The sequence below is a fragment of the Tenrec ecaudatus genome, chromosome 5 (assembly GCF_050624435.1).
Source record: "Tenrec ecaudatus isolate mTenEca1 chromosome 5, mTenEca1.hap1, whole genome shotgun sequence".
Classification (NCBI taxonomy): Eukaryota; Metazoa; Chordata; class Mammalia; order Afrosoricida; family Tenrecidae; genus Tenrec; species Tenrec ecaudatus.
The window spans coordinates 177,160,540-177,232,628 of NC_134534.1; the positions used below are offsets into that span (position 1 = coordinate 177,160,540).

Here is a 72,089-nt window from a genome sequence, read left to right on the forward strand (position 1 = left end):
ATCCACTGGACCAGTTACAGTCAAGAGGTCAGCTAGAAAGCTTATAGCCCCCCCCAATAAAATTTTAAGGAAGCTTATGGCAACTGTGTTGGGGTCCCTAGGGGATCCCTAGGGGGGGCGGAGTCATCTTGAAAGATTTTCTCAAACAACACATGACCATCACAGCAGCTTACTAGGAAGAAGTTTTAAGAAAATTGAAAACTGTATTGGTGAAAAATAAGGCCAGGAAAGTTGCAACAAGGGATTTTTCTCCTACTACAATCATGTAGCTGCTCATTTTTCAAGGGCAGTAAGGTCAGTCCCCCAAGAATTTCCTTGGGAAATCTTAGCACATCTGCCCTACATCTCTGATCTTGCTCCTTTAGACTTTAGTTGTTCCCCAAGCACAAACAAAATGAAAATAGTTTAAAAGAGCACAATTTGAGTCCCTTGGGGATGTCAAAACTGTTTTCTTGATGTAGTGTAAATCAAATAACAAATAATTCTTCTAGAAATTGTGTAAGAGATGGAAGCACTGCTTTCGGAAATGTATAGCCCTAGATAGAGGATAGGGGGTCCATTTGTTGTAGTGGTTAGTATTGGGCTACAATATGCTTGGTTGGCAGTTCAAAACCACCAGCAGGTCCACAGGAGGAAGACTGGGCTTTCTAGGTCTCTATGAGTCAGTATTGACTCCAGGGCAGTGAGTTGCATTTAGATAGAGGATGAGTTCAGAAATAATAGCTTCACATTTTGATACTTTTGTTTAATAAGTTTCTTTAATATTTTGCTTTTTTCCCTCTATGTATATCTATGTCTATCTCTGTTTGAGTTCTATGATTCTGTAGCAATCTTTTTTCATTTTAGTCTCTTATCAGAGGGATTAAACAAGCAAAGTTGGGGTGTGAGAGGTGCCAAATCATATGAAGATTGCCCAGGAGCGGAAACTCAGAAGAGAGGACCTTCTTTCAGAACCTCTTCTAGAGCTGGCTTTCTGAGCTCAGACTTCTAGCCTCTTAGACTGCGAGAAAATGACCTTGTTTGTATGGGATTTTTGTTGTAGCAGCATTAGATAACTAAGCCAGTTACATCGATGACTTTCAAATTGCACCCTCAAGGAAATCTGTTTCAGTGCTAATGAATAATGAAATACTTTCTATATTTTGGAAGAAAAACTGGGACTAACCAATTTTTCCCCTCAACAAAATATTTCTTATAAGCATTACCTTATTCCTTGCTATTATGACAGGACAATTTGGGAAATACTTGGGGAGTCTCATAGCATGTTTCTCCAATCTAGTTCTGCACTGCAGGAGGGCAGTCTTTGTGCTCCCTGGCTCAGAAGTGTGTTATTTTAGGTCTGAAAGCAGAAGGCTCCTACAGATACTCCTCTGTTTGCTTTTGTTTTGCAAGAGCTTCAAGAGTCTTTTATTCACCAGGGGTAAGAAAGAGGCAAAAACTGAAAAGCAGCAGGAGTTGGCAAGTACCATATCAGCAAATGTTCCCACCGCTTCACACTTTAGCCCTTCCACTCAGCTCCTTTACCCCTCCACACTATGTAGTATTTTAGGTCATCTCCTTGGCATTTCCAGCATTCCATGGAGTTTCCACACTGGGTCAACCATTCCTGAGATCTTCTGAGTGGTCGAACAAAGAGGAACCATGGGGGTGGAAGTTGGGAAACTTCATAGATTACCATGCTTGTCTTCTTCATGCATAGGGGTTAAAGGAAATGAGCGGAGTTACCAAATCAAATCCAAACTCACCACCATGAAGTTCATTCTGGCTTATGGTGGCCCTTTCTGAGACTAAATCTTTTTTTTAAACATTTTATTAGGGGCTCATACAAATCTTATCACAATCCATACATATACATACATCAATTGTATAAAGCACAACTGTATATTTTTTGCCCTAATCATTTTCTTTTCTTTTTTTACATTTTATTAGGGGCTCATACAACTCTTATCACAATCCACACATATACATATATCAATTGTATAAAGCACATCCATACATTCTTTGCCCTAATCACTCTCAAAGCACTTGCTCTCCACTTAAGCCCTCCACATCAGGTCCTCTTTTTTTCCCCCTCCCTCCCCGCTAACCCCTCCCTCATGAGCCCTTGATAATCCACAGATTGTTATCTTGTCATATCTTGCCCTATCCGGAGTCTCCCTTCCTCCCCTTCTCTGCCGTCCATCTAAATCTTGATGGGAGTAGAAATTCTCATCTTTCTCCCTCGGAGCTGATGATAGTTTCGAACTGGTCACATTGGGATTAGCAGCCCAACTCCTAACCTACTACATCTCTGGAGCTCCCAGTGGCGTTACAGGCGAGTGTAACTTTTCCAGGCTGAGATTATGAATACCCATCAAAACCGGAGAGCTGAGCAGCTGAATTACTGTAAGTATTTACAGGGAGTAGAAGAGAACACATTTTCATTTCTGGAATGCCAAGTCTGACATAATGGTCTCACTGCCATCGACTCAATGCTGACTCATAGCAATCCCTGTGGGTTTACGGAAGTAGAAAGCCCAGTTTTTCTCGAGCTGCTAGTGGTTTCAAACTGCTGACCATGTGACGGCAGCCCAACACGTAACCACTACACAAGTTGGCCCCATATAGTAGGAACACGAGTTGAAATGGACTTAATGGCAGTGAGTTTGCTTTGGTTTAAGGGCAGCTGAAAAGATGAGCATGTAGCACAAGTGAAAAGTCAGGGTTGGAGAGAAGAGGCACCAGCAGATGTGGAAGTGAACTCAGAGGGAAAAAAAGCAGGGGGCTGTCTTCACTAGACCCTGCTACACTGGTTGAAAGCCCACAGGCATATTGTACTTAGCTCACAATTTTTTAATACGAGTTTTAAAAAATGAATTGCCAACTTAATTTTAAAATTGAGAGTTTTCACACATTCCAGGTTATGGAACTTATTGACCTCAGTAGCCTTTTTTTTTTTTTTGAGAGCAAAGCAAGTAATCAGGGAAAAGGAGAAAAACAATTTAATAATGTAACTAATAACAGTGTAAGTCAGTGTAAAAAGATTTTACAAAACAATGTTATTAGTAGTACTCTTATAATTTAAGAACCATTATCTTTTAGGACTCTACAACTCTATTGATCACATAGTATTCTAACACTAAAATTGACAATACGCATTCCGAAGGATCCTGTATAACCAGAAGGAAGGATGATGCCACGAGTCGCCGAACGGGGTGACATCAGACCTCGTGACGCCACTGCCTCCGATGCTGGGGTTGATAAATTCAATGAATTTGTGATCTGCTAAGTTGGGGCCTCCCACTGGGCGCAGGCATTCTCACTGGATACTGCACCGGTCCACATTTCTTTAGCCAGCTTCTGCATTCCCTGAACAATTTCCCTTTTCTTCCTTCCTTCCTTTGGTCATCCCAGCCCACTCCCAGGAAGGAGCAGAAATCTCCTTCCGTGTCCTGGCGACTCACTCTAAAAAGGTCGTTTAGAAATCAAGTGTTTCTCCGGAGGAAAATGAAAGCAAGCGCATCTTCTCTGAGTCTAATACTCTTTTAAAACAAACTAAAGCAGTTGAGTAGTCATGACGAAAAAAGAAAGCTAAATGGCTCTCCCTGCGAGGGAATTCCGCGGCCGCACGGTGATGGGGAACAGCCTGCCGGTCTCGAAAAGCACTTTTTCCAGAGCGTCCAGGGAAACTTGAATTTGCGACCGGCGGGTGCCGAGTGGTCGCGGGAGGCGGCCGCAGCGAGGGGGCGGCAGGCCGCGGCCGCCGATTGGTCGCCCGCGCGCCCGGCCCCGCCGCGCATGCGCCGTCCTCCGCTCGACCCGCCCCTCCCCTCCCCTCCCCTCCCCGGCCGCCCGCCGCCCCGCCGCGGTGGCTGAGCCTGAAGACCGAGTGCTCGGGCGGTAGCCGGCGAGCCGGCCAGCGACCAGCCGGGCGGCCAGACTGCCTGCCCGCTCTGGTCTTTCCCAAGAAGGGAGGAGGGGGCGACCTTCGCGGCCTCGAGAATCTCTTCAGCCGCGCCGCTGGCCCTGGCGGGCGAGAAAAAAGTTCGGGAGCGCGGGACTCCACCGGCAACGCCGCCGCCATGGCTGCCATGATGGATCGGAAGTGAGCCTCAGGGCGACGGCTGCCGGCGCCGGCGCTTCGAGTCTCCGCTCCCCGGCCGCCCTCCACCGGGAAGCCCACCCCCGACCCCCAGAGCGGAGGACTCCGGAACCCCACCGCCCCGCGAGCCCTGCCCGCGGCCCCGACCCCCCAGCCCCGTGCTCGCTTCCTTCGAGTCTGAGCGGCGGGGAGTGGCGCCCGGCCCGGGGCCCCGGCAGCGAGGAAGATGGCGGACCCGGCTGAGTGCAACATCAAAGTGATGTGTCGCTTCAGACCTCTCAACGAGTCTGAGGTGAACCGCGGCGACAAGTACGTCGCCAAGTTTCAGGGAGAAGACACGGTCATGATGGCGGTGAGTGAGCCCGAGCCTGGCCGCCCGCGGCCTCGGGCCCGACGGAGCCCGGAGTTGAGGGAGGTGGCGGAGTGGAGAGCGGGCTCCGGGGTGGCCCCAGCCGCCCCGGGCGGCGTTTGCCGGTTCCGAGCCTCCCGGGGAGGGAGGCTGCCGCCCCGCGGGTTTTTCCGCACCGGCTGCATCCGGGTCGGGGGCGCGCCCGGGCTGGGAGGCGCCGGGTCAGCACCTGGGACGCTCCGCACCTCGGGCGTCCGGGGAGCCGCCCCGGGAGCGCGTTCGGTGCCCTTTGGAGGCAGGGTGTCGCTGTACGTGCGCAGTTAGCGTCAGGTAGACGCTCGCCGGGAGCCCGAGCTGTGAGATGGACCCTCCACTCCGCGTGGAACCATATTGTTTCGCCAGCGAGGGGGGAGAGCCTCCCGAACGAGCTGCGCGTGCCCTAAACGGCCTCCCACCCACCGTGTGAGTGATGAATGACTCCGTAGCCCGTAGCCACGGAGGGCGGAATTGAGGACTGCAACTGAGACAGTGCATTCCCCCGAAATCCGAGTGATGCTTGTTGGTTGGTTGGTTTGAGCTGATCTGCCCGATTCACATCGGGTCCACAGAGTGAGTGCGTGCCTGGAAAGTTCCAGAATCTGTTCCCCTAGTGCATTTCAGGGAATTCATTGTCTCGGACAGTGTGGGCGTTTGCCTCTCAAAAAGGAGATGGCAGACTTTCTGGAAAAGTAGTCCATCGAGGTGGGTTTCTCATGATAATATTACGTTTGTAATTATACATTGAAGCTACCTTGGTGGACGTTGGCTTTGCTGAAACCGAGGAAGGTGAGGCATTGTCCCTTTTTAAGAGAAAGCATAACTCTAGTTGGCTGATGATCCATTATCAAGATCAGACTGTGAGGTATGTTTGCTTATGCCTTTTCCTTCATCCCTCTGGTGTTGAAAGGTCTGAAAAAGGCATGCTCGTGAAAGCCGGAATTAAAAATCCCATTAGGAACATTGCATAGAGTGAGCCAGCGCTAAAAATGAAATTCGCCTTTCTTGGTAATGCCATGTTGGCAGAACTTTTTCTAGGCTACTTTCCACATTGCTTTTCAGTCCAAATGTTTACTATGTTGATTCGCCATATTGTTCAGGCAGCTTAATTTAGTAGAGCAAAGAAGTCAGAAAAGATGAGACACTGGTGATAGAAATCACTGACAGGTAATACAGGACTAAACTTCCTGAGGGCTTCTGTCAGGGTTTCCAAGAGAATGCCACCACTTAAGAAAAATGAATGCCCAAGGTCCACATGCCTCCCTCTGCGGGGACAAGTCTTTGGGTCAGTCAGTAACTGCCACCTATTACTGTGTGAAGACATTAGCCATGCTGGTTTAAGGTAACAAGAACAACTCTTGCTATAAATGATAGCACGAGGCCAGTTAGACATTCTTTTCCTTCAGGATGGTGTGGTTTATGTAGAATCCAAAGAAACGAGTTGTTCGTTGGCAAATGTAAGGCTGCTCGTTTCTCAGTTTTTGTGATTACTCAGCTCTGGCTGTGGCTGATACATTGAAGATTTTTTTTCCCCCTCTCACACTAGTATTAGAATGCAACAATCTCCAGATTTCATTTTTTTATGTGAGATCTTTCAGGATCATTAAGATTCCTTTAAAATTCTAATAGCGTTTAACCTTCATAAACTGTATCAGGATTAAAGTAGAAGTCAGTCTTTGCCGTGGCCCAAATAGAACCTGTGAGGAAAGGACTACAAGAAAACAAGCAACTGCCACAGGAGCATGCTTTTATTCTAGATCACTTTCTTTGGAAAAGCTTGCATATTCAGTTCCCTATTTGTCTTAATGTGGGAGATAGACTTACGTGACAATATTACGATTGAGGGCTAGATGATTGAGTGTGAATTGTTGGCTTATAGATAGACTGGTAAGCATGCAGTGTGGTTTACTTAAAAATATTAGCTGCTATTTATATCATCAATGCTTTTAATATAACGTGGCTTAGGGGTTACTCATTGGGCTGGGACCCACAAGGTCAGCAGTTTGAAATTACCAGCTGCCCTGCTGGAGAAAAACGAGACATTCTACGCCCAATAAAGAGTTACAGTCTTGGAAACCCATAAGGGCAGCCCTACCCTGTCCTGTAGGGGCTCTGTGAGATGGGATCAACCTGATAACAGTGACTTTTAACCCAAGGCAGGCAAGACTTGTAATTTTATATTGTTCACTGTGCATTTAGCAGCCTTTTACCCAGATTTATTTGTAAATATGTGGTGAAGTGCTGCATATCACATGATAATGAAGTACACTTTCATAAAAGCCTTTAAACGATACAAATAGAATCTACTTGTTTTCTTTAGAAGGAAATTTGGAATTTGATTGGTTTTGGTAATAGGGCATAGATTAAAAAATGACAGTTCCCGTCTTTTAGGAAAGGCTTTTAAAATTAATAGAATGTGTTATCCAGAAGAGAAAAGAGGAAAATGTCTTATGTAGTTGTAATGAGCCTGTGAAAGCTGTGTGTGTATAAAATAAAAGATATTTTTAGTATCCATTCATACACTATAAAGGTGGAATTTTCTCATTTGCATCAGTAAATGTCTGCGCTAATCATTTTCCATTGTACATTATTACTATAAAGGTTGCCAGAACAAAAAACAATTTTATTGGAATTAGAGGAGAATTAAACCAATTAGAGCACTTTGCCTTGTTTTTTGCCTAAAGCAGAACACTTTACTCCTTTCCAAGAGAATGCTGATTGGTGTTTAAACCCTAAAGTTACCTGGAAAGTAGAGATTGGACATGGAGAAGGGTACCTCTATCTCTACTTTCAAGATTTTGGAATGTTAACCGATAACCAATCTTTAGGAAAATAATAGTAGGGCATAATCCTTCATAATCCAAAAAGGTCACTACAGAATTCCAGAGGAAGGCCTATCCCTGCCAAAGGGTATCCTTCTTACCATATTTGGTGTTGAGCTTGGTCTGTGCAGATGCAAACAGGAATCATTTCGTGTAACACATCTAAGGTATGGTTGCAGGTCAGTTAATGAAATTGTGCCTATTCGATTTCTCCCTGGTGCCTAAAATGGAGGAGTCCATTTTGTTGCCTGGCATTTATAAAATGGAAAACAGAAACTTTTAAGTATCTTCAAAGGTACATCAAATAAACTTGGTGGTATCATGTATATTTCAAAGCTAATCACCAGGTCTTAGTCATTTGTTTTTCATTTTAAAGTATATTTTATTGTGTTTTCTGTGAATGGCCTGCAAAGTTGTTTCCATCTAACAAGTACTATACAAATTATTCACAGACATTGGTAATGCTTTCTGGCTGTTTCACTTCCAATAAACTAATTTCCCTTGTGCTTTCATCTTGATAGAGTAATTGTTGACCTTTTGGACTCGTAGTTTTATTTTTTGTTTTGTTTTTTAAGTATAAATGTTGTTGAAGATATATACACCAAAACATACACCAGTTCAAGTGTCTGAATACCATTTAGTAACATTGGTTACATTCTTCAGATTGTACCACGATTGTCACCTTCATTTTCTAGAGTTGTGCCTCCTTTATTGGCATAAATTCACTGCCCCAGAAGGTTCCTTTTTCATATTTAAAGTTGCTATTGTCATGCTCACATATAAACCCCCAAACCAAGCCTACTGTAAGTCAATTATGATTCAGCATTAGCATAGTACAGAGTAGGACTGCTCCTTGGGCTTCCTAGGCCAGGAGTCTTTACTGAAGCTGACTGACTCAGCTCCTCCTTGCTGCAGCTGGTGGGGGAGCAGACATCATCTACTACTAGCTAAACTATCATTTGGTTTTAAGAAGGCTTCAGGGGATATTTTTGTTGAAGGTTTAAGATTGTTTGCGGGCAACAGGTGCAGGATTTATCCACCTTCATGACTCTAGAACGTCTGAAATCCTGTTCTATATTTTCCTTCTTTTTATTAATATTTTTCTATGGAATTCTTGATCAACGTGTTCAATAATGTAGCTGGGCAGTATCTAGGTCTTATATCATAGGAGCAGTTTGTTCATGGAGATAATGAACTAGTTTTTAAATGTAGATGTCCAGATATTTAGTCTTTTGCTTAATTTATTTGAAAAGTGACTAAGGCAGTATGCCTTAATAAAAGCAAAGTTAACAAAAGCAAAAAAAGTTTACATTATACAAATCTTGTCTTAATCCCAGTACACCAAATCAGTCAAAAGTTATGACTAGATTGCCAATCAAGACATTTGCTTTACTTAATAAAACTATAATTTAGTTCTGGGATTAAATTCAAGAGTCTTTATAATTTAATGCTAAGCATTTAAAATTTTTATTCAACCATGTTAATAGCTGGTTTTTAGGAAATAAATGGAGTGCAGGTGGTGTAGTCATTACACATGAGGCTGCTAACCCCACGGTCAGCAGTATGAAACCACCAGCTACTCTTTTGGAGAACAATGGGGCTTTCTATTTTGTGGAAAGAATTTTAGCCTCAGAAACCCACAGTGGCAGTTCTACCTAGTCCTGTAGGGTCACTGTGAGTAAGAATCAACTCAGTGGCAGTGTGTTTTCAGTTTGGATGCTGCATAAAATATTAAGAGACACAGGTTTTACTATTATCAATTTTATCTTTCTAAATGATTTAGGGGTTCTATTTTTTCGTTGTGTAACAAGTATTGAAGTTCAATAGTGAAGCCTTGATTTTATAATTTTTATTTATTTTGAAAGGATATAGTTGCCTTCATACTTAGCTTGTTTTTTTAGTGCTCATCTTTTATAAGTAAAATTAGAATTGATTTTCGTCTTCACTTTTTATAAATTTTTTTATTTTTAAATCATTTATTAGGGGCTCATACAACTCTTATCACAATACATACATACATCAGTTGTGTAAAGCACATCTGTACATTCGTTACCCTCATCATTCTCAAAACGTTTGCTCTCCACTTAAGCCCCTGGCATCATGTCTTCATCCCCCCACCCACACACACACACCCCTCCCTCATGAACCCTTGATAATTTATAAATTATTTTGTCATATCTTGCCCTGTTCCACGTCTCCCTTCACCTACTTTTCTGTTATCTATCCCCCAGGGAGGAAGTCACATATAGATCCTTGAAATCGGTTCCCACTTTCCAACCTATCCTCCTTATACCCTCCCAGTATCGCCACACTCACCACTGGTCCTGAGGGGATCATCCGCCCTGGATTCCCTGTGTTTCCACTTCCCATCTGTACCAGTGTACATCCTCTGGTCTAGTCAGATTTGCAAGGTAGGATTCAGATCATGACAGTGGAGGGGGAGAGGAAGCATTTAGGAACTAGAGGAAAGTTGTATTTTTCATGCTACATCACGCCCTGACTGGCTCACTATTTTTTCCTTCTGTTCTATCAGGGCTCTTACAAATCTTGTTGCAAACCATACATCGATTGTATCCGACATATTAGTACATATATTCCATTGTTCTTTTCTAGACATTTACTTTCCATTGAGCCCTTGGGATCAGCTCATCTTTTTTTCCTCCCTCTACCCCCACCCCCCACCCCTCGTGGTCCCCTGATAGATTGTAGATTGTTAATTATTTTCAAATCTTACTCCCTTGCCCCCTGGTTTCTGTTGTTCTTCCCCCTGACTGGGGAGTGTGTGATTATGTGCTATTCATTGTGATTGGTGACCCCCTCCCTCCCCACTTCTCCCCTTCCTTCCACTACTACCCTTTTTGGTATTTCTGTTCCCATTCCTGTTCCTCGGTTCCATGTGTTGTGAGTTTTATCTCTTGCCTATACCTACATACATACTCTTGTCTAGTCTAGATTGGGAGGCGGCACTGAGGTCGTGGTAGAGGGGGTGAGGAGGCCTCCCTGAAACAGAGGTTCTCCACTTCTTTTATGCACTGTTAATAGTTATTTTGGCCAGCTTCAATCTCATGGCTTTTGTGCTTTAAGACCACAGATTCTGTTTCAATTCAGTTAACATTACTTGATCACGTATTAAATCCCAAAACTCACTGCCATTGAGTCAGTGCTGACTCATAATGACTCTTACTCAGCTTCTAAGGAGCTCTGGTGGTGCAATACGTTAAATATTGGCTTATGAGCCCCAAAGTTGATGGTTCAAACCTACTAGCTGCTCCGCAGAAAGATAAGCTCTCTGTTCCTGTAATATTTATAGCCTTAAAAGTCCCCTGGCTATAGTAATTATTTATAAACTATCAAGGGACCAGGGGTGGGATCGGGGAGGGAGGGGGACGGTGGAAAAAAAGGGAAACCGAACTGATTCCAGGAACCCAAGTGGAAGGTGAATTATGTGAATGACAAGTGCAACGAATGTATAAGGGTGCTTTGCTCAATTGATGTATGTACAGACTGTGGTAAGAGCCTTATGAGCCCCAATAAAAAGATTTAAAAAAATAATAATAAAATTTTTTTTAAAAGTCCCCTGGAACATTTCTTCTCTGTCATCTACGGTCACTGTGAGTCAGAGTAGACTCAATGGTGGATTTGGATTTGGATTTGGTTTTGGTACATAAGTTCTTTGCATAAGATTATCCAGCCTCAGTCTGTTTTCTTTGAACCTACAATCTCACTAAATATCATTCTAAAATTGCCTTACTCATTTTTTTCTACTTAGCACTATATTTGATACCTTTTAAGTGACTAAAGAAATGTTTGCTAAGCAAATAGAGGGAAATCCTTTCCCATTTACATAGAAAGATATAAGGGACTACCATGAGTTACTCGAATTGTGATTGTATTTTTAATTTGTTTTCAGAATTAGTTGTCATGCATACATCTCATGCAGTCAGTATGGCAAAAGTCTTTTGAGCCATATTAGAAGAATTGGATGTTAACAGGCTCAATGCGGAGGGGCACTTTCTTTTTGGTATATCATAGTTAAAGAATAATCAGACATTGATGCCTATTTTTTAATTAAGTGACGCCCAGGTGAAGTCATCTTATTGTATCTGCCAGGAGAGTTTTCAACTGCAGGTGGAAGAAAAACAACTAATAGTGACTTAAATAAATAGTTATTTTTTTCCTCATATACCAAAAACTCTGAAATAATAGGTCCTTGTTGCTACTATTTCAAGGACCTGACTTTGTCATCCTTGACTTGCCTTGTCATCATCGTCATACATACCGTGTGTACAAGCTGGATGGATGCTTTCAATACAAACCTTCCTTCCAGGAAGGAGATGGGGCAGCTTCAACTGAGATGGTCCCATTATCAAGAAAACAAAACACTTTCCAGAGACTTCTCAGAAGACTGAGAACTGGGTTCTGTTGACAAATAGTTGCAAAGAAATTTGTGAGTGGGTGTTTTGCTCTCTAAGGAGAGCTGAGAATGGCTTTTGATAGCCCACTCTGGGAGTGTGTACTTTGTTGATAGTTGTTCCAAGATTTGGGGAGTGAGGTAAGGTCTTTTTCAGGTAAAATTTTAAAGAGTACCTTATTCTGTGATATTAAAGGTTTTCTTCAGGGGTCATGATAGGTTTTGTGTGTTTTTTTAAGGGCCCAGCTTCCTTCTTTTCCTGTAGATTCAAGAATAGACACTGGTTAGCTAATATCCAGAAACCCCTGCTCTGCTGTAATTTGTTGTACCTACATAGTTGAGCTTCCACCCTCCCCCAAGAAAATCATACCATCAAGGAAATAAATACGGGGCTCTCAACATTGCTTCTCAGGCTTGGCTCAATTCCCATTTCCAAATCCCAGGGAGTCCTTGGGTGGCACAAAAAGTGCTTAACTACTGGCCCTTTTAAAGGATAGTGCTTTTAATAAACAACATGCCCAAAGATGTTTGAGAAAACAGGCTAGACTATCTGCTTTTCAAAAATCACAGCCTTAGAAAACGTTTCACTCTGCACACGGGGGATTGCCAGGAGTTGGAATTGACTTAGACAGCAAGTAACAATTTCAAATCAGGAATCTTACCTGCTTTTGTACCATTCTCTCCCCACTTGAGTGAGGGCCGGCCTATTCCTTCTGGTAACACCAAGACAGATTTGAACTTCCAACCTTCCGATTAACAGCCAAATCAGCCACTCTCACCAGTGACTATAGGTACTACTTTATAGGTGGCTTCAAAAGTTTTTGGAAAAATGGAATTAAAAGATAATGGAATTTTTCCATGAACTTTTGAAAGCTCCCTCATATTGTTCAGTCCTTCAATTCTCAATTTAAACATGCCTTCCTACCCCAAAGATTACTTCCGACTGTTCTGCTCTGGTCCAGCTCTGGATCTCAGATTGGAAGCCCTTATAACAACTTGTGGCTTGGGTCAGCATTCTAGCCCTTGACTAAACTGCCCACTATTCTTTAAAGCAGTGGTTCTCAACCTTCCTAATGCCGCGACCCTTTCACACACTTCCTCGTGTTGTGCCCCCCCCCCCCAGCCATCAAATGATTTTCGTTGCTACTTCATTACTGTAATTTTGCTACTGTTATGAATCATAATTAAATATTTGCTATGCAGGATATATTTTCATTGTTACAAATTGAACATAATTAAAGCATAGTGGTTAATCACAAAAACAATATGTAATTCTGTATCGTGAAGTATTTATTTCTAATTACAAATAGATGAAATCTTGTCTCGAAGCATGGTGTAGCATGGGAACAGTCTTAATATAACAACAGTAATCTACATTGCTACATTTGCCACTCTGTGCTAAGGTTGAGATAGCTTCTTTCTCACCAGATCAGCATATCTGCATGTGGGCAGACCCCCCTAGAGATGGATAGAGGGAGGGGTGTCTCCATTCCTAAGACCATCGGAAATAAGTGTTTTTCTATGGGCTTAGGCAACGCTTATGAAAGGGTCTTTCAACTCATAGGTTGAGAACCGCTGCTTTAAAGGAACCCTTGTGGCCCCTTTAGGTTGGGCTTTGGCTGCTAACCCCAGGTCATCGGGCGAAACCTATCAGCCTCCCTACAGTAGAAAGCTGAAGCTCTCTATACCCATGAAGATTCAGAGCAGTGGTTCTCAACCATCCTAATGCCGGGACCCTTTAATAACAGTTCATGTTGTGGTGACCCCCCCACCATAAAAATTATTTTCGTTGCTACTTCATAACTCTAATTTTGCTACTGTTAGAAATCAGGTGACCCCTGTGGAAGGGTCATTCGACCTCCAAAGGGGTCACAACCCACAGGTCATTATGAGTCAAAACCAACTCGGTGGCTTTGGATAAGCAGACAGTAAATCTGTCTTGTTCGCCATTGTAGTGAGTACATTACAGACATTCAGTAACTCTGTTGGAAATCTCTTGCAGTACATTAACAAGTGGAATAGAGTGGTAGAAAAAGCCCTACATTGGGAGATGGGAACTCTGGTTTTGAATATTGCCATTAATGACTTTTATTCCTTGCAAATTTGTTGTTTCATTACTGATAAAAAGATTCAGATATTGAAACTAACAGTCTCAATGCCTGTAGAGTAAATGAACCATACCAAACTAAACTGTCTGTCATCTACTTGATGCCGACTCATAGGGACCCAAAGGGCGCAGACTTGTCTTTGTCAGTTTCCAAGACTATTTACTGGAGTAGAAAGAAAGCCCATCTTTCTCCTGCAGAACAGCTGGTGATGTCGAACTGCTGACCTTGTGGATTGCAGACAATGCATACCTACTACACATCACCAGGACTCTTCAGATCAAGCAAACATTTACTCAGTAATGAGTGTTTAACATAGTGCTAATGATAATGCTAATCCTTGGAAATACATCAAAGACCTAAACAGACATGCTTATCTTCATGAAGTTTCCAGATATAAAAGTGGATTTGTGTTTGTTGGCCTCTGAAGTTTCTTCAGGAGCCTTGGCAGCACAGTGGCTAAAGCAATCTGTTGCTAATCTAAAAGTCAGTGGTTTGAACACAAGAGCCACTACACAGAAAGATGTGGCCCTCTAGTCCATAAAAGATTCACAGCCAACAGTTCTATCCTATGAGTCAGCATCCACTTGACCTCGATGAGTTCAGGTCTCAAAGATGCAGTGGCATGAAGTAGTTTGCTATAGACATCCTGATGAGATTAAATGAATGATAACATCATTAAAGGAAATTAGAAATGGCCATTCCCCTTTCATTTATGGAATTGAAGTACTTTCGTTTCTGTTTTTCAGTCCAAGCCGTATGCCTTTGATCGGGTATTCCAGTCAAGTACATCCCAAGAGCAAGTGTATAACGACTGTGCAAAGAAGATTGTGAAAGGTAAGTATATTTAACCTACTGAGTCGTTTCAGCGCTAAGTAAAGTTTTGCTTATGATCTTCCACTGAAGATGGCTGATTAGAATTACAACGTTGCATACGTAGAAAATGCGTTTCAATTAGATATTCCCTGGATATTTTCTGAGGTGGCAATTTGTAGAAATAAAACAACATGAGAATGAAAACAAAATGGTCAAACTTAGCTGACTTTATAAGAGGAAACAGAAATTGACAGTCTTTACTGTTTTTCCATTCCATTGTGATTCCTTCCCCAAAGATTTTCTCTTGTAGCGAGCAGAGAAGCTCCTAAGGAACGTAACGTGTAACACAAGTTAGTTACCAAGGATAACAAAGCATACATGTTCCAGTCAGTACTAGTGGCCTCTACATTTTTCAGTTTTAGGTTTTCTAAGACCAGAGAACCTTAGAAATGAGGGTGGATTCTGTGACTTACTCTGTTTTTTTACGGTTCCATTTGTAAGAAAGTGCATCTGAGATTGAGACAAACTGTATCTTCTGGCATGCAGCAGGAGAGAGGAGTTGGGATTCAGTAAAAAGTGGAATGGTTGATCATGCCCATAGGCAGTTTACTGTAGTAGGAGAAAAAATAAGTTTAGAGATATAATAGAAGGAAAATATAGGTATTTTCTTTGCTAATTTCATTTTGTCTATGATATAGGAAGCAAAGTCATCACAGAGAATGGGGATAGGGAAGGAGGTTCGAGGAAAAGGTGGTAGAATTAGTCCGTTATAGATCTCATTGGGTCAGAGGTTTTTGGAAAAGGAAACTAGAAGTAATAGAAGATGGACACTTGAAAATGAAATAAAGAGGTGTGTTAGTCTGGGTACTTTAGAGAAACAAATCCACAGAAACTCATGTATAAGAGAGAGTTTTATATAAAGGTTAAATGACTATCAAGAAAACATCCCCAACCCAGTGCTGCCCAAGACCACAAGTCCAACATTAACCCATATGTCCACCACCAACCACAAAGTCATCCTCCATCTCACAAAACAGACACAATTATGCCGACTGCAGGAGGAAAATCGAGTCAGTGAAAGTGTAAACATCTCAGTGCTGGCAGGGGTCTCCACACGGTTGCTCCAGCACCCAGGGCTGCATCGGGGTAGGTCCATGTGGCTTTTCCTTGGGGTTTTCTTGCAGGAAGTCAGCCTTCCAAGCTGAAGCAGGGAACTGCCAAGGCAGCTGCACCCTGGTGCCACCACCACAAAGCAAGAGACCTGAGAACTAGAAAGGTGAGGCTCACAGAGCCATTTATCTCCCCGCCCTTCAATTGTTTATCGGCCAGGTTGGCACAATAAACTAAATACATCAAGGGGCAATAGAGTGTGTAATGCAAAAGTCTATAGAGTATGGGGTTTGATTTCTAAGGGAGGGAAGGTTAAGACCCTGGAGAAAGGGTCAGCGTCTGAAAGTCCATGGTATTTCAGTGGAGTCATCTGCTTCATGGACATTTATATCCCCAAGAAAGATAAAAGTAATGGTGTTTGCAAGAGACAATGAACTAGGTGCTAAATCTTTATAAATTTAAATTGCAAGGACATTAACTTGTGATTCTGTAAATGACTTTATGTTGTAGCTTCAAATTATGTATGCATTGATAATGACATACTTTTGCCACTATCACAACCTAATAGTACACTAGCTTTTAACATATATATAATTTTTGGAGCCCTGGCTGCATAGAGGGTACAATTGGGCTGTTAACTGTAAGGTCGGCTGTTCGAAACTGCCGGGACCCTGGAGAAAGACAGGGCTTTCTATTCCCATAAACATTGACAGTCTTGGAAACTCACAGGGCCAGTTGTACCCTGCCCTGTTGGGTCTTTATGAGGTGGCATTGGCTTGATGGCAGTGAGTTTGAGTTTATATATAACTTTACTGTATGTGTTAGTGTGGGTACTTTAGAGAAACAAATCCACAGAAACTCATGTATGAGAGAGAGTTTTATATAAAGGTTAAGTGCACATCAAGAAAATATCCCAACCCAGTGCTGCCCAAACCCACAAGTCCAACATTAACCCTTATGTCCAACACTAATCCGCAAAGTCCTCTTCCATCTCACAAAACAGATGCAATGATGCCGACTGCGTGATGAGTCAGTGAATGTGTAAGCATCTCAGCGCTGGCAAGGGTCTCCACACGCTGCTTCCGTACCCAGGGCTGTATCAGAGTAGGTCCATGTAGCTTTGCCTCAGGGATGTCTTACAGGAAGTGAGCCTTACCAGCTGAAGCAGGGAACTGGCTAAGGCAGCTGCTGCACCCTGGTCCGACCTTCAGAAAGCAAAAGACCTGAGAACTAGAAATGTGAGGGTCACTGAGCCATTTATCTCTCCGCTTTTCAGTTAACCCCATATGCGTTTATCAGCCAGGTTGACACAATAAATTACCTCACTGTAATAGAATTTATACAACAAAAACTTCTCCATTTGAACCAGTTTTAATTATTTTAATATAGTGCTAGTCACTATGTTGCGCAACTGTCACTATTATCTGTTTGTAAAGCTTTTCGTTACTCAAACAAACTCAGTATACCTCAAGCAGTAACCTTCCATTGTCCCTTCCCAGGAGCCTCTGGGAATCCTGTGGATAATCGCTCATTAACTTTTGTCACTATGCATTTATTCTTTTAGATATTTTCTTGGTGGCAACCATGAGTATTATAAAGATTCAGAAACTCACACGAGCGGCTCTATAAGGGTCACTATGAGTCAACATCGACTCGAATGATATCAGCTTAACTCCAGTACCATAAAAACTCTGCCACTCCTTCCCCCTTTATGTCACTATTATTTCAAATCTATCTTTATATATTGTTCCTAATAACAAATTTGTAAAGATTCTTTTATGCTTTTTGCCTTTTATATATTCTAAGATAAACCAAGTAGTATTGCAAACCAAAAGTATAATAAAAGCGGCCTTTGTGTTTAACCCTTAGGTTAGCGCTCTTGGAGATCTGTTTCCTCATGCATATTTTAGTAACTGTCTACTGTCCTTTCATTTTAATGCAAAGGACTTCTTTAGCATTTCTTAAAGGGCAGGTCTCAGAACAACCTCCCCAGCTTTTATCTGTCTTGAGAATGTGTTATTTTCATCCTCATTTCTTGAAGGGCAGCTTTACCAGTTATAGATTTTTTTTGTTTGTTTGGTGCTTCTTTTTTTCCACCACTTTACATATCACACCTCCCAGTTTTTTGGCTGCCCATGGTTTCTGAGGGGAAAAATCAGCACTTCATCATTTTATATATATGTAATGCTTGCTTCATCATATTATATATATATAATGCTTGCTTTCTTCATCTTTGCTTTTGAGCAGTTGGATTATAACATGCTTCACTGTGAGTCTCTGGATTTATCCTAATTGAAATTCTTTCATTGAGCTTCTTTGATGTGTAGGTTTATGTCTTTTGTTAACTTGGGGTGCGATGTTATTTGGCCATTGTTTGAAATGGTGTTTCTGAAGCACCCACTCTTTCTCCTTTTGGGACTCCCATAATGCAAATGTTGGTCTACGAGATACTGTTCCACAAGTCCCTCAGGACTTCACAGCGTAGTGTAGAAGGCAGATACACAGTGAGTGATAGGCGCTATGGTTAAATGCCAATACCACATAAACACACAGGGTGGGAATCTTACTCAGATGAATTTGGGAGTTAGGTTATGGAGGAAGAAGTAAAGTCTGAGCTAGTGTAAAGGTTACACAGGTAAAGTAGGAAGGCACAGGAGGGGTGCCTTCCAGGCAGAAATGACACATTTGGGCAGAGGCATGCCCATATGAGGACTGTAGTTTGCATGTGTGGAGAACATACATTCTGCTGTGACTCTTAGATTGAACCCTATGAAGTGGTCAAATCTGACAATTGCACCAAAAAAAGCAGCAATCTCATTTGGTCCAACTAATAAAAGATTAATAAGAGAATGTGAGGGGAAGGATGGTAGGGGATGGAGCTAAAAAAAGCCAACAAGAGCCTGTTCAAAAGTACCTGGTTTTTAAAATTTTTTTGAGTACCAGTCTTAGGTGGTTATAGATGTGTACTCACTAAGGCTTTCTCATAGATTAATATCATTTGTATTTTTAAAACACTCCACATAAATGTTAGTTTTTCCTCAGAATGAAAGCGCTAAATAAGTGTTAAATAATGATATATATGCTAAAGTACTTAAAAGGGCAGGGCAATTATATATACTCTGAAATTATTTAAAAACAAGGTGTATGGATAGAGGGATAGATGGATATGTTGTCAAAGCAAGAGTAAAATGATGACATGTTAATGGTTGAATCTATGTGAAATTTTTATTTAACTTTTCTGTATAAAGTATTTTATAATAAAATGTTGGGGATAAATCACTATTGAAAGCAGATCAGGTAAGAATTTGGAAATGGGGGTAAAGCGATTTTGTTGCCAGCTGGGGAAAAAACCTTATTTTAGCAATCCCTGACTTCGGTAAGTTCGTCCATAATCATGTCTTTGTAGTCTCTGCCTCAGATCATAGTGCGCGCACAGTAAATATTTGAATGTGGAATGTTTTACTCTCCTTGCTATTTAGAATTATAAAATTATGCTTAAAGTCCTAAATAGGTACAAATATGCTGTGTACATTTGGTTTCTTAGGAGCCTTTATATGTACTATTATAGTTTTATATAACGTAGACGTACTGTTTCACAGATACATATGCTACTGATAAAACCCTAGGAAAGTCATTTGCTGTATTAATTGGTGTACAGATCCGCAAATATTTATTGAAGACCTATTAGTTAGGTGCTCTAGTGGTATAGTGGTGAAGTGTTAGGCTGTTAACCAAAGGGTCTGGAGTTCAAAACTAACAAACAGCCACTTTGTGAGAAAAAAGTGAGGCTTTCTATCCTCGTAAAGAACTGTGTAGGAAACCCACAGGAGCCAGTTTACCCTGCCCTACAATGTCATGAGTTGGAATTGATTTGATGGCAGTGAGTTTATTCTGTGGATTATGTTAGTTACAGAATAATTGGAACATATCATGAATATTTTATAGGGTTTATAGATCTAATAAAACTTGTATTTTTATTATGATGGAAATAGATTCTATAAAAATGTGTAAAAGCCATTTTAGGCTTTTTTTTTACAAGTAACATTTAATGACAGCTGTTATGTTCATTATGTTGTATAATTACCAACAATAAGAAATTAGGATTTTGTGCTTGTTTCATAGGGGTGATTCAAAGATCTTATGCAGAGAGGGTAATATAAATACTGGGAAAGAATGGCGATTAGAGCATAGAATGCCTGATGGAGTTTAATCAAGACCCATGTAGCCGAGAGGAATTACTAAAAGCCAAATGAAGGTCGAACATGAAAGTGGGACAAGAGGAAAGTGAAAGGAAATAGAGGAAAGAACTAGAAGGCAAAGGACATTTATAGAGGTATAGATATAGGCATGTACATATGTAAATATATTTACATAATAACTAGGAACATAGATCTATGAACATACTCTATATGAAAAGTATTAAGGTAGCATTGGGTCTTTATTCAAATCCTCTCTCAATGCAAGAACATAAAACATAAATCCTCTCTCAATGCAAGAACATAAAACATAAATCCTCTCTCAATGCAAGAACATAACCTGGTGTTCTGTGATGCTTCCTTCCCAACACGATCGCTGACGACAAAATGTGTGCATAACTAATGTGAAGAAAGCTGATGGTGCCCAATTTTTATAAGATATAGCATCTGGGGCCTTAAAGGCTTGAAGATAAACAAGTGGCCATCTAGCAGGGAAGCAACAAAGCCCACATGGAAGAAGCACACCAACCTATGTGATCAAGAGGTATCCACAGGATCGGGTATCAGGCATCATGCGAATGAGGTGGGGTGGAGTGGAGACCCAAAGCTCATCTGTAGACAGTTGGACATCCCCTCACAGAAGGATCACAAGGAAGAGATGAGCCAACCAGCATGCGAAACATACAACATTCCTCTAGTTCTTAAATGTGTCATAACACCCCTCCACCTCACACCACCCCCTGCGTGTCATGACCCCAGTTCTACCTCACAAATTAGATTAGACCAGAGTACGTACACTAGTACAGATAAGAGCTCTGGAGACACAGAATCCAGGACAGGTGACCCCCTCTGGAACAATAATAGGAGTGGGGATACCATGAGGGTAGAGGAAAAGTGGAGGGAGAGAGATGGAACCGATCATAATGATCAGTGTATAACCCTCCCCACCCACGTTAACAAACAACAAACATGGGTGAAGGGAGACAGTGGACAGTGTAAGATAAAAATAATATTTTATAATTTATTAAGGGTTCATGAGGGTAGGGGAGGGAGGGAAAAATAAGCTGATACCTTAGGATCAAGTAGAAAAAAAATGTTTTGAAAAGGATAATGGGAACATAGTGCAAATGTACTTGGCACAATGGATGGATCGATTGTTGTAAGAGCCCCAATAAAATGATTTTTTTTAAATACTGAGGTAATTGGAAAGAATTTTATGTGTTCTTTAAAAAGCCTGATGATTTATTCAGAATCGCTGTTAGTGTTATCACCTCATTTATGTTCAAGTGTGATTCATGACATTATTTTGCATTTCTTCTGTAAAACTAAATGATATTTTGAATCAAAGTTTCAAATGTTTGGGTCCTCAGAAAAATCACCCCAGGAAAGGAAGTACTGATACCCAGCTTCCTTCCTTGTTAGTAGGACTTTAGGAAATCTCTTAGCTCAGTTAGTTGTGCTCAGTGTTGGGATCAAAATTTATTTTCCTTCTTTTTAAAAACAAAAACAAATATTGGCTTGTTTACTGCTTTACTTTGTTACCATCTGCTGTTTGCAGGAGAGGCTCTGGCGCCCTCAAAATGTGATGGCCTGGGGCCTTTCTCATAGTGTCATACTTTCTCTTGGTTTTTACTGGTTGGTTGTGAGGTACACAGGGACTAGATAATTTTTAAATTTTATATTAGCTTTCTGAAAACAAGGAGAAAGGCATATATTTCCAAAGTTTAATCGCTAATTAGTTAAAAACAGTAGTTCCGGTTCTAAAAATTAATTTATACCTGTATGCCAGTTGATGAAAAAGCATTTATTCTTTGAGGTCACATACACCTTTAGAATATAGTATATATTGACATATGAGATAATTTTAAGCAAGATAGTTTAAAATTTCTTGTTGACTACAAGGACTACCTGAGAAAGAACTACCAGGCCTGAGAGAAAGTAATTACTTTGATGAGTTACAACTGAGAAAATTAATATTAAGGGAATTCCTATTTATGTCCTTTAATGTCTGGTAAGTCTTATATGTTATAAACTTAGCCTTTGATAAAATCTTTCTTAAGAATTTTAAGAAATTGGAATCTTTCTCACCATTCTTCCAACAAATGATTACCGTATATACTCCTGTATACGCCATGTTTTTCCGCACATTTTTAATGTGGTTTTTGTGGTAAAATTAGGTACCTCGACTGATAATTGCTTATTCACTTATACTCAAGTATATATGGTACTGTATAAGCATGTGTAAGGAAGATGGCTACTTGTTTATGGATTGCTTGAGAAGTTTTCTGTATCACTAAGTATAAATATGTTGTATCTTTCAGTAATAAAGTAATTTCTTACGAGTCTTGCTTAAGAAAAACTCCTAAAGTATTACCTCTTATTTTTTCATAGATGTGCTTGAGGGATACAATGGAACAATTTTTGCCTATGGACAAACATCTTCTGGGAAGACACACACAATGGAGGTAAATTTAATATCTGTGCCTCCATTTAGTTTGTAGAGGGTAAAATGAATTTATTCATTGTGGGTTCTTTAAAACTTACCTTTATCTCTTGTTGATTGCTTTCTGTGCTGTGAACATTTTTTTGGAGATTTCACCATTTCCTGAGTGTGCATAATGAGGGATGCCTATCCTTGAACTTTTACAAAGCTTTGTTTCATGAAAGGGGAGCCCTGCCGGCACAGTAGTGAAGCCACAACTGTTTACTGAAAGGTCCTTTGTCTTGTGAGGGTTGTACCCAGCAGCCAGTCAGGGAGGGAGATGTGGCAGTCTCTTTCTATAAAGATTACAGCCTTGCAAATCTGATAGTGTTGTACTCTGTCCTACGGCATAAATTCGTTAGGATCAACTATGACAATGGGTTTGGTTTTTTTGTGTGTGTCAGACAATATCAGGACATAACATTTTGGAATCTTATTAGCTATATGTAAAATTATTCATTCTTGTAAAATTTTGGATTTTATTAAACAGATTTTCTGTCACACTGTAATATGGGAAATTTTGAGTTATTATTAGTTGATGATTCTATTCAGAGTGATTTTTTTTCCCCCTCTTCTGTCAGTCCCATGTTGCTCTCTGATAATAAGAACATTACCACCATAGAAGACAGAAAAGGGCATTCTCAGCATGTGTGCACTTTATTACCATTAGAAGAAAAAATGCATATTGATGCAGAATAAAGCATTCATTTTTTTAGAATATATCTATTAATAAGTATGTAGAAAATTTCAATTTGATGATTATCAGTAAATAAAAATCAAAGCTCTTTTGGAGAAGCCATATACTATTATGTCTAATTTACTATAACTGTTTGTTTTTTAGGATTTGTAGAGCCATTTACACCAAAATGAAGTTACAATTCCTATCCTCTATTAATTGTAGATTGAGGGTTTTATTTTTAACTCATGCTTTATAATTAGTTTAAGACATCTTGTTTTGTCATCTGTTTAGGGTAAACTTCATGATCCAGATGGCATGGGAATTATTCCAAGAATAGTGCAAGACATTTTTAATTATATTTATTCCATGGATGAAAATTTGGAATTTCATATTAAGGTAAAGTCTGTGGGTAGGGGTTTTGTATGTTATATGATTTTTATGGACAAGTACAGTTGAAAGATCAGTAGGGTTAGTAAATTGAAACAAGTTACCTAATCCTCTCTTCCTTATCTATAAAATAAGGGAAGGGATTTGTTTTACTACAGAATTCAACAGGCTCCTACTAATAATAATCTGATTCATTTCAGATAATAGAGGAAATTGATTTTAATTTTAGTAATTTAAAGATTAGTTAATTTATGCCTTCCCCATAGAAGGTGGTCCATGTCTGATTCGCTGCTCTCCTTGTCTAGAAAATGCCTGACACTTCAGATCTCAGTAAATATTCAATGAGTAAATTTTATAATTCTAATAGGTTATTAACCCTTTTATTTCTGTTCCTTTAGGTTTCATATTTTGAAATATATTTGGATAAGATAAGGGACTTACTAGATGGTAAGTAGACCTCTTTCTGATCATTTCAAAATTGCACTTATTATTTTTTATGCAGTATATTTTAGACTAAACTACATGGAGTTAAAATGATTATAGTACTTCCATAAGTATTTTTATGTTGAATACTTAAAAATCCTTGAGATACAGATTAACTTATTTACAGTGTATAGGATGGGTCCTTTAGTAGTAAGAACGTCAGTCTGGGAGTTGGAGATGCTCAGTTTCTGGTCTTTTCTCAGCTGCCAGTTTGATACTTCATTCTTGGGCAAATCATTGAACCACTTCTGGTCAAAGTTCTAATTAAAACAGGGTGTGGTCGAGGTTGGACTTGACCTAAAATTCTATATTGCTTCGCTGTTTCTGTATAAATCTATTATTTCCATGAGTTCTTGCTTTATATATTTATTTTTGGGGGGATTAGGGGATTCTTGCTTTAATCCTGATGTTTTTGTAATTTTAAAAATTCACTTGTTGTCTCTATGCTGCTTGGAGAAGGAATCAATTAATTCATAGCCAGTGTTGAATTTAAGAGGACGTTGCTAAGATTTAAAGAGGTTGTTTTTCTCCCCAGTTTCAAAGACCAACCTTTCAGTTCATGAAGACAAGAATCGAGTTCCCTATGTAAAGGTATTTATAACGTTATATAGAATGGTTGTTTAAACAAAGCCTATCTTTTTTAAGGGTTGTTGACATTAAAGAAAAAATATTTTACAGGGTTGCACAGAGCGTTTTGTATGTAGTCCGGATGAAGTTATGGATACCATAGATGAAGGAAAATCCAACAGACATGTAGCAGTTACAAGTGAGTTAGAATGTTTAACACTGCTGGGATGCGAAACAACCTTAAAATACATATGCTTATCCAGCTGGCATATTATACTACTTTGGAGATAGTAGTAAAAGAAAACTGTGTTTGCTTATAGTTGACTGTGTGATTTCTTTACAGATATGAATGAACATAGCTCTAGGAGTCACAGTATATTCCTTATTAATGTAAAACAAGAAAACACACAAACAGAACAAAAACTGAGTGGAAAACTTTATCTTGTTGATTTAGCTGGGAGTGAAAAGGTAAAAATCTTTATGGTATTTTTTGGTAGATAATCTAAGGATTTTTGCAAATTTTAGCATGATTTTTCTACTTACAGAGTATTCATTGTCATATCTTAAAAACTTTTATCAAATTGACTGGAAACATTTTTAAGATTTAAAACCATTAACACCAGTGCTTTCAGATAAGTTAATAAGTTTCAAATTACTGTGTTATTTGCACCATAATCCATTTTAACCAAAGTTCTTTGACTTAAGTTGCTTTTATGAAACCGTGAGTATATGTCAGTTGTAAGAATTCTATTAGGTATCCTTTTTTTCTAATTTTTTAAAAAAATTATTACTGGCAGTGGGTCACCATTTAAAAGCTGGTAACTTTCTACTAGTCCTTTCTCTTTTGGTTTCACTTCTTTGGATGGTTAGTTCATTGTTAAAGTCATACATGATCTGATTCTAGTCTGTATCAAAATACGTTTACATTCTTGGCCATGTTTTCTGTTCTGCTTAAGGCAGTTTCTTACTATAATGATAGACCACTTTTTTCCTAATCAAAATTCTTATAAACCTGTGTTAAAGCCTGTCTCTGAATGTTGGGAATTCAAACAAAGCTACTTCAGCTAACATTCAAGCCAACGCTGCCATCAAGGAGTCAATGCTGACTCACAGCGACCCCTGTGGGTTCCTGAGACTGACTGACTACTCGTTGACAAATGGGTTTGGGGTGTTTTCATCGACTCATTTTGAGATTTGGCTTTTTTAAAAAAATTATTTTATTGAGGGCTTATACAACAACTCATCACAATCCATATATATATCCATTGTATCAATCACATTTGTTACCCTGATCATTCTCAAAACATTTGCTTTCTACTTGAGTTGATCTTGTTTCGTTTTGTTTTTTAAAGAAACAAGCCTGCTGATATAATTAAACTTGGCTCTTTTCAACAATTTAATTGACATAATTATGTATCATCAATTTCGTAGTTCCGTTATGTTAAAAAGAGTGGTGCAATCATCACCACATCAATTTTGGAATGTTTTCTTCTGTTATACTCATTGTTACTAGTTCCTGGTTTTTCTCCCAACCTCCCCGGATATAATCCAAGAGACTGTTGATCCAGGATCTGTCTTTATAAACTTAACCTAGGCCACTCTTTTCTGACAGCTAGAGCATCAACATTATGCTTCAGCATAATTGAAAGAGCTCCTCATTTCTAATTTATCCTTTTTTTCAGGACCACAAACTAGAATTTGGTGTCTCTATAGTCACTGCTTATGCAAGTAGTTGTTTGACGAAAATTCTCGAGTAGTGCTCAAAAAATAGTGGTGCCTTGCTGTAAACTCTTGGAAAATTATATTCATGATTTGGTCTAGTTCAGAGGTGAACTCTGAATTTCAGAAAATTAAAGGAAAATATTGAACACTTGTAATTTTGTTTTATTATCCCAAAATGTTATACTAGGTTAGTAAAACTGGAGCTGAAGGTGCTGTGCTGGATGAAGCTAAGAACATCAACAAGTCGCTTTCGGCTCTTGGAAATGTCATTTCTGCTTTGGCTGAGGGTAATGTGAGTATGCAAGCCTTCTCCTTCCTAGTTGTTATTTGGGAGGGAATTATTTTAACATCAAAGTCCATATAGGAATTCACCAGGTTATATATACACATCTTACTTACATACAACCTGTAGTTAAAAATCACCCTTCTATAAAGCCTTCCCCTGTTCATTTCAACACCCTGGATCCAGGCCAGAGGAAATGTCATGCTGCCACCTGGTTATCACAGGTCCAGACACGCACTGGTGCATGGAGCTCTCCACAGCCACTCTTCTCTTCCCCCTCCTGACATCCAATTCCTGCCCTTCATAGCTACTACCTCACCACAGGCTCCCCCACCTAGTGGAGGGAACTTTTCAACTCTTTATAACCATTCTCTTCATAACCCTTTCGGGGAAACCCTCTGTGAGCCCTCCTCTCTCGACCTCTCCCCACAGCCCTCCTTCCACCCATGTCTGTTTCTTAGGAAATTTATTCCTACTTGTTCTCTATCCCATTCTCTTCCTCTTTGTCTGGCTTCCTCTCCCATCTTCCCTCAACTCCCTTTCTCTCTTTCCTGAGTTGGCTGTCACTGCGGCCAGCTTGCTCTTTGGCAAAAGCAGAGGGCTCGGAAGTTCCTGGCCCCATGCACTGTTAATCTGGGGCTCATTGCTGACGTTTGGCACCACAGCCTCCTGGCTCATGCACAGTACGTCTAACAGGCACCTCCCATCTGTCCTATACTCTGCTTCCCGTGGCTCAGTGACATCAGAATTGGTTACATCTGCATTATGTTGAAGTTGTTTTGGTGTATCTAAAAATGTTTCTTTAATGCTTATTATGCATAGATACAGTATGTACTAGGACAAACATTTAACAACTGATAGTAGTTAAGAACTGTACCTAACGAGTCTAACTTAAGTACAGATTCACCTTAAAGATAAGTTCAGGAATAGGACTTCATTAATAATCTGAGGACTCCGTATATGTGTATAGGTGCATGCAGGAAAGGGCAAGAAAGATTTATCTATGAATCACTTTTTGTAAGTAAGTTGTCTTAGAAAATTATTGTATCAGTACAGTATGTGTCAGATGCTCTGCTAGCATGGTGGTTAAAACCCTCGACCGCTGAGCGAAAGGTCATTGACTCCACAGGAAGAAGTTGTGGTCACTGATTCTTAGAGATGTAAAGCGTTGGAAACCTTGCGGGAAAGTGCTCCTCAGTCCTGTAGTGTGACTATGAGTCAGAATAGTATACATACCATGATTCCCATCAAATAGCAGATTTATGTAGCAAATTGAGTGATTCTGAATCCCTTCAGTTTCCTGTGTTTTCTTTTTTGTATGTAGACGTATGTTCCATACCGCGATAGTAAAATGACCAGGATCCTTCAAGATTCACTAGGTGGTAACTGTAGAACCACTATTGTAATTTGCTGCTCTCCTTCATCGTACAATGAGTCTGAAACAAAATCGACGCTCCTTTTTGGTCAAAGGTTTGTTTAAGAAATACCAAGCCTAAAGGGGGATGGGTTTTTTCTTAGAGCTTAAGAAGAATACATAAAATTTGATATCAGATAGCATTGCTAACCACACCGTTGGTTCAAAACTACCGGCTGCTCTTCCAGATAAAGACGAGGCTAGTGGCTTCTGTAGCAATTTAGCCTCAAATCCTATATAAGGTCGCAGTGTGTCTGAATTGACTTTAGGGCATTGGATGGTTGAGGTGAGTGTGATAACTATACTCCTTTACATTGAGAAACAGTTAATAGCAAAGTTTATTTTTTAGATTGGATGTGAGTGTAGTATAAACTAAAATCAAACGTTACTTTAGTAAAATTGTAGAGGAAGCTTTAATTCACTAAAAAATTAAGTGTTTCAGCGTTTGAAAATAAGCATTGAAGCATTTGAAACAGGACAGAAAAGTTGATCACACAAAACCCTGTTTTAAACCTGTTAACACTCCATGATAGGTTCACGGAGTACGAGAATGGTTAGCCTAGAAGACTCAAGAGAACTTTATCGCTCACCTTCAACAATGATTTCTAATACTAGTTTTTTTTAAGCTTTATAAAGTTGTTGACTTTCATTTTGTAAAAGCTGAGGATAGCCCAAATTAAATTGGTCTGTGAAAAACATGAATTACATAGCCTTCAGTATTTAGTTAAAGTTAACTAGGCAAGAAGAACATGCATATTATATGGAAAAATAAGATCACTTTAAAACTTTTAATTCTTTTTTTTCCCTCTAATTACTTAGGGCCAAAACCATTAAGAACACAGTGTGTGTCAATGTAGAATTAACTGCAGAACAATGGAAGAAGAAGTACGAAAAAGAAAAAGAGAAAAATAAGACCCTGAGGAACACCATTCAGTGGCTTGAAAATGAGCTCAACAGATGGCGAAATGGTAGATGTGCCTTTTTTGTGTTTGAAGTTTAATGAGTACTAATGTAAATAAAAATACGAAACAGCCATTTTTATCTTTTAAAGCGCTTAGGGACCACCAAATAAAACCTTTTACATGAACTTTTATGACTTAATACATACAAAGAGCAACCTGAAATCTATAAAGTCACTCAGGGCAGAAATGGTAAAAGTTAAAATATTTGGTGACTATAATTAGAAGATGAAGGGAGAGTCAAAGATAATTCCAGTTTCCAACCTCAGAAAGTGGCAAGATAGGAAACGTAAGAGTGGCTGAAATTGAAGTCAGTTTTAGACTAATCTCACTGATTTGTGACGAGATGATTGCTGTTCACTTCTCTGTGCTCTTATTGTAGGGGAGACAGTGCCTGTTGATGAACAGTTTGACAAAGAGAAAGCTAACTTGGAAGCTTTCACGGTGGATAAGGATATTACTGTAATCAACGACAAACCTGCAGCCACAATGGGGGTTACTGGGAACTTTACTGATGCAGAAAGAAGAAAGTGTGAAGAAGAAATTGCTAAATTATACAAACAACTTGATGACAAAGTAGGTATTATCCATGTTCTGGTTTTTGGTTTTTTTTTGGGGGGGGGTGTTCCCCCTATCTCAGTATCGCAGGTTCTTGTGATGTATTAAGCCCTGGGAGCGAGGATGTACCCTGGTACAGCTAGGAACTGGAAACACCGGGAATCCAGGACAGATGAACCCCTGAGGACCAGTGGTGAGAGGGTGGAGGGAAGGTGGGGTAGAAAGGGGCGATCAATTACAAGGTTCTACGAATAACCCCCTCCCTGGGGCATGGACAACAGAAAAGTGGGTGAAGGGAGACGTCGCACAGTGTATACGACATGACAAAATAATAATTTATAAATTATCAAGAGTTCATGAGAGAGGGAGGGAGGAAAATGAGCAGCTAATACCAAAGACTCAAGTAGAAAGCAAATGTTTTGAGAATGATGATGGCAACAAATGCGCTTGACACAATGGATGAATGGATTGTGGTGAGTTGTATGAGCCCCCAAAAAATGATTTAAAATAAAAGAAGCAGCATCCTGATGGCCTAGTTGTTACACATTGGGCTGCTAATGGAAAGATCATTAGTTCAGCACCGGCAGCCATTCCATGGGAGAAAGAGGAGCCCTTCTTCTGTAAAGCGGTACACTCTCTCAGACGCACAGGGGCCGCTCGTTCTACCTTGTCCTACAGAAGCACTGAGTCAGAATCAACTCAGTGGCAGTGAGTTTACTTTTTTAGTTCGTAATATATAAATATTTCTTGACTTTAATTAAACTTTAAAAAATTGTATTAGCAGAAAGTATAGAATTTTACATGTAAACTAAGTATGTTGTGTTTTTGTTTGATTTAAAGCATATCAAAAATGGGATCATTGGGGAACCAAAGTGATAACCAGGGTTCTGAACCCTAATAAAAATGATTTAGAGATTAGATAGAAAATAGCATGAAAACAATATATTTTGGGGTTTTTTAACCTGCATTACCAATAATGTGAAAATTGCCAAAATATGAAGCAAGAGGTACAGGCAAAAACAGAAGCCAGGGGGAAAAGTGGGTTTGTTTTGTTTGATTTTTCTGTAAGTCAGCAGTCCCATCCTTGCATAAATGGCTGGTTAGTCGAAGCTGTTGGAAAAATGACTGAAACATTTTGGGATATACTGATCTTTTAGAAAGAGGATCCCTGTTGGTATCATGGGTTAAGAGTTGGGCTGCTGACCTTAAGGTCAGCAGTTCAAAACCACCAGCTGTACAGTGGGAGAAAGCTGAGGTTTTCTACTCCCATCAAGAATTACCGCCTCAGAAGACCCACAGGAGCACTTCTACCCTGTGCTACAGATTCGAGTCAGAATCGCCTCGATAACAACACGTTTGAGTTTGAATCTTTTAGAAACATAGTAAGCTGCAAAAAATTTTAAAACACTTTATAATTGTTTTTTATTCTATTCAAGTATGTTGCTTAATTTTACAATTGATGTTAGGAAATAATGAGAGCTAAGTTGTGAGCTGTTTTGCTAACTGGTTCTTTACATTTTTAGGATGAAGAAATTAATCAACAAAGCCAGTTGGTTGAGAAACTGAAGACACAGATGTTGGATCAGGAAGAGGCAAGTTGCATGAATACCTTTTCTATCATTTCCAATGGAAACTCTATAGTTTGGCTTTAACATTTCAGTATGTAAAAGATTTTTAAAATCTACAGCATTCAGACTATACTCATGTATTTTTCAATTTCTTGAATATGTGCATGCTCTATTGTAGATAAATTAATACAGGATATAGATTAAAAGCAGATTTGACTTTCTCTTAACATTTTTCTTTCCCTTTTTGAAAATTTATGTCCATCTGACTGGAAGAAGGCTTTTTTTATTCTTCAACTACATCTAATCAGCTTTTTAACTCTGTTTTGTACTTTCTTTTCATTAAAGCACAATGTTTATCACCGTATCTCCACAAACAAAATTCAGTGTCAGCCTTTTGTTTCTAAGTTGGCTATTAATTAAACAGACGTCAAAAGAAAACAACGTTCAATTATAGAAGAGGTCACTTCCCCAGTGAATCAAATGGGAACATGTACAGAAATGGCCTCGAGTCACCCTAGACTGCCTATCCATTTAAGAAAAGTATTTACACGTGAAAATGAAAAGGAACATAGGAAAACGATTTTTCATTTTCACACAAATGGAGAATTGATTATTAAGGGAAGGAAAAAATGATAATGTCTGAAGCCCATTTTCTTTATTCTTGTCAGGTGGACACATCACATGAATACGAATTGTTTTTCTTCACCCTTTCCACCCCTATGAGTCTGTTTTGCTCATTTCTACAATCTTTGTTTTTGTCTTCTTAGTTCTTTAACTACTATCTTCTTTCTCATTTATTTTGAACCCCCATCTCACCAGGCATTGTAGGGGATGATTGGAAACCCCTCATTTAGGATTTCTTTTAAAACAATTGTGAATTCTGTGGGGGGTTTATATGTTAAATTATAGCTTGTATTCAACCATTTCTATGTCAACAGCTGCTATCTCACAGGAACTGACCCTACTAACCCTTTTCCTTTGATTTTATTCTCCTTGTGGGTGACTCTCTTCCCCTTCGCTCAAGCTCAGGCTACCTCAAACTACAGTCCGCGGGCCACGTGTGAGGAGCTTTATCCGGCCTGCCGGGTGGTTTTGCCCTGTTTGTTTTTTCACTTCAAAATAAGATCTGTGCAGTGTGCATAGGAATTTGTTCATAGTTTTTTTTTTTTTAATTATAGTCTGGCTCGCTAACAGGTCTGAGGGACAGTGAACTGGCCCCCTGTTTAAAAAGTTTGAGGACCCCTGCTCAAGTCCATACCCTCTGCCTTAGACTTTATCTTTACCCCTTCCTTCCAACCTCCAAAGTCTGTTCCTTTTGGTATGAAAACCTTTGCTGTTTTTTTTCTTATCATGGTGCGCTTACATCATGTTCTTCAGGTTGATTCATACCATGAGATGCTTTTGAGGTTTCATCTGTGTTTTTAGCAATGCGTAATACTCCATGGCCATTTAGGGTTTTTTGTAGTTGTTGGCTATTTTGTTGTTTTTTTGTTTGCTTGCTTCCAAACAAGCCGTATAACTTAAATTTTTTAAAGTAAATTAGATCCCTGGGGTCAGATTAGTCCTAGCCAGATCACTTTTTGATTATTTCAGCTTAAAACCATTGTTTTTCAAAAGTGTACTGAGGGCATTTTGAGTTGGATAGTTCTTCGTTGTGTTTTGTGTGTACTAAAGGACACCCTGTCCCCACTCCTAAATGCAATTTCCACTCCTAAATGCAATTAGCATGCCTTCCTTTTATTGACTCATGCACACATTTCTAAATGTTCCTACCATCTCCTTCATGAATACTGTCCCTCCAGAAATAGCAGCCTTTCCTTAACCAAACCAGCACGTGACCTGTCACATTCTGTCCCTTATTTATGGTTCTTATTTCCATCTTACATCACAGGTATTTATACACATTCCTCTCTTACTGGAGTTCCTGGGTGGTGCGACTATTTGATGGGCTTGACTGCTGACCATGAGGGTAGGGGTGGGGGTAGGGGTAGGGGTATAGGAGTTGAATCTACCAGAGTTGCCATAGAAGAAAGGTCTGGTGGTTTGGTATTAAAATAATAACTGAAAATTCTTTCGAACAGTTTTCTCTGGTACATTGGTTATTTATGAGAATCAGTCTACCTGATGGCAACTGCCTTTTTCTCATCTACTAGGTTCTTTATAGGCAGAGTCTTTATTTGACTTCCCTTCTGTTTTTCCAGTGTCTGGTACAGTCTCTTGGGCCCAGGTAGCATAATGGGTCATGACTGGGCTACGGACTGCAAGAGTAGTGGTTTGAAACCACCAGGTGCTCCACAGAAGAAAGATGAGGCCTCCTCTAGAGTGTTGGGAACTCATGGTGCAATTCTGTTCTGCCCTGTAGGTTGTTTGTGAGTTGGGATCAACTCAATGGCAGTGAGTTTGATTTGTTTGAGTACAGTGCCTATGCACAGTATGGTGGACGTAGAATCTACTGAATAAATAAATGAGTGCTGCTACACTCTGTAGACTCCACATGTTCGTCCCCTTTGTGTTTAGCAAATGATAACGCAAACAGATACTCTTTTTAAAAAACTTGTTTTAAAAAAACTTTATTTTGGTTGAAAAAAGTTGTATCATTCTTCATGTAGCTTCTAGCATCTACAAGGAGAGATCAAGATAATATGCAAGCTGAGCTGAACCGCCTTCAAGCAGAAAACGATGCATCTAAAGAAGAAGTGAAAGAAGTTTTACAAGCCTTAGAGGAACTTGCTGTCAATTATGACCAGAAGTCTCAGGAAGTTGAAGATAAAACTAAGGAATATGAAATGCTTAGTGATGAGCTGAATCAGAAATCGGTATGATATAATTTCGTTTTCTTGATATTTTACTACAGGCATCCTTAATTGAAAATTACTTAAATTGTTTGTCTCTGTATAAACATAAGATTGGTGAGATCAATTTTCAACTTCAGTTTCTCCTGTATATGAAACCTTAGAGGCAAGAATATGGATTTTTGTTTTCGTTTCTAAAGTTCTATTAATTTGTCATTTCAGAAACAATTTTTAAAGATGCTTGCTATTCCTCATTTTAAAAGGAGGGAAAAAAACTCCTTGTTACTCAGTAAAGCTATTAGATGATTGTTCAAGCCACAATGAAAGACTACATAAATATAAGAAAATGCCACTTGGTCTTCTAAGTGAATTATTTGGTGTAGGCAAAAAATATATAACTTCACTTAGCTTAAAATTCATTTAATAAAAAAATTCATTTAATATTTTACTGCAAACACCAGGAACAGCGTAATATAGTGAGATTTGGGTGGGGGGGGGGCGGGGATGTTAACTTGTCATTGCTCTAGGGCAAGAATTGCCAGCCTGTGACATTGATGCCAAAAAGTGTTATGTGACTGTGATTGCCACTGCACTACTTTAAACATCACCATGGATGCATAAGGCTCACCTCCTGGTTAGAAGTCAGGGGCTAGATTTGGAGTCTTCTCAGTGCCCACTACTTATTTACCTGTCCATAGTCACCTTTCTAAAAGGGTGGAATCAGCATGGGAATTTTTTTTGTTTAATTCCCTGCTTCTAATTCATTTTACCTTTTTCATCTCTGGGGATCCAGTTAACGCGAAGTTGCAATTTAATACAATGGATATCGAGATATTTTTGAAGTCTTGATTAGTTAAATTATTAGCAAACTTAATTACTGATTTGAGGAACAACAGAAGTTTCCTACGCCTCTGAACAGATTGCCCTGCACATGGTCACTAACTTCAGCCTTTAAAACTGGTACATTGGTATCACCATTGTGCCGCTAAAATCCCTCATGATGCAGTAAACAAGCAGTAGAAGCTCTAAACTCCTTAATGTTCAGCATCTTTTCATATGTTGACAGTATTTTTATTTGTTGTTAGAGGAAATGTCTAGTAATTTCAACCTGTTAGATTATGAGATTTGCAAGATAACCAGTAAGTTAAACTGGGTGAACATTCACTCCATTGATACTCAGAAATAAATAAATAAGCCAAACATGATCGTGTCTTTACCAAAAGATATCGACGAGAAGACAGTGTGTTGCATTTAAAATGCAGTATCTGATGTGAGATATAATGAATAATTTTAAAATCAGCCAAGTTGAGTTGGAATTTTCAAAATTGTGGAACTTCTTTGTTGCTGGTAAGAGAGCTATTACTTTAAATTTATAATTAATGTCATTGAAGTCAGTGAGTGATACTTTAACACTAGCTCCTGGTTAATTGCTTGTAGTATCAAATATAATAGTTTTCATTTGGGGGGTTCTTTAAATTGAGTACAGAAAGTACATTAAATGTACTAACCATCCAGAAAACTGTCATTTTGATTCTAAATATTACTCGAGACTCCGTTTGCAAAAGTAGACATAATACTACAGCAGCATTTGGAAATTGCATCTAATTGTTCAGTGTCTCATGGCTGTTAGCACTAAACTTAGTTTTTATGTCACAGATTTAACTGTACTCTTGTTTTTTGGTCTTAGGCAACTTTAGCAAGTATAGATGCTGAGCTTCAGAAACTTAAGGAAATGACAAACCACCAAAAAAAGCGAGCAACAGAGATGATGGCGTCCTTATTAAAAGACCTTGCAGAAATAGGAATTGCTGTAGGAAATAATGATGTAAAGGTAAACATAGTAACTGAACATCAAGTATGATTGTGTATGTAAGTCATACTTTATTAACTTTATTTTCACAAAGTTCATGTGTGATAGATGGTATCAGCTGTTTTAAATAGAAGAAGAGGATAATGGATGCTAAAGTAAACCTAGTAAGTAAGGTGTTTGGGACTGCACATCTGTTTCTGTCTTCTACTACATAAAGATTTTATACTTAAAAGGTTGTTAGTAAATTATATATTATCTTTTGATTGGAACAGTAGTAGGTAGTAGTTATATTTGTTTTGTGCGTATTTTTATATTGCACGGTTCCATAGATTTTTACAAATACATTGTGCCATGCAGCCACCATCCCTGTAGTACATAGAATACACTCACTGTCCTAACAAATCCCCTGCATGCTTTATATTTCTTCCAACCCCTCCCCACTGCTGGCAGCCTCTCATCTTTTTACTGTCTCTCACATTTTTCAGAAGGCCATAGAGGTGGAATCAGACCGCATGTAGCCTTTCAGACTTATTTTTTCTTTTGTTTAGTAATGTGTCTTTAAGGTTCCCTCATGACTTTCTTTGGCTGACTAGCTTGTTTCTTTTGGATATACCATAGTTTATTCACTTACCTGTTGGTATATCTTTGTTTGCTTTCAGGCTTTTTACAGTTGTAAATAAAATGGCTGCAAACATTTGTTTTTGTTGAATATAATTTTTGAACTCATTTGGGTAACTACTGAAGAACACAACCAATGGATCATATGGTTAGAGCTATGTTGACCTTTGTCTGGCAAAGTGGTTGTACCATTTTGCATCTGTACCACTGGCAGTGAATTGGAATTTTTTGGTCGCTCCACATCCTTGCCAAGATTTTCATGTTATCTGTGTTTAGGATTTTAGCAATTCTGACAGCATAGGCCTGGTGGCCTACTGATTATGAGTTGGTCTGCAATCCAAGAGGTCAGCAGTTTGAAACTACTAGCCTCTCCATGTGAGAAAGATGAGATTTTGTTCTCCCTGTTAAAAGTTACCATTTTGGAAACTCACTGGGGCAGTTCTACCCTAGCCTATAGGGTCACAATGAATCGGCCTCAGCTTGATGGCACTGAGTTTGGTTTGGATACAATTGCATGTGGTAGTATCTGTTTTAAATTGTAATTCCCTCTGACATGGTGTTGATAATCTTACCATATATGATTATTTGCCATCTGTATACCTTTTTTGTACAGTGTAAGAATTCTTGGTATATTTTGGATACTAGTCCTTTATAAGATTTTTGCAATTTCCATCTCGTGCCCTCCCCCCAAAAAAAACCTACTTATAATTTCTTTTTTTTTAATTAATTAATTTTACATTTTATTAGGGGCTCATACAACTCTTATCACAATCGATACATATACATACATCAGTTGTATAAAGCACATCCATACATTCCTTTCCCTATTCATTTTCAAAGCATTTGCTTTCCACTTAAGCCCTTTGCATCAGGTCCTCTTTTTTTTTTTCTAATTTCAGTGTTTTAACAGTATCTTTGGGAGAGCAGAAATGTCTAGTGAAGCCTATGTACCAATCTTTTTCCCCCCATGAATTATTGACTGGAGTTTTATCTGAAAAATTCGTCACCAATCCTAAAGTCACCTAGATTTTCTCCTATGTTAGCTTTTAGAAGTTTTGTGAACAATGTTTATGGCCTAGGACTGGATTCATTGGTGGGTGGAGTTTTAGTTCCTAAGACTTTCCTTTCTCCATTGAATTGTCTTTACTCTTCAACTAATAAGATCAGTTGACTGTTTGGGTCTCTTCTACTCCATTTACCTATTTTTTCTATTCTTTCACTGGTACTACATTCTCTTGATTCCTGTTCTGTAAGTGGGACTCTTAAGTCAGATAATCTCAGTCCTCTGACTTCGTTATTCTTCCCTATGGTGTTGGCTGCTGTCTGTTTTTTGGTGTGTATTTCCCATGAAAATTGGGACTATACACTGACCATAACTCCCCTTTGGTGAGCTCAACAGTTGTTTTTTCACTGCAGCCTTCACATCCTCTTACTGTTAAATTTTAAGCTGGCTTTACATGCACACAATAAACTAGGTTTTTTTTAATTTTTAACTTGTAGACGTGTATTAACAATATTATTTTGAGTTTATAGCTCTAAAGGCATAAATAAACTCTATATTGTGTATGCTTACTGGAAATAAGTAAGTAACCCCTCTCCCCCAAAGAATCTAACGGTAAAAGCGCATGTGGAAGTTACTGAAGTTTTTGTTTCACTTTTTCCTCCCAGCAGCCTGAAGGAACTGGCATGATAGATGAAGAGTTCACTGTTGCAAGACTATATATTAGCAAAATGAAATCAGAAGTAAAGACAATGGTAAAACGCTGCAAACAATTAGAAAGCACACAAACGGAGAGCAACAAAAAAATGGAAGAAAATGAAAAGGAGTTAGCAGCCTGCCAGCTTCGTATCTCTCAAGTATGTGTTATCGGACAGCATTTCTTTATGGATTAAATGGATGCTACACATTTATTACAAAAGTTCTCCAAAACATGAACTTCTGTATGGTTTGTCTTTTTTGCCTTAACATTCAAAGATTCGCTGAGTGAGTTTTATCACAAGTGTGAAACGATTATGTTTGTTAATATGTGTTAAGTGTAGAAATTCTGCTAGTAAGATGTGACTAGTGATGAATCTCGGCTTGAGGAACCAGATTTCTTAGGACTTGGGCAATGACCGCATGGCCCTTTCCGGATAGAGGTTACGAAAGGAACGAGGGGTGATCTAGCTGGAAATCACTATTTCATATTTCAGTCTTCTGGGCCTTAGTTTTCAAGCAATACAGAAGACTTGTATTAATTAAACCCTTTAACATTCTAAGTTTAGATATATATAAAAACCTGCTTACATGGAATCTTCAACAACAGAATGTGTGCGTGAGAGAGTTTTTTCCCCTCACTTCATACTGGTGTATTATTGTTTCCCCTGAAAGCATGAAGCAAAAATCAAATCACTGACTGAATACCTTCAAAATGTAGAGCAAAAGAAAAGACAGCTTGAGGAATCTGTTGATTCTCTGAGTGAAGAACTAGTTCAGCTTCGAGCACAAGGTATGAGTTCTTCATTATTTTTAAGAGTATGTGTGTATTACTTATTTGATTATAGTAAACTCATTCACACTAAAAGGGATCGCTGGGAATATAAACAGCTTGCGATGATAATAAATCATACATTTTAATGTGAAAGTGGGTCTGAATATGGTAATGATCAACTTGTAATTACATAGTAAAGAAGTTGTATATTATATGTAGATCTAGAAGACTTTTAGAAGATTGCCTCATTTCCTTTCCAACTTGAAGGCTGATTTCATCTTTTTTTCTTGTACCCAAATAGAGAAAGTGCATGAAATGGAAAAAGAACATTTAAACAAGGTTCAAACGGCAAATGAAGTGAAGGTAAGTGTCAGGTCAGGGTGCATTCTGACAACTTTACTTCATGACTTATTTTGACTACTCTGATTAACATTTATACTCTTCCTCCCGTCCTTCCCAATAATTACAGCAAGCTGTTGAACAACAGATCCAAAGTCACCGAGAAACTCATCAAAAACAAATCAGTAGTCTGAGAGATGAGGTTGAAGCCAAAGAAAAACTTATTACTGATCTTCAAGAGTAAGTACTAGGCTTTTTCTGTTCCTCTTACTCTTTAGAAGAGTTATTTAGAAACCAATTCAGAAAAATTGGTATTTAGATGAAAAAAATACATGAACACCATAGGTTTGAGCTGTGACATTAAGCATCTGCCTGTGAGCAGTTTGTTTCTCCAGTGACTTACGTATAGCAGCGTCTCTTGCAGTTCTCATTGTGTTCTTGAGTACAGGGAGTTAACACCCTTAAGCCCATTCTCTTGTTGTTCAGTAGTCAGCCGTAAAATTGGTTATTGATGGGCAACAGAAGTATGTCCTTATTAGAAATCCATGTTTTGCGTTGAAATTACAGAATTTTTTTCATTCCCATTTTTCTCATTTCTTAAAGTACCAAGTAAAATTTTTTTTGCTGTTTTCTTTGCATTTTTTATCTAAATGTATAGGTGGGGCGAAGGTAGGAATAATAAATAATAAATTTATTATTGCAGGCTGTGATCATTTTCCAAATAATTTCTTTGTCTTCCTTTTTAAAAAGAAATCCTTTTTTCAGAAAAACCTTATTGATAAATTGTGAATTTAACATTTGGGGTTGGGGTTTTCTGTTTGTTTCAAGTAAAAGTTGTAATCTTTGTTTAGATAACATGACATTGTTTTCTACTTCCATAACTGTATGCACAGAGAAAGGTAAACAAAATGATGAATAACCTCAGGACATGGGTTTTACGTAATGGGATTATAGTAAAGGATATAGTGAGACGAAAGCCATAGAAGGATAAAATCATGGTTTAAGCAAAATATGGAAAAGGAGGCTTCAAAAATTCAGGGAGAAATGGAACTGAAAGATAATAGAATCTGTCCATAAATTTTTGAAGCCCCTTCATATAGCTGCTAAGTAGCAGAGTCTCCGTTCTCCTCACTCTCTCCAGTTACCAATGGGACTGAGTAGTAGATGAGGCCTCGGCGAGATGGTTTGAGATTTTTATGAGATACTGATGGTTTTTCCCTGCAAATCTCCATCTGCTTTAATAACATTGCTATGTATAGTTCAGAGTAATTTCTCAGATTCAGAAAACTTTGATGCTAATATTGGATTTCTTCCCCCCTCTCCTTTATCAGTCAGAACCAGAAAATGATGTTAGAACAGGAGCGTCTGAGAGTAGAGCATGAGAAGTTGAAAGCTACAGATCAGGACAAGAGCAGGAAACTACATGAACTCACGTGAGTAAATACCTTACTTAGAGGATAAAAATTAAAACTTACATTTCTATTGGATCTGTGTTTTTGAGTATATTCTGTTTGCTGAAGTGTGATTTTTCTGAAATTGAATTGATTTGATTATACCTAGAAACTTGCAGTGGCTTCTTGAACTGCAGTGCGAGCTAGGTGTATTTCAGTGAGGATCACAACGCAGATTTTCATTTAGCAGCCTGTGTGCTGTTCTTTGTTATCCTGTGACTTCGGGTCCATCATACCTAAAGCAGAGTATCGAATACTTCAGAAGATTGTGTTATCTACCACCCCTCCCACCACCCCAAAAAGGGTGGAATTTGTATCATTTAATTTGTACATAAAGAATGTGATTGCTTTAGCCGTTTAAACAGAACGTTTTATCATTTTTCTTTTTCTAAGTGTCTTTTACCAAGATTATTTTTAATATTTAGTTATCTACAACCTGAGCATAAAAAATTTGTATGATTATAATTGTTTTTACGTAATTGAAATTTACAATAGACAGTTGGCAGATAAGCAGGCTGTTATTAGGGATGTTCACACTATCAGTAAATTTTATATGATCAAGTTTCTTTTGAATCATCAGCCAAAATTTTCTTTAGAATAATTTTAATATAAAATAGGACAAATATTTTAGTGTGGTAAAGTTTATAGTCTCTGTAATCCCAAGTTAGTCATAACTCTTGGATAAATAGCAGCATGTTATATGTGACATAATTTAAAATAAGAACATTTCCTTGTTTAAATTTTACCACCTTTTAATTATCTTCTCCCATTGCCATATGGGGAGGCATACTTATTTAAAGTAAGCAATACATTTAAAAGGAGATTAAAAAGAATATGCAAACTTCTTTGAAAGGTACATAGATACACTGTTTTTAATAGCTTCCACCTTCATTGATTTGAGTGTAAGAACTGATCCTTCCAGATGAAGAAGATTTGATTTCAAGCCTTCAGACTTTAGGGAATCAACGTTGAAAATACATATTTATGTTCTCTCACTATAGAGTTATGCAAGACAGACGAGAACAAGCGAGACAAGACTTGAAGGGTTTGGAAGAGACAGTGGTAAGAAAATACATAGGATTGGAGGGCACTTTATGCATGCCCCCCCTTTATTTTAAATTTGAAGTTTGAATTCTCAAAATATTGCTATTCTTAATTCAAGGCAAAAGAACTCCAGACTTTACATAACCTGAGGAAGCTTTTTGTTCAGGACCTGGCCACCAGAGTTAAAAAGGTAATATAATAATGCTCAGGTGTAGATAGTTGGTTAAAATTCACACATATTGTGTAGAATTCTGTGTATTCATAAATAAAATAACATTGCAAGTGGTGTAAAATTGGTCATGTAGTTACAGCACTTGGATTTTGCGATCTATAAGATTTCCCCACGTTCTTCTTCAGAGTGCTGAGATCGATTCTGATGACACCGGAGGCAGTGCTGCACAAAAGCAAAAAATCTCCTTCCTTGAAAATAATCTTGAACAGCTCACTAAAGTGCATAAACAGGTGAGAAGGGGTGTTTTAAGGCAGCAGAATTGTGTGGGTAGCAAATACTTAAATCTTTTAAAGCTTTAAGGAATTTTTTACCCTGATCCTTTATTTTTTTATAAATCAATTAGAACCACTGGCAACTCTTGGAATTATTTTCTAATGAGTATACTTAGGGCCAATGGAAGCTTATTGTCTTGTTTTTTTCTGTAGTATTTCTAGTTTGTCACTTTAAAAATTTTATAGTAACTTTTTTTAATTTCTGGGGGGGCAAGTCTTTGTAAATATAGAACTTTTAAAAATGTGTTTACAATTCATGTTCTAGAGTATGAAATATATAATGAATAAGTAATGTTTACGATGGTTCTGCTTACTTTTTATCAGGGTATGATTAAGATTACTAGTAAAAACGTTTCATAATGTAATTGTTCTATATTTTTGTCTTGTATGCCTGTTTACACAACAGTACGGTTAAAGCCATTTTATTTTCTCTTGTCGTCAATGCTTACTAAAAACTAAGTTTATGATTACTTAACTTAGAAAAAGTAAAAGTACTCCTTTACACCAGATTAGTGTCGTAACTGAAGTGGTCTATCACAAGTATAATAACTTAATCTTCAAGTTGTAGGGGGATACAACCATCTCCCATCCTTCAAATTAAATAAAATTAATATGTGTAAGAGAAATAATAGGTGCAATGGAGGGTGGGGTGGAAAGGGGGAAACGATTACAAGGATCTACATATAACCTCCTCCCTGAGGGACAGACAACAGAAAAGTGGGTGAAGAGACGTTGGACAGTGCAAGATATGACAAAATAATCTACAAATTATCAAGGGGTCCTGAGGGAGGGAGGAGGGGGGAAAAGAGAGAAATAATAGGTATAAGATATAATCTTAGGAATAAAAAAGATTGTTATGAAAAAAAGATATATTGTTATGTTTTATGCTTAAATTAGCTTAATGGAAAACAAGCCTGACTAAAATGTAGTGTAACCTTTTGAAGAGAAATGGTAAAATGTTTCTATTTTCTCACTTCGCCTTGTTAAACCTAGATAAATTTTCTTTATGTGCCTTTAGTTGGTGCGTGATAATGCAGATCTTCGCTGTGAACTTCCCAAGTTGGAAAAGCGACTTAGAGCTACAGCTGAGAGAGTGAAGGCTTTGGAGACAGCGCTGAAAGAAGCCAAAGAAAATGCGTCTCGTGATCGCAAACGCTATCAGCAAGAAGTAGATCGCATAAAGGAAGCAGTGAGGTCAAAGAACATGGCCAGAAGAGGACATTCTGCCCAAATTGGTCAGTTCGAAGAACATTAACAGCTTTAAACCTTTGATTTGAACACTGCCTGGTTGAAAACATAATCTGATTCCTTTTTAATGGATTGGCACAGAAAAGAATAGAGAAGCCTAGGCATAGCTGTATTTATAGGAGTGAGAACGAACAAAACAAGAGAGGAGAACTTGTATAGAGCAAAGGAGAATCACAGAAACATGCCATCAGCCTGACTTTGTGCCTTAGAAGAAATAACTGGCTTAAGAGCTGTGGGGCTGGCTTGTACAAGCCCATTGCTTTCCTGCTGCTGACCTAAAAGTAGGGCGTTGGAACCCACCCTGTAGCTCTAGGATTCAAAGGCCTGGTATGAGATGTGCTCTCTACTCACCATGAGTCCGGTGGCAGCCACTGATTCGACAGCAACTACTAATGATATGTAGGCTCCTGGAGAAAAAGATGTAACCAATCAATGTAAAGATAAAACAATCTTGAGAGAAACTAAAAGGCAACAAAAAACAAATAGATTTGGGAATTTGCAATGAGTAAAGAGAAGAGACCTAGATAGTCATTGTTATTGTGTGTTAAGCTTTATTTTAAAGTTAGTTCTTATTTTTCATGATAGCTAAACCTATTCGACCTGGGCAACATCCCGCAGCTTCTCCAACTCATCCAAGTGCAATTCGCGGAGGGGGTGCATTTACACAGAACAACCAGCCAGTGGCTGTACGTGGTGGAGGAAGCAAGCAAGCGTAAGCTTTTACATATGGCCACAGGTTGGTAGTTTATATCTGGCTTTTGAACCATTGGTTTGCATGGAATCTTTCAGCAATGGGTTGCTAAACAATTCGGTGTCATGAGTTGATGTAAATGGAATCTTGAGAATGCTCCCACATTGTGAAAAGTATGATATTGTTCAATGGGAACCTAATTTGCTATGTGAAATTTCTCCAAAATCACAAAATATAAAAACAAATAAGAAAACCGTGAAGGAATCACCTTTTGCCATCTCAGTGATCATTTCTCTGATTTAACAAGTGTTCAAAATAGAAAATGTCATCAGGCAAGGTAAATTGAAAAACCCAGAAAAATAACTAATTCAGCATCTTGTTTTGAAATTGCTAACTAGTAATATGTTGTAACTATTGTACTATATATGTTATACTTTGTAGCTTTTTCTTTTTTTAATGTTATAATCTTAAGTTGCATTCGGAACATTTTCTTCTACAACATGATTAACTAGTCAGTAGCTCTGTGATGTTTCATTTTAGGGCAGGAACTCAGATTTTGATGCTAAGAAATCCCAGATTGCAAGTCTCCAGCGTGCCTGGGTTTGGAGTAACCCTGTGCATTCCTTCAGTGCTTGCAAGAGCAGCTTTGAAGTGGTTTGAGGCCTTGCTCTACAATATCTACAGAGCAAGGTTATAGAAATTTCAGACATTCAGGAAAAGGGAGGGGGGCAGAAATCCCAGAAAGAGCCCCGGTAAGGGTATTGGTTATGTATTGGGCTAATAACCACCAGGTCAGCAGTTCAAAACCACCAACAGCTCTGGCAGAGAAAGATGAGGCTCTCTACTCTTGTAAACAGTTACCGTCTTGTAAACCCATAGGGGCAGTTTTACTCTGTCCTACAGGGTCGCTGTGAGTTGGTATCTACATAATGGCAATGAGTTTGAGTTTTTTTAAGAACTCCAGGTGCTTTGGAAAACAGAAGACTAAATAAAATGATTTACTGTCAATTGTTTTTGACAAACTACAGTCTGTTTTAATCGTGCTTGTATTCACTTTTACATATTATAGAGCACTGGATTTCCATTTGAGGAGAGAGAAAACTATTTGGGGGAATTTGTATTTCCAACAATTTAACTTTTGTGACAATTAAGGATTTAAAAGAGACAGTGAAAAGAAGCAAGTTACTTTTTAAACAGTTAGTTGCATTTTGACTTATCTAAAATTTGTTGGTATAAAACTATATTATGGATTTGTGTCTTAAAAACCTAATACATCTTTAAAATGTAACATTTCAAATGTGCTTGACACAGTGAATGGATGGATGGATTGTGATAAGAGAATAAAGTGATTTATTTAAAATAAATAAAATGTCATTTACAATGCTTGTCTAAAGTGGAATACAATCCACCAATGTTTTACATTTGATTGAATCCTAAAAGTAGCCCAAAATCTAAACTAGCCGTCAGTGCTGGCGAATACTGGCAAACCTTGCTACCCCTGTGCTCCTAGCCTTCCTCCTGTGGCATCTTTCTTCCCTCTTGTTTATCTCTGGCTAGTCTGCTCTTTCGGTAAGACACACACCACTTAGAAATGATTTAGTTTTGGACTCTGGCTACTCTGATCTTACCAACATAAGAAAATCTCTATTTCCAAGCAAGCTCTTCATGTATAAATATCACAAGTAAACTCAGTGTCACTGAGTTAATGTTGACTCATAGCAACCGCCCCCTGACTCAGGACCCATAGGGTTCCTGAGACTATTTACGGGAGCAGAAAAGCCAGTCTTTCTTTCAGAGCTGCTGCTGGTTTCAAACAGCTGACCATGCGATTGTAACCCAACATGTAGCCACTACCCCACCAGGCTTCCTATGTATAAATATAGGCCTTATAAATACACATATTTTGGCAGGACACATTCAATCCATAACTACTAGATTCAGAGTAAACATTTTTTGATAAGAATATTGTAGCTTATATGTGCCTAATGCAATGTCATATCAGCCGACATATTAGCTCGATTTTCTGCCAAATAAAATTCTCTCTTTTTCTTGTCTGAACATATTGAGCACTCTTTTCGTAATAGAAAGTTCTTAAGAATGAATATGTTACTTAGCATGGAGTGAGTATTCAGGAGGTCCAAACTGTTTTTCTCTATTTCTTAGGAAGTGCAAGGTTGGGGGGGAGGACAAGGGGCCTGGTAAAAGCATGAGGATATACAATATAGATAAAGCTGATCCTTTTGGGATATTGCTCTCCATTAAAGTACTGTATATACCTGAGTATAAGCCGACCCAAATATCTGCCATGGCACTTGATTTTACCACAGAAGCAACGTTTAAATGTGCTGGAAAACTTGGCTTAGACTCGAGTATATATGGTAGATGTAAGCATTGAACTCATTTGCAGGAAGAATGGACCATGACCTTTGTTAAATATAGTTTCGTTTCAGCTGAAAAGTTTTACTTTAATCCCAGTGTAATGTCAGCAATTTAGCACATGAAGGAGTTAACTCCCTCGGCTCAAATGGGTTTTCAGTACTTAAAATTATAAAAGTATAATTAGTTTATAGGCTTTTTGCTGGTTCAAAGCATCAACCATGTTTGAGGACCCTGTTACCACATAAGTGACAAATTGCTGAAAAACTAAATATTTGGTGGGTTGGTTTTTTTTGGGCGGGGGGGGGTCCATTTTAGATTTTGTTTTTTAATGTGAAGAGAAGCATTTTAAAACACTTGGTTTATTGGATGGGATTGTATTAATGACACTGATGCGCTTAGGACCCAGATTCATATGGCTGGTTTCCTAGCTTGTGTACTTTGAACAGGTTGCATTTTTACAAATGCAAAGTTGACTAGGCAGTTTTACTACAAGGCTGCCGGGGTTGTTTATCTCACCATTAATTTTGCTCCCATTTGCACTTCTTTTTTATTCCTGCTTCCTCTCTCCCATCCCATTTTTTGCTGGTATTTATGTAACATTAATAGCTAGTGATTCGTGGTTTAAGAATGTCACCAACTCTTTTTTTATTAGCTGTTTTTCCTTTTTTAAAACAAACTCTTCAGCCACTCAGCTCTATTGGGAAGAATAATCAGTTGAAAGACTGACTTCCTTTTAAATACTGCCCTGCGATTGATAACAGCTTCACTTAAGGGAGAAATCAAAGAAGGTGTCATTTACTATTGCTGTCGTTAGTTAGTGTTGGGGGAAAGTGATTGAAGCTACTGATGAAAACATTATACCATTAATAACTTTTCTAAGTTATTCATCATGATTGCCTGAAAGAAAAACCATGAGTTTTTGTATAACTGAAAAGATGTCTGTTTTCTTCCACTTTCAGCTGTTGAAAGTAATCGAAGAAAGAAGAGGACATCATGTCAAGCAGCCATTCAATGGCTTTAACCTCTGCCCCCTGGGGACTGTCAAGTTATCTTTTGTTGTTGTTGTTTTTATATGTATAAATGATCCTAGGCCTGTACAGCTCTTTCCTACTCACTCTTCTTGTAAACTCCGCTGCTTCCCAACACAACCAGAGTGCAATTTTGGCGTCTAGAGAAAAAAGATGGCAGTTTACGACTGTGGCCCTATTTATTACACAGTTTGTCTTTCATGTCTTAAATTTAGTCTTCACTGTGCCAAGCTAGCTACCTTATAGGAATCTGTTTTTGTGCGTGTGTTATGTTTATTTTTAAATCTCAGTTTAAATTACCTAGCTGCTACTGCTTGTACTTATTAAAATGTCTTCCTTGTTTTAGGGGAAATAGAACATACACATTAAATGTCTTAAATTTTACTACTTGCAACACTACATGCCCACGAAATACACCAGGTCAGTACTATATTTTTTAATTCCTTGAAATAACTTTAGGTTTAAAATAATTGTATCATCACAGACCTTTCTTTCTGAAAATGACTGAGCACTAAAGCCCAGCTTAAATAGACTGTTGAGAGGGAACAGGGCTACTTAATTGTTATCTCATAAAATGCCTGTTGCCAACTTAATATTGAGCAGAAATATTTTACAATATCCAAAGGAAATCTAAGTTCAAGAAGAGAGTATGAAGGAGTTGTATTTCTCCCTGATTCGATACTTTTCTCTGGCTGATGGACTGAAAATTCCCTACTTCATTTCGGTTGAGGCAGCTAGCTAATTATAATGATTGGACAGGTAATTCATTTGTCATCTTTAATATATTGAAATTGTGGGGTTATAGAGTTAAACATAATTTTATGTTAATACCATATTGATCTACATGTGTAGTCTATGGAAATTGAGGGAAACTAAACAGCACAAATGTATGGTGAATTTAAAAACACGCAGGTATTTTTAACGCAGACTTTAACTTCAGGCTTTTGGTCTGAAGTCCCCATTGTGCTTTTAAACTGCGACATTAAGACATACACTGTAATTTGTTTCTTGTTTAGGCTCAGGACAGTCAACTGTCGGCAGGTCATGGTCCTTATTAGTTGGGGTTTTCCCTCCTAAAGCCCATAATTATGTAATTAGCACTGTGTACCTATTTTAGCTGCATTGTGATTTAATCTTCAGTTTATTCTAGGCAGTTACAAAAGTAATAGAGAAAGGGTTTCAATATTTCCTTCATCAGTCACAGTGACTGTAACTATATTAGCAAAAATTAGAAGATGGGGATTTAAGGTTCTTCAATCAGTAGCGAAACTTTGAAAGTTCTGTGTTAAGATCTGGCTGGCAGGATTAACTTTTTTTGAAAAAGTTTTATACACAGATATTTGTATTAAATTTGGAGCCATAGTCAGAAGACTGAGATCATAATTGGCTTATTTTTCTATTTCCTTAACTCGTAATTTCCACTTTTATAATAATTTTGATTTAAAAGATAAACTTATTTATTTTTGTAACAGTTAGAAGTCCTTGCTGTTGTATTCTGCAGCCTTTAAGATGATTGTGTCACTTTTAGTCCTGATCACAATAAACACTCCAAAGATGGAGACGAACCTTGGTGGTGCAGGAAGAGAGAAGGAATGTAGTTAACAACAACCAAAAGTGCTACAGCGTGCATTAGGTAATTTTCTAAAGGGAGAACCGTCTGGTTGCATTCACACAGACAACTTTGGTTTCAAGTGAAAACTTGCTTCTTTGGCAATATTCATGGAATGAAGCAGAGCTTTTCGTTCTTCTTTTGTCTACATATGGTAGTTTCACTCCTGTAAGTAATACGACTACGTCACGGGTACTGGTGCTGTGTAACAAGAAGTCATAATTAGCATGTGGTTCAGAATACAACTTTTTTTATTTTAATACCTTTATGCTTATTTTTCTGTTTCTCATTTCAAACCTGTTAGTAAGTATACCATGACACTCATAAACTTGCTTTCATGGAGCTGTGCTGTCTTCGTGTGATGGTAGTCAGTAAATGGAACACTTACTTTTAGAAATGAACGTTTCTGATCATATACATACAACAGGGATACTATAGTTTTCAGTATCTTTTTTTGACTGGATATCTTTACTGTCCTCTGAATTGCTATTGATAAATAATTCAGTAGAGAAACCAGATGAAATAAAAGTAATATTTATTCATGGTGATCAGTTAAATTATTTGCCTAACTTAAGAATACTAACTACTGTGCATAACTCTCAATTTGACATGAAATGATAGTCTGAGTCTACCTGTGGAACATGCCGGTTACTTTCAGGGCTTGAAGATACATTAAAATATCATTGGTTTGGGGAAGACGCCTTATAATTTTAAGTTAACCTGCATGCTGTAAATGTGTTTTGTGTTTCAATAAAAAAGAATTTTTTGAATGTAATGACTTTTCTTAAAACGTATTTAATGAAGTATTAGGTTGGATTTGTTTCGAGGCTATCTTGACAGAAGAGTGACTGCTGTAAATTATTACAATTCTGTATATTTTGTTTCCTAATGTATCCTCTTGTCTTTGGACAGCAGGTATTAAATAGTTAAGTTGAAGAACTAAGAGCTAGAAATGAAATATCTGTCTGACATAAGTTACTTTAGAATAGTCTACAAGTTCTATTCAGGTTTACTTTTCAAGTGCTTCCTCACTGGTCATTCATGTCTAGCTAGAGAAGAACTGAAGAGAGGCTGTTCCAGAATTCAAGTGGTGATTAGCCTTTTTTAGTTTATCTCTCAAAATTATTTACTATGGGATGTTTTAGCCACACAAAAAATAGAATAAATAGTGAAAGCCCAGGTCTTAGCTTGATTTAATATCCACTTATAGCTGTTCTTATTTATTTTGAAGCAGTCCAAATTTAAATTGAATATGTTAAGATCTAAATGTAAAACCATGCTGTTGAGTTGACTGACGCATGGCACCCTGTGTGCAAAGTAGAACTGCCTTCATGGGCTCTCTGGACACATTGTCCCAGGGCTTCCTCCGGGAGCTCCAGCTGCCAGCCTGGCAGTTAGTAATTGAGCGCTGACCTGTTTGTGCCTCCCAGGGAGTCCTCTTAGATCCCACGGTGGCGGTGGGTAGTGCTCAACAGAGCTCCATTGGATTGTCAAAGCTGTGACCATGAAATCACCTGGCCTTTCTTTGGAGGCACCTCTGGGTGAGTTTGCACCACCAACCTTTCAGTTAGCAGTGCTAGTAGAAACCTCTGAGAACTGAAACGGAAAAGAAAAACCATGATCCCATCTAAAAATGAAATGTACTCGAGTATTTGAAACCAAGTCCTGTTAAAAGTTTACATCTTGCAATAAATTATTTACCTTGCAATTAACTTACCAAAGAAACAGGTTATTCGTGTTACACAGTGACCCAGGTTTCCCTCATCAGATCCTTTTGATTATAATAGCCCTCTGCCCTGTATAGTCCCTGTAAATTGTTTTGGATCCACAGACTTGATCAGGTGGTTTTGTTTTGGGGTGAAGGTAGTGGCCTGCCAGTTAAAACCTAGTTGCTTTTTGTGCTGATTCCGACCTAGGGCAACTCCGTTGATTTCCGAAATCCCATAGTATTTTCAATGGTGGTGTCTGGTAGCAATAAGGTGTGAGGTTCAAACCTACCATTCTACCGACTAATCTGCTCCCACATAGGGTCCCTAGGAGTCAGAATGGACTTTCTGTTCAGCCTGTTCTTCAGAGACCCCTCTGGGTGAGTTAGTTGAGTGCATCATCATTTGTCACTGAGGGACAGATAACTTCTTCCATATGAAGTAGATCAGGTGGCACTTATGTCTGTCTGTCTCTATACGTTAGCAAACCTTAACAGTCAATGCCTATATCAGCAGTATATTAGGGCAGGTGTCCTCAAACTACGACCCGCGGGTCACATGCGGCCCACCAAGGACATTTATCCAGGCCCCCGGGTGTTTTTGCTCCATTTGTTTTTTTACTTCAAAATAAGATATGTACGGTGTGCATAGGAATTGGTTCAAACTAGTCTGGCCCTCTAACGGGTCTGAGGGACAGTGAACTGGCCCCCTGTTTAAAAAGTTTGAGGACCCCTGAATTAGGGGCTACAGAATGATGAGAGCCTTACCAGCTTATCAGATGCAGCATTTCTATGTAAAGAAACTGCCATATCTACTGTTTTACCACCCTGTGATTTTTGTTTTGTTTTAGGAAAGGTAAGATAAATGCTTGGTACTTTTTGTTTGCAAGTTTAAAATAAGGTATTTTATTCAAATCAACGGAACTGCCCAAAGATTAGTGTCTAGATTCCATTGGATCTCTTACAGTGAAAAATGAGAAAAATCAGTAGAAAGAATTAAAACTTAGTGCAACTCAGGTGGCCTCAGTGCTGCATAACAATCATACCAGTTGAGTGGTAGGCCTGTTGATCCACCTCAAATTCAGGCCCTGGTGGTGCTGTCAGATAAGTGTTGGACTGTTAACCACAAGGTTGGTGGTTCAAACCCACCAGCTGCTCCACAGGAGAAAGATGAGATTCTCTGCTTCTGTAAAAATTGACAGCCTCAGAACCCCTGTATAAGGGTGGCTATGAGTCAGAATCAGCTCAGTGCAGTGGGTTAGAGGTTTTGGTTGGATGTGCTCGTAAGAGCCTCCAAAACATTTTCTTCCTTTCCTGGAGAAGTTTAAATGGTAATAGAGGGATTCTTCCCCACCCCCCAAAAAAAAAAAATTAAAGGGGTTAGAGCGGGGTAATAAAGTAAACTGAAATAAAGGAGGTAATCGAGTAAAACTTAATGAAAGTTTTACAGTTACAAGTAGACAAACTAAGAGAAGGATTGAATCTTAATACATCACTAGCTATAAGATATGCCAGAGAATTTGATAAGCCTATTTCAACAAGCTACCTGAAACTGAGAACTCGGGGGGTGGGGGTGGGGCAGGGACTTAGCATTTTTAAGACAATGAAAATTCCAAATCATGAGGTGCATCATGTTGTTTTTAGTTCTAGGTCTAGTTGGTGCAACCAACAGAATTTGGCATCTCTGAGCAAAGACCAGGCAGTACCTCATTTCACTTTAATTAAAGAGGTAAATTCATTTCTTCATCTTATTTTTAAAAACTTTAAGAAATTGTCAAAAACAGTTGGAAAGAACTAGGTAGTTCATTCCCACTACTTAGAATTACTCTAAACATTGTGACACATTTGCTTCCAGTCTGCGTTGTGTAGTCGTGTACCACACAACATCTGTTGGAGCAATGTCCGACTACATACACATTTGTGGTTCCTTCAGGTTAGAGGTCAGGAATTGAGAGAACAAAACATAGCAAATGGAGTCTGACAGTAAATTCAGCAGCTTCCCACATGTAACCCTTGAATCTCATGTCTCAAAAAACATTGTTCTTTGCATATAATGGTACAGTACATATATAACCTATAATACAGTTATGCCTTGATAGTCATAGAAAATAGCTATGTTACTGGCTTTATGTATGTACTGCACTACTTTCTATCATCTTAATGTGAACTCATTGTGAACTTTCCCTACTAACAATAAAAAGTTTATTGTATGACAGCAGCAGCATTCAGTCTTGTATATTGTACATCTTGAGTCTTGCAGCATTCTCTCTCTTTAATTTTGTTTCTAAATGCACCGAACCAATGCTCCTAATAGTAAAAGGCAAAGTGTCAATTTTGAAGTGACACAAAAGGTCGTTTATTAAGGTGGAAAACTAGTGAATGCTGTTGAGACATTTGCATGACATCACAGAGCATATTGTGGCCATTAACGCTGTACACATACTACAAACAGCTTTCCTTGGTTGCTATATCTCATTCTAATTTGTTACCTCTCAAAATTAAAACTTAATAGTTTGGTTATCATCATTCCATTTTGATAGCAGCTTATGTTCTCTAGAAGTAAGAATTTAGAGTAGTGTATATTTATTATGGGTCAACACCTGTGAATGAGGGAAGGAGAAAGTGGAATTGCACCCAGGAAGTTGAACAACAATGTACAGGCTTTACAGACCATGACTGGCTTCCCGGGGAATTCTGGCAGAGTCCATAGCCCTTTACGGTGGTTCCCAGCTGTAATGTCTTGATACTCATGCCTTTATCAGCCATCGAATGTGAGCTTACCCTAGGAGAGCATACCCCTGGGATAATGTGAAACATGGACAAAACCTGAAAAAATGACCACTGAGTAATGAGACCTTCCTTAAAGATCCTGGACAGTATATCCCAGCTACACCATGGTCCTTCCTGTTCCATTCAAATCAACAGAGCCAATCCAGATTCCAGTAGCTCAAAATCAATTGGAAGAACTGCAGCTGATCTTGGACCATAGTTCCGTCCACCATCTATTCTAGACTTAACCTTCAGCTACCACTGAGGCTTTTGGTGGTTGCTTCCTTGGAAATGTCATACAGCTCCTCATACCTGATTGGCCCTGCGGTCAGTGTGGTTACCACTTAACTGTACAGCTAGGAAGGACATATAAGAAGGACTTAAGTAGATCATCTTGATGCCACATAGTTCTCTCTGCCCCAAATGAAAAGGCTATCCTCTTGATGATGGTTAGGGGTAGTAGTGAGTAATCCTGGCAACAGGATGATTCCTTTCCTTGACTACAAGGTGTTCAAAGTGCCTGGGTGGCTATTATAACCTGTAGTCCAATTTGAGTCAGTGTGCTCCTTTGACCTAGATCTTTTAACTACAGAGCTCAAAGTTGCAAGGCAACCCAGCACAAAGCCCCCCTCCCCTCACTGTGGGACACTGGGAAAAATGGTAAGTGTGTGCATGGGTGGTGGGTGTCATTCCTCCAGCAACTTTGGTTCTGGATCCACATAGTCGGCCTACTGTGGACAAAAAAAAGAACAAAGAGGACTTTATATGCTGTGTTCTGGGGGATAGTACCTCATCCTTGTAGCTTTTCATATTCAAGAACAGACGGCCCTTCCACTTCAGAGTCAGTACTCTCTAATACACTGTCAGGTAAGCTAGATAATATGATCAGTGTATTCTTGGGTCATGGGTTCAACTACTAAATCACCTTGACTCCAAAGCATGCCCCCTTTTCTGAGACAATGCTATGTGGACTCATCCTAGTAAATCAAGTACTCTAAACTGATAGCACCATAGCCAGAGACCCTGCAAACAAAAAGATAACTACACCGTGTTCTGTTAGACCAGATACTGGGACCTTCTAGGAAAGCAAATCCAGTGTGGTTGATTTGCCAAGTTGTTGCTTCGTTTCCTTAGAGGAGAAAGCCATTTCAAAGTCAAGCTTGGGTCTCTCTTCATCATTTGACAGCAGCAGTCATTAGATCAGACTTAGGGTAGTAAGTGAGAATCCTTGATGTGATCACTCCAATCATGTGCCCATTCCTGGCTGGGGGCTGAATTCAGTTGGTTAAATTCTACTTGGTTCAATTACTCTTCCTTAATGGATATCCTTAATGGATACTGTCTGGTAGGTATTGGCATATAATAAAGTATTGCTTCAAGATCATAGAAAGTATTAAAAATACCAAAATGTGAAGTTAACGATTTTCTACATATCCTTTACATAAAACTGTTAGGAGTGTTCCTTCTCTCTAGCCCTTCTTCAAAGAGTTCTACACTCTTCAATTTACACCCCATCAAAATAGCTGCAGACAAGTATCTGAAATCACATTCCTTTAAAATAGTCTTGAGTTTGACGAACAGAAAGAGACCTGGGGTAGATGGGGTAATGTTTCCCCACAAAATTCTAATAGGACAGCCCTTGCCACTTTGAAGAATGAGTAGGTGCATCGTAATCAAAATAATTCCTTGGTACAAAAATTTTACATCTGGTCCCATGTGATGGAAGAAAAATTCATTTTTCATTTTCACTTGAATGTCCCCAGCCTGAAAATGTATGCCTTTTGCTCATTCTGATTCGCCCACATCTGTGAAAAACAAAAGTGCTTTTTTCAAAGCAATGTGGTGGGGGACTGCGCACTATTCCAGTTACTGTTTAGAAAAACTATATGTCTTAACTTAGTAGTCACAGGGAAATTTATCCAAGATGTTAATGTGGGTGTTTTCTCTAGCTCATACTGACGGTGTTGTCTCTCTCAAGAAACAATGGGCATTTATTTGGGATCCCTTATATTTAGTTGCATTACTTTATTATTCATTTTAAATGACTCAATTGTTAAGTGGGTAAGAATGAGTTAATTTCTTGAATAGTTTAAATAGCTGTCTTAGAATCTAATTTTATCAACAATGGGAACATTTGAAAGCTTATACATTAGTACTTTTCTAGCAAGCTATGAATTGGAGAACATTAAATATTTCTGTGTACGTCATGAAACAAATACTTATGGCAAAAGATGTTAGCACTTCCAATTTTGAATAAATTCTTGTGTACATTTGAAACACACAAAGCTTATCTTCCAAGTGTATAAAACTAATAAGAGTTTACATCAAATGAAGAAAGGAAGGCTTTACATAACTATTTCAGTTTGAGATCATGTAGACTTCATATAACTATGGAATCACTGAGTTACAGAACAAGAGACATAAGAGTCACCTGGATATTTTCATATGACAGCTTATTGTTATACAAATGAGCAAGTTGAATTCTAAGTAAGAACCCAAGACTAGGAATCAAAATCACATCAAAAGAGAGGCACTTGGCAAAACAAATTTGAAATGTCAAATAAGCTCTAGAAAGCTTGTTTCAAAAAAAGCTGGTTTCTTAAAACTCCCCAACCCCCCCAAAAAAGAATCAAGAGCAAATCAAATAACCCACTGATCCAACCATAAGTATGTACCTGTAAAAAAATCATCTATACGAGACCAAGTGGTCAACAACTACTCGAAAGCACCAAAGAAGACAGAACAGGAACATGAGATAACAAAATGAAGCATCCAGCAGGAACAGAAGTGATGGGAGGTTGAGTCATTGACAAATACAAACAATGGCAATGCGTGCAGTGATGGTTAAATGGTAACCTATGTAATTAATTTTCTGCCTTCCGCTGAAAGCACATTAAAATATTATTAAAAGAAAACTGGTCATCTGCCCCACTTCACCTCTAGTATTGCCAAGAAGTAACTATTATTATTTTTAATCATTCTATCTCTAGTATTACCACTCGTCAGTTTGTCATTCTGTGGTAGCTTTTGTGCTGCTTTGGTGCTGGTAACTATGTCACTGGTATTTCAAATGCCAGCAGGGTAACCCAAAGTGAGCATATTTCAGCACTTTCCAGACTAAGCACAAACTACAAAGGAATCAGCTGGCTCTTTCAGAGGAAGTAGCTACTAAAAACCGTATGCAAAGCGTCAAAACATTGTCAAGTACTGAAGACATAATGAATGGAAGCAGCACACTATCAGAGATTACAGAGAATGGACCCCTCAGGACTGAAGGCCTTTGAAATGTAAGGAGAAGAGCTACTTTCTCAAATTAGAGTGGATGATGATGATGGTGTGCGGGAATGGAATAAAGCCTGTGGGAGTGAAGCCTTCGGGTTCTGCTGATGAGGCACAACTCCAAATGAGTAGTAACAGCTGCAAAAATGTAATAATTAGAACTTGGAATGTACAAAGTATGAATCTAGAAAAATTGGCAATCAGAATGGAAATGCATAAAACTCAGTATCCTAGGTGTTACGGTGTTGAAATGGACTGGCATTGGTCATGTTGAGACAGAAAATCATATGGTATACTTTTCTGGGAAGGCACAATCAAGGGGAAGGTTGTTATATTCAAAAGGGACATTTCAAGATCTATCTTCATATGCTGTCTGATAGAATTTGAACCATCTGGCTTCAAGGAAATCCAGTCAATATAATTACCATTCAAATTTATGCACCAGTCACCAAAGCTAGCAATGTAGAAATTGAAGAATTCTGCCAGCATCTTCAGTATAAAATTAATCAGTATGAAATTGATCAAACATTCAATGAAGATGCATCGGTAATCATTGGCAATTGGAATGCAAAAATTGGAAACAGGAAGGAACAGTCATTTTAAAATATGGCCTTAGTGGTAGAAATGAAACGAGATTGCATAATGGAATTTGGAAGACCAATGACTTGTTCATAGCAGGTACCTTTTTTCAACAACACAAATGGTGACTATAACATGGACTTTAGAGATCATTAAAAAGAAAGAAAAGTGGATGTCAGAAGAGACAAACTTCCTCTTGATTGTAGAGTAGCTAAGGCAAATGGAAGAAAAGAAGTCAAAGAGCTAAGAAGGTAAAATAAAAAGGAATGTGCAAAGACCTAGAGTTAGAAAACAAAAGAATAAGAACATGCTCAGCATATCTTAAATTGAAGAGCTCATGAGAAAGGTCCAAACATCAAGTAGCAATATTGAAAGATTCTATGGGCAAATTATTGAACGATGTGGGAAACATCCAAAGAAGATTGAGAGAATAAATACGCAGTCACTAAGTCACTGTAACAGAAAGAACTAGTTGATATTCCACCATTTCAGGAACTAGCACATGAACCAATGGTACTGAAGGAAGACGTACAAGCTGTACCCTAGTACCAGCCAAAAACGAGCCTCCAGGAACTGATGAAATACCAGTTGAAATGTTTCAACAATTAAAAAAAAATGTTTCAACAAGCTGATGAAGTACTGGGAGAACTCACTCACCTATGAGGAGATACCCCAAAAGAATCCGGAATCCACCCCTCCCCCCAAAAAAACTGTGTTCAGTCTTTTTACAGAACAACCTTATCATCTTCAAAGAACTCTCCATTATACTTAATACATTCATTAAATCTTTGATTCCATTCTTGAAAACACTTTTCAGTCTCATTTGTTTGGATGACTGGTATAGCACCTCCCTTGATTTTTTTTTTTCTCTCACCTCTTCTGTATCATCAAATTACTGTCCTTTCATGTCCCTCTTCAATGGCGGAAACAAAAAGAAGTTGCATGGAACGAAGTCAAGTCGTACTTACTGCCAAAAGGGAAGAGAGGCAAGCTGTTTTTTGCTAAGTGAGCAGGTACCTTGTGGTGGCAGAACCAGCTTCCCATCTATCAGGAATCAGGCCCTTTTTGTTGGTTGCACACTGTTAAACAATCTTTTCAGAAACTTTAAATAAAAAGCATGATTAAGAGTCTGACCTCAAAAAAATTTTTAAACAAATAAATAAAAAGAGTCTGACCTCGTGGAATGAACTCCAAATGCACTATTAGTTGATGTTTTCATCCATTTGGGAAGTTGACAGATGTCCAGAACAAGATTTGCCATCAATTGACCTTTTCTGAAACATGAAAACCATTTATACACTTGACTTTTTCCCATTGCACTGTCCTTGTAAACTGTTTTCAACATCACACAATTTCTGCAGCATTTTTCCTGAGCGGAAGCAAAATTTCACAGTCACACTGATCTCGTAAATTAGCAATCACCAAAAAAAAAAAAAAAGGTTCAAGTGAAACTGCTTTTACGAAAAAATTCACTGATGAGAGAACCTTCCCAGGCAATGCCACGGGATGCACTAACTCAGAGCAAGTTGTTAATGCTTGCCTAGCAATAAAATTGTGTACCAGGAAATCTCCAATCTGCCCAGCACAGTTCCGGATTTGGAGATACCCCTTCATATTACAGGAAATTTGGAAGACAGCTACTTGGCCAATTGACTGGAAGAGATGCATAGTTGTATCAATTCCCACAAAAGGTGACCGGATAGAATGCTCAAACTATAGAACAATATTGATAACACATGCAAGTAAAATTTTGCTGAAGATCATCATCAAATTGCAACAGTACATTGACAGGAAGCCACCAAAGGTTCAGGTCCGATTCAGAAGAGGACCTAGAACAAGGGATATCATTTCTGATGTCAGACAAATCTTGGCTTAAAGCAAAGAGTACCAGAAAGGTGTTTACTTGTGTTTTATTGATTATGCTAGGATATTTCACTGTGGGTCAACAAACTACGGAAACCTTTTGAGAAGAATAGGAATTCCAGAATACTTCATTGTGCTCATGTGGAACTTGTACAGAGATCTAGAGGTGGTTGTGAGAGCAGAACATGATTTAAAATAAGGAAAATTGTGCATCAGGTTTGTATCCTCTCACTATACTTACTCGATCTGTATGCTGATAAAATATATGCTCCGAAGCTGGATTATATGAAGAAAACCTCAGCATCAGGATTGGTGGAAAGCTTATTAAAAACCTTCAATAAGCCAGTGACACGCCCTTGCTTGCTGAAAGTTGGGAGCACTTGAAGTACTTGATAAGGATGAAGGATTGCATCTCAATGTAAAGAAGATCAAAATCCTTACAACTGGACTGGTAGGATAAATAGAGAAAAGATTGGAGTTGTCAGGATTTCATTTTGTTTGGATCCACAGTCCATGCTCATGGAAGCAGCAGTCAAGAAATTAAATAATGGCATTTCATTGGGCAATTCTGGTACAGAAGACCTCTTTAGAGAGTTGAAAAACAGTACTACTGTGAGAACGAAGGTGTAACTGACCCAAGCCCTGGTTCAGATGGACATGGAATATAGAAGACTGAAGAATAATGGATGTGTTTAAATTGGGCTGGCGAAGATTACTGAAAGTACTATTCACCTGCCAAAAGGACAAACAAAATAAGTCGTGGAAGAAGTATGGCCAGAGTGGTCTTAGAGGTAAGGATGGTGAGTCTGCATTGTATGTACTTCGGACATGTCATTAGAGACCAAGCTCTCGAGGACATCATGTTTGGTAAAGTAGAGGTGCAGGGAGTAAGAGGGCCCTAAGCAACAAAGCCCACATGGAAGAAACATACCAGCCTCTGTGACCACGAGCTGTCGAAGGGATCAAGCATCAAGGAACAAAAAGTCATATTGAAAATGTGGGTGAGTGTAGAGTGGAGACTCAAAGCCCATTGGTAGCTAACCGGATACCCCTTACTGAAGGGTTGTGGGGAGGAGATGAGCCAATCAGGGTGCAGAGTAGCAATGATGAAACACAACTTTCTCCTAGTTCTTAAATGCTTCCTCTCCCCCCCCCCCCACTGTCATGATCCCAATTCTACCTTACAAATCTGGCTAGACCAGAGGATGTACATAGGTACAGATAGCAACTGGAAACGGAATCCAGGACAGATGACTCCTTCAGGACTGGAGGTGAGAGTGGCGATGCCTGGAAGGTGGAGAGAATGGGGTAGAAAGGGGGAACTGATTACAAGAATCTACGTATAGTCTCCTCCCTGGGGGATGGACAGCAGAGAAGAAGGAGGGGGTGGGAGGAGAGACGTCTGACAGTGTAATATATGACTAATAATTATGAATGATGAAGGGTTCATGAGGTAAGGGGGAGTGGGGAGGGAGGAAAATGAGCAGCAGATATTAAGGGCTCAAGTAGAAGGCAAATGTTTTGAGAATGAGAATGGCAACAAATATACATATGTTCTTGACACAATGGATGCATGTATGGATTGTGATAAGAATTGTATGAGCCCCCAATAAAATGATTGGGAAAAAAAAGAAAAAGGAAGGCCCGCAATACCGGCTGTAAAAATGGGCTCAAGCATAGGAACAATTATGCAGGACAAGGCAGTTTTTCTTTCTGTTGTGCATAGGGTTGTAGTGGGTTGGAGCAGACTGGGTAGCACTAGCAATGATGACAACAACTCTGGTACCTACCCTTTGATTATGTATATCTTGGCATTATTAACTATTTTACCACCATAGAAAATGAAGATCTGAACTCTTACCACCATTAATGGCCCCCACACACTAACCCCCTCTTCCAGTAAAGTTGTATCATGAATTTAATATCAATAATTTGTTTATGACTATGAAGTGCCAACCACAGTTCAGCCATATACCATATTATGATTTTTCATTTCTTGTTTATTTCAGCCATTTTTTTATCAGGAAATACTCTCTTCCACGCACCCCTCACCCTCCCACCCCCCCCAGTACTAGTTGCTATCTAGTCCATTCCATATATGTTGAGGTGATTCAGGGCATCAGAGTAGAACTGTGTTCCTCAGGGTTTTCAGTGGCTGGGTGTTTTGGAAGTTAGGTTAGTGGCCGAGCAAATTAACCATCCAGCACTGCAGATTTCTCTGTACTGATTTCTTAATCAACCCTAAACTCCTCCAATTGTATAAATCTCCTCTCAGCATGTGTCAATTATGCCATCCACTGTGCATTGGGAACATAGCTCCAGTTGCCTTGACTGGCTTCAAGCTAGAGTGGTGTGTCTCTGCAGTCACTTTGTGGAGTCTCTCTGGTATACATCTTTTGTTGGTCCTGAAGGGATTCTTCCTTTTTCTTATTTTAATCCCTCATGTTGATTGAGCAGTAGTTTACCAAGGACAAGTCCTATGAAAGAGAAACTTTTTTAGAATTTACAATTCTGGAAACTTAACTGAAAGTTTGAGGGGCCATCCAGAGTTGTCTCAATCAAGGTAGACCTGTTGATCTACTTCCATAAAATCAGCGATTGAAAGCCTTTGGTTGGTAGGCATCATTAAGTTGGCTCCAACTCAAAGTAACCCTGTGCACAAGAGAATGAAACACTGCCCTGCCCTGCACCATGCTCACAATTGTTGTGTTTGAGCCCATTGTTGCAGCCACTGTGCTGCATCTACTCCATCTTCTCTGACACACATAGAACACCATGAACCTGAATTGACTTGTCAGTAACTGGTTTTTATTGGCGTACCTTTACAGGAATCACGGTAGAGATCATTTTCCCTGAGGCACAGTTGTATATGCTTTGGACTGCTCACCACAAGGTCAGCAGTTCATAGCCACCAGCTGTCCCTTGGGAGAAAAATGAAGCTTTTTTTTATAAAAAGAATTTCTGTACAGTCTTGGAAACCCACAGGAGTAGTTCTATCTTGTCATATGGAACACTATGAATTAGAATTGACTGGATGACAGTAATTTTGGTTTTGCGGAGAATAACTTTGAAGGTATTGCTCCAGTTTCTTTGAATCTGCAGAGCTATTGTCTTATGCATTCTGATATGGGGGGGGGGGGTCTTTGTATGAAGTCTGCTCTTTGCTTTTGTTTTTCTTGTAGAGTCTTTTACTGAAAACTCGCCATGATGTAGTTTAGTATGAATCTTTTTATTTGTTGTACTGGGCCTTGGAAACTGACCATCTTTGGTTCAATTTTCTTAAATTGTTTTACTAATAATTTTCTCCATGTCCTCATTTATCTCTTTGTGGAATACTTACTTAGATTTGAATTGTTTTGTTCCATTCCTCTAATTTCTATTTTTCATTTGTATTAGTTTCTTAGGGCCACTACAACAAAAGTACCTTAAATTGGATGGCTTATAAGTACAGACATTTATTGCCTCAAGTTCTAAAGTCTAAAAGTCCAAATCAGTGTGTTGACTGTGTTGATTCCTTCTGAAGACTCTATTATGGATTGAATTGCATTCCCCCAGAAATGCATCTTGTAAATCCTAAACCCTTAGAGCTGTGGAAAGGAACCCTGATGGTGGTTAAGCACTCATTGCTAATTGAAAGGTTAGCGGTTTGAAACTACCCAAGAGGTCCAAAAGAGAAAAATGTAGTTAGTAATCAGCTTTTGTAAACATTACTGAAACCACAGGAAACTTCCTGCTGCCAAGGTGATTCTGACTCATAGATTAGAGTCACTGTAGTGGGAGTCAATTCTGATTCATAGCAAACTATAGGATAAGGTAGAACTGCCCCTGTGAACTCTCAAGACTAACTCTTTATGAGAGTAGAAGGTCAAGTCTTTCTCCAGGGGAGTGGCACATGAGCTCAAACTGCTCATCTGGCAGTTAGCAACCAACATGTAACCACTAACACATAATCAATGGCTGGACTTTACTCAAAACTCATAACTACAACATACCATGGCTATAACCTCATTTGGGATGAGGACTTAATGAGATTATATCTCAATGTACTTTAAGTCAGTTACTCTTGAGATGACAAGAGCAACTTAGAGAGTACAAAGCACACGTGGAAAAGATACGCACCACATGAAGCTCACCAAGGAGCAGAAGCTGAAAAGAGACAAAGACCTTACCCCAAGCAGAGAGAAAGCCGCCTTCTAGCGTGGGAACCCTGAATCCAGATGGTTAGCTTCCTAACCTGCGGGGAACTGAATGTTTGCCTGATAATAAGTGCCCATTTCTAATATTTCTGTTACAGCAGCACTAAGAAACTAACACTGGTTCTGAAAGGGGAACTGTTCATGACCGTTAATAGCTTCTAGTAGCTCCAGATGTTCCTTGCAACTGCATACCAGAGGTTACATAGTACATGAAATCAGTTATGAGCTTAATCTTGATCACTTGGCTAAGTGGTCACTCTTCTGTAAGCCAGGATGCTGGCTGGTAAAAATAGTATAGAACTAAGTGGTTGCTCTTCTGAGCTGCCACTAAGTAGATTCCAAGTCACAGCGATCCTATGTACAACAGAAAGAAGCCCTTTCCAGATGAGTCATCTCCGTATCTCAGGTTAACAAACCTTTTCTCCAATTCTGATGCCATGATCTTCATAAGGTCCACCTTCTCTGATGATTTGCTCAGCATACAGATCAAGCAAGTATAATGAAAGGACACAGTCCTCACACGCTCCTTTCTTGATATTAAACCACACAGTATTCTCTTGCTATGTTTGAATGACTGCCTGTTAGTCCAGGTACAGGTTTCCCATGAGCACAATGAAGTGTTCTGGAATTCCCATTCTTAAGGTTATCCATAGTTTGTTATGATCCACACAGTCATATGCTTCTACATAGTCAAGAAAACGCAAGTAAAAGTCTTCTCTGGTAGTCAATACCTGGTCAATTAGCTGGAAGAAATCCATATCTGTGCTCATTCCAAAGAAAAGTGATCCATGGAATGTAGAAATTATCAAATAATATCAATATCACATGCATGTAAAATTTTGCTGAAGTAAGGCAAAAATTACACTATTTGATAATTTCCATATTATTGGCATTGGTGAGTGAGGATTTCCAATCCTTACTGAAACATTTTTCTTAGACTTCCATCAGTTCCTAGAACTTTGTTTTTTGTTAGTGCCTGAACTTCTTTCTGCAATACCATTGGTTCTTGATCATATGCTACCACTTGAAATGTTTCTCTTTGGTACAGTGACTCTATGTATTCCTTCCATGTTCTTTTGATGCTTCCCGCAGGGTTTAATGTTGTCCCCATAGAATTCTTTAATGTTGCAACTTGAAGTTTGAATTTTTTCTTTAGCTCTTTCATATGTTAAGCGAGCTCTAACTAATAGGTCTTTGTTTGCACATTTCATTCTAATACTAAGAGGTACCTGACCCCCAGATCCCAAGGGAATGCCGAACAAGGGTACTACTCAGCGATTACTATCAAGACTTGGTGCAGTGAGTTAAGAACCAAGCTGCTAACCTCAAGGCTGGTCGTTCAATCCCACCTGACAATGCCTGGGAGAAAGATGAGGCTCTCTGCTCTCGTAAAGATTCAAAGACTATATCATTTAATAGCCAGGCACCATCAGCTTTCTTCACCACTTTTGCTTATACACCAGCTTTGTCCTCAGCGATCAAGTTGGAACAGGCTGGTGTGCTTCTTCCATGTGGGTTTTGTTGTCTCTCAGCTAAATGGCTGCTTGTTTATCTTCAGGTCTTTAAGACTTCAGGTGCTACATCTTTTGGTAGCTGGGCACCATCAGCTTTTTTCACCACATTTGCCTGTGCAACCATTGTCTTCAGCGACTTCAGGTGCTATATCATTTGATAGTCGGGTACCATCAGCTTTCTTGACCACATTTGCTTGTGCACCCATTGTCTTCAGTGATTGTGCCAGGAAGGTGAACATCTCAGACTGCCGAATTGTCAGAACAAAGTGTTCTTGTGTTGAGGGAGTACTTGTGCAGGGGCCCAGTGTCCATCTGTTTTCTTAATACTCAACCTATAAATATATGTACATAGATCTATTTCCCCCTTGTATATAAATATATTTACATCTTTATATGTCTGTTTTTAAATCTCTATGACTACCCTTTACCTCCTAGTTCTTTCCTCTATTTCTTTGTACTTTCCTCTTGTCCCACTATCATGTTCTGCCTTCATTTCGGTTTTAGGAATTCCTCTCGGTTACATTGCTCTTGATGCAGCCCTTCCAGACCTCCCACACCCTAGCGTCTGGGGTCTTAAAGGCTTAAAGACAATCAGGCAGCCATCTAGCTAAGAAACAACAAAGCTCACATGGAAGAAGCACACCAGCCTACCCCGACACGAATGCTGAAGACAAAGCGGGTACATAGGCAGATGCAGTGAAGAAAGCTGATTGTGCCCAGTTGTCAAAATATATAGAATCTTAAAGGCTTGAAGACAATCAGCCATCTAGCTAAGAAACAACAAAGCCCACATGGAAGAAGCACACCAGCCTACCCCAACATGAACACTGAAGAAAAAGCAGGTACATAGGCAAATGCAGTGAAGAAAGCTGATTGTGCCCAGCTGTCAAAATATATAGAATCTGGGGTCCCATAGGCTGGAAGATAAACAAGAGGCCATCTAACTGAGAAACAACAAAGCCCACATGGAAGAAGCACACCAGCCTGTGAGATGACAAGGCGTCGAAGGGAACAGGTATCAGGCATCGAAGGCCAAAAAAATCATTGTAAAAAATCATAGCATTGTGAATGAAGGGGAGTGCAGAGGGGGGACCCAGGGCCCATCTGGGGAAAATTGGATATCCCCTTGCAGAAGGGCTGCAGGGAGGAGATGAGCCAGTCAGAGTACAGTGTAACAACGATGAAATATATAATTTTCCTCTAGTTCTTGAATGCTTCCTACCTCCCACTATCATGATCCCAATTCTACCTTACATATCCGGCTGGACCGGAGGATGTACACGGGGACAGATAGGAACTGGAAATACAGGGAATCCAGGACAGATGAACCTCTTAGGACCAGTGGTGGGAGTGGCGATATCAGGAGGGTGGAGGGAAGATGAGGGAGAAAGGGGAAACATGACAAAGTCTACATATAATATAACCTCCTCCCTGGGGGACAGACAGCCGAGAAGTGGGTGAGGGAGACATCGGATAGTGTGAGATATGATAAAGTAATTTATAAATTATCAAGGGTTCAGGGGGAGGGAGGAGAAAAAAATGGGGTGATACCAAGGGCTCAAGTCGAAAGGTGTTTTGAGAATGATGATGGCAACATATGTACGAATGTGCTGGACACAAATAATGTATGTATGGATTGTGAAAAGAGTTGTATGAGCCCCTAATAAAATGATTAAAAATAATAAGGTAGCTCTTAGATGTATATAAGTTCACTATGAATCAGAATTGACTCAATGGCATTCAGTTTGAGTTTTGATACAGATATTTAAGATTGATTATTTTGTTATATTAACTATATGCCTCAAATTTCAAATATTACAAAGGACAATTTTGTTTCTGAGAGATTTTTTGAAGTATGATTATTCAGGTTATCAGCCATTGGATAATTTAATTAATTCAAATTAAAAGGTCTAATTAAACTTTTAAAAAAAGATTCAAAGGGTATAATACCTCTACAGAGCACTTCCAGTCTGTCTTACAGAGACACTGAGTCAAGATCAACTCGATGATGTGGTTTGATTTTGCCCCAGGGCCAGTGAAGCCCACTGATGAAGCTGGCCTTGACATAGTTTTCTCCTGCAGCATTAGGTTGTTCGTGGAGGTGCTGGGTATCTGAACAAGATCCTGCTCTGATAGGGACGGGTAAATGGATTGTGCTAGTCTGGGTGGACTAGAGAAACAAATCCAGAGACACTCCTGTGTGTATAAGAAAGAGCTTTACATAAAAGAGCAATTATGTATTAATAAAACATCCCCACCCAGCCCCGATCAAGACCGTAAGTCCGATAGTACCCCATATGTCCGATACCAGTCCATAAATTCTTTAGACTCTTGCAGTTATGCAATGATGTTGAATGTAGGAAGATCACAGGCCAGTGGATGGAATGTCTCGTGAATGCAGTGGCAGTCGAATCACCTCAGCAGGGGTCTCCATGTGGCTTTTCAGCAGGAAGACAAACAGAGTATCTGTATGTATCTGGCCTCTAGTGAGCTATTTACCTCCTGAGTGCCTCCAAATGAGGTCATCAAGCTGTGACATGATTGACAGGCTAAACTCCATCTGGTCCCTCTTAATATTCTCAAGTTGACAACAGATTATGTAACTACCATGTGGATGCTGGCTGTGGCTATTCTAGCATTTTTGGGTAGGATCAGGTTAATAGTTCTACATGCTGTTGAAACAATTTTAACTTCTCCAGGGTGTGACATCAATATCATAAATGAACTTAAACCAAGTTATTTTCAATTCACAAATTTTGCCCTTAAAAAGCACTGATCTCATTGTGACTTTCCATGACACAAATTTATTGGAAGAAACACTCGATAAAATACAACACAATGCAATGTCAAGTACCCACGATAAAATATGTGAGATAAAATCTGACATGAGGAACAAGAATGTCTAAATACTTCTTTCAGGTCTTCGAAATCATACTTAAGACTGTGTGTTTATTTTGTTGTTGTATTTGTACATCTTTTCATTAGTCTATCTCCCTGTCAGAAAGTTCTAGGAAAATGCACTGAGAAGATAAGAAAAGAATTGCTGAGCTATGTGAACATGCTCTGAGCATTTGATAAGTGTAATATGATGGAAGAGATTAGTGGAAAATCGTCTATATGGCATGAAACTTGGATTTAGAAATTGGTATGGATGATTTGGAACAGCTCATGAAGAAGGGGAATTGCCAGATCAGGACTTAATGGATATCTTATTTTGTTGTGAATTAGGTGGGGGCTTATAATTTGGATCATCATTTTTGTAGTCAACAAATTAAACTACTTACCCAACCTCCCAATAGCTTTCCCTGCCCCCTTCTATTTTTTCTTGTCTCCCTCCTGCTCACCCATTAGCATCTCCCTTCCTAAGTTAACATCTGCCTACCCTCTAACATATTGTTTCCCCTTCAGCCCCTGCCCCCTCCCAAATTACATAATCCTGTGTCTTTTGGTAGTATTTAGTGGATTTTGGAGAGGAAAGATGTATAGAAGAAAAAGAAAGTGATGAGGAAGCAAAAGAAGAGACGCTGTCAAAAAGATACACAATGAAAGGATTAGATGGAGTTTTTCTAAGCATTGACGCCAAAGCTGATTTTTTTCTAACGGTGATAGGCAGATTTAGCATTCAGTGAGACATTCACAAGAAATATAGTAATGAGAAAGATCAAAGGATCATACAGACAACCCTAATCAATTCTAAGACTAGAAACACCATCCCCATTCCCAGCAATAAACCAGTTGACCCAGAAGTGGATCTACTATTGCAAATGACAAAATGTCAAAAGTCGCCCAACTCTTGTTCATCATTGAAATAAATGTTTATGATGTGAACATTTTAATGTATGTATTAAAATTATTTCTGCAATATTAACAAAAATAAAATTTTGTTGGGACTCTTATAAGAATCCATGCATCAATTGTATCAAGCACTTTTATATATATGTTGCCTTCATCATTTTCAAAATATTTTCTGCTTGAGTCCTTGTATCAGCTCTTTTTTTCCCCCTTCCTCTCCCACCCTCCACCTTCAGGGACCCCTGATAAATTATAATTATTTTCATATCTTACGCCACCTGTTGTCTCTCTTCATCCATGTTAATGTTGTTCTTCCCCCTGAGGGCGGGGCTGAGGGGATTGCAAAACGTAGTAGATTCCCCATTTCTTCCCTTTCTCCCCCCAACTTTCCCCCTATGCTCATGGTATCACTATTCCCATTGATGTTCCTGAGGGTTTTATCTGTCCTGGATTCCATGTGTCGAGAGCTCTTATCTGTACCAGTGTACATGCTCCAGTCTAGCCCTATCTATAAGGTAGAACTGGGGTCATGGCAGTGAGGAGGAGGAAGCTGTACAGAACTAGAGGAATGTTGTGTGTTCCATTGGTGCTGTGCTGCACACTGGCTGTCTTGTTCTTTTCCTTGTGACCCTTCTGTGAGGGAATGCCTGGTTATCTACAGATGGGCTTTGAGTCTTGTGGTAGTTACATAACCTCTGTCAACTTGTGAAGGGGTGGAGTCTAGCCTGTCAATCAGGTTGCAGCTGTATGACCTCATTTGAAGGCAGAAAGGAGATAAATAGCTCACTGGAAGGCAGATACACTCTCCCTGAGAGACATTCCTCTTGACAAGCCATATGGAGCTACGCTGATAGAGCCAGAGCCCTGAAGCTGGAGGAGCCACATGGAGCCCCTTGCCAGTGTTGAGGTGCTTCTGCTGCCACTGGATCCACAAGACTTTTTACCCACTGGCCTGTGAGCTTCCTCCATTTGGCATCATTGCATGGTTGCGTGAGTCTAAAGCGGAATTTAAAAGGACTAATCACATATGAGATAATAGTGGACTTATGAACTTGGTCTGGACTGGGCTGGGAAGTTGTCTTGTGCAATTGCTCTTTAATATAATGCTCTCTCTTACATATACATGAGTGCCTCTGGATTTGTTTCTTTATTCTACCCGCACTAACATAGGTCTCCACTCTGACCCCTATCATTTGCTTCGATATATTTGTTTGTTTGGGGTCTTCTGATACCTAATACCTTATCCCATTGAATCCCATGATCACACAGGCTGGTATGCTTCTTCCATGTAAGTTTTGTTGCTTCCCTGATAGATGGCCACTTGTTTAGCTTCAAGCCTTTAAAACCCCAGATGCTATGTCTTTTGATAGCTAGGTACCATCAGCTTACTTCAGCACATTTGCCTTTGCACCTATTTTGAGTTCAAAGATTGTGTCAGGAAGGTGAGCATCACAGAATGCCAGGTTGTTAGAACAAAGTGTTCTTGCATTGAGGGAGTACTTGAGTACTGGCCCAAAGTCCATCTGCTACCTTAATACTTAACATATAAATATTTGTACATAAATCCATTTCCTTTTTGTTAAATATAAATATATTTACATATGTACATGCCTGTATTTAGACCTCTATAAATGCCTTTTGCTTCCTAGTTCTTTTCTCTATTTACAAAGGTGTATTTTTATTTTATTTTTTATGAAATAATTTTATTTGGGGCTCATACAACTCCTATCATAATACACACATCCATCCATTGTGTCAAGCACTCCTAAACATTTGTTTCCCTCATCATTCTCAAAACATTTGCTTTCTACTTGAGCCCTTGATATCTGTTCCTCATTTTCCCCCTCCCTCCCCACTTCCCCTGAATGTTGATTTTTAAATGACAGTCAGGACCCTCTCTGTTCGCAGTGTGATGGAATTGCCCAGGGGGTTGTGTGGGTTCTTTGAACCAATTCTCTCCCCCAGCGCCTCAAACCTTCCAGACCCAAAGTGGCGCTGCTCAGCTGCCCCAGTCCCAGGAGACCCACATCTCCTCTAAGAGCCAGAGGCACCCACTCGCCCCAGGCACCCAGGCCACATGCCCTACATCCCTCTGACCTATCATATATTAATGTATTTATATATGTGCATGCCTAAATTTATGTCTCTATAAATGTATTTTACCTCCTAGTTCTTTCCTCTATTTCTTTTCACTTTCCTCCTGTCCCACTATCAAGTTCAACCTTCATTCCACTCTCAGTACTTTCTCTTGGCTTCATTGAACTTGATCACACCCCATCAGGCATTCTATGCCCTCCTCACAATTGATTTTAGATTTCATTGTTCCCTTGTCCCTGGGTGTGTTGGCTCCCCCTTCCCTTTCTCCTGCCTCCTTCTCTCCCATAGCTCCCCAGAGCCATCAGCCCCATTGTTTTCTCCTCAGGATCTGTTATCTTTACTGTCCTGTATGGATAGACATGCGAAAAGGATAAAAGAAGAACAAAGTAAAACCACAACAGCACATCAAAACCCCAACCCTATAAATTGTTGCAGGTCTGTCTTGACTCTTCTGAATGTTTCCCAATCTGGTCTGGTGAAGTACCCTGCCCTGCCTACCGATTCCGAGGTCAATTTTTGGGATTCCTTGGGTACTTGGTTGTTTTGCTCCCCTTTTTATTCTGCTGGGCTCCCTTCATGTTTTGTCCAGTTGGGTTTGGGGGCTATCAGACTGGGCACAATTCCACTCTGTGTCTTCTCCAGTGCTGTCCCCTGTAGCCCTGTGGATCAGTGATTGGCATTGTGTCTCATGGTGGGGCCAGCCCCATGATCCTCTCTGTCCATTGGCTGCTCCGAGCAGTACTGTAATCAAGCTTAGTGAGCCAGGTTGCGGTTCTTTCTCTCTCTCCCTCTAGTTTTCTCTCATGTGGTTGGGCAGACCCGCCACTCTCCCCTGGCTGTATCTTCAGTACTGTCATCTGTAGTGCATTCTTCTGGTCATCATAGCTGGGCCTGGGCCAGCCCTGCAGACCTTGCTGTTAGTTCACTGCTTTGTGCCAGTGTGTTGCTCCTGAGCCATGGCGTACCAGGTTGAGGTCTGGTCTCTTACTTTGCTGTGGAGACATGAACAAAACTCACTCCCTGTGTGGGTTAGTGCCCTATTTCCCCACTATCCACATCCTCACCTCTTAAAATTTTAATCCCTCCTCCCTTTCCTCTCCTTTTTAGTTGGCTGTTACATAAATCCCTAGGTTGGGTCCGACTCCTGCTAGGGTGCCTGAACCTCACCCTGGGAATTTATGCACTTGGTGGCTTTTCCCCTATGCCTCTTGTGCTTTGTAAGCTTACCTCAGTGGACTCATTATGTACTTGTCCTTTGGTGCTTGATTTACTTCACTTAGCAT

The 72,089-nt window shown here is 39.1% G+C and overlaps 1 protein-coding gene and 1 non-coding gene across 3 annotated transcripts; both read left to right on the top strand.

Moving 5' to 3' along the window:
• Nucleotides 1-3,828: 3,828 nt before the first annotated feature.
• KIF5B (kinesin family member 5B) lies at nt 3,829-52,731 on the top strand. Of its 2 annotated transcripts, none has more exons than XM_075550327.1 (26): nt 3,829-4,433; nt 14,554-14,641; nt 22,318-22,391; nt 23,379-23,483; nt 23,873-23,921; nt 24,493-24,548; nt 24,636-24,723; nt 24,868-24,992; nt 26,434-26,538; nt 27,854-27,999; nt 28,763-28,911; nt 29,285-29,478; nt 30,984-31,052; nt 33,638-33,844; nt 35,508-35,651; nt 37,920-38,105; nt 38,620-38,737; nt 39,021-39,082; nt 39,189-39,298; nt 40,390-40,491; nt 41,511-41,571; nt 41,672-41,743; nt 41,911-42,015; nt 43,076-43,292; nt 43,891-44,041; nt 47,335-52,731. In XM_075550327.1, the coding sequence occupies exons 1-25, from the start codon at nt 4,308-4,310 to the stop codon at nt 44,019-44,021; spliced, it is 2,889 nt and encodes a 962-aa protein (XP_075406442.1). In that variant the 5' UTR covers nt 3,829-4,307; the 3' UTR covers nt 44,022-44,041; nt 47,335-52,731. The 2 variants fall into 2 exon arrangements, with proteins under 2 accessions (XP_075406442.1, XP_075406441.1); XM_075550326.1 differs by having other exon boundaries at nt 3,830-4,433; nt 37,917-38,105.
• LOC142449660 (small nucleolar RNA SNORA9) lies at nt 44,574-44,708 on the top strand. The gene has a single exon (XR_012784785.1). It is a non-coding gene; the product is annotated as a small nucleolar RNA SNORA9 (small nucleolar RNA).
• Nucleotides 52,732-72,089: the final 19,358 nt, after the last annotated feature.

Excerpts from the sequence above, each read along its gene's own strand:
- KIF5B (XM_075550326.1), top strand. The coding sequence starts at position 4,308 with ATGGCGGACCCGGCTGAGTGCAACATCAAAGTGATGTGTCGCTTCAGA. Across the intron at positions 4,434-14,553 it reads AAGACACGGTCATGATGGCG|TCCAAGCCGTATGCCTTTGA; the intron begins GTGAGTGAGCCC and ends TCTGTTTTTCAG. Across the intron at positions 40,492-41,510 it reads AGGAAACTACATGAACTCAC|AGTTATGCAAGACAGACGAG; the intron begins GTGAGTAAATAC and ends CTCTCACTATAG.